The following is a 72,089-nucleotide window of genomic DNA, read 5'->3' as shown; positions in this document are numbered from 1 at the left end:
TTGCTTTAACCCCGACATCCGAAGAGCTATGTGAGTGGTATTTTTAATAAAGCTATGTTATAACGTTTTGATAAAGCTTTGCTTTGCTTCTTTTTGGAAAAGTATTTGTTAAGCATGAATGATTATCCCTATTTTGTGTATCAAGTATTAGCTTTGTTTTGGATGACATTCTTGGAAAGTCCTCCCATGCTATGGGACTCTAAGCCCATGTAGCATCATGTTTGAGAGATCTCTGCCATCGACGGTTTATGAACGGATGGCCCCACCGACGATCTGGTGTACGGGTGGATTTGTCTAATCGATTCCGGGTCGATTATTCCCTTGTTTTGTCCGGAATGTCATCACCCCAAGTATTATGTTGATGTTATTAAACATCCCAAGAAGATTTGAAAGATTTGATTGATGAACTTGATTCATCCTATGTTTTGTTACAAGTTATGATTATGTATTGTTTTGATAAAGATCTCGGATATCATTCATTTAACCTTTTATTACTAATATCATTCACTGAGTATCCAAGCTCACCCTCTCCTTATATATATGTAGGTGACGAGCAAGAAGGCGGTGACGCCTGAGATGTTATGTGCAAGATGTTTGATTCATGTTTTGTATTGTCTTGAAGATTATGCCTCTTAGTTTGTAATTCATGTCTTTGTATACTTCGGCTTGAGAAGCCTTTTGATCAAGATATAATATGTACCTTACTTTATTTGTATTCAAGTTGTAATATTATGATTAAGATGTATGCCATTTCATTTGATCTATGCACAGCTCTTATGGACTACTTAGATTTAAATGTATTGCTTCCGCACATGTAGGCCCCATATGTATACTCTAATTGTGTGTGAATCTTTGTAAGTTGGCCTTTGGTAATCTCGGATTACTGGCCATCATGGCACCATTCTACTAGGGGCAGAATGGGGTTGTGACATGGTACTTCTGCCAAGTTCTCCAAGCGCTAGCTGGAAGGTACTGGTACCCCTCATTCTAAGCGCGATATATAACACCAATCATATCAACGCGACAAAGCACAACCAACAAGTGTAATACATACACATAAACTATTCAATAATGTTCAACCAACACAAGTGTAATGCATACACAACAATTCAACACAACAATGTCCTCCTCCACCGATGACTAAGGATAAAACCTCTAGATGCATGTATTCAACACACTTATCAAAAAGACTTAACTCTCATGAGATTTTAAACCCAACCACGACACTAGTACGATAGTTAAAGGTAAAACCCCCAAATGTATGTATTCAACACTCATGATATAATAGTTCAACTCTCATATTTATTTTCCGAGACTCACATAGAGTTATCAGTTCATTTTCCATTTTCAAGATCAACTTTCATAATTTTCCAAGTCAACATATTCCACTACTTATTCTAACCCACTTTTCCCATTTTACAAAACCAATTTCATTCTTTTCATTTCACAAAACCAATTCCACGGATAATAAAGCCATAACCCATCTTAGTTCAATATGTTCATTTCAAAATAACCCCAATGCCATAGTTAATCCCTTAGCCATTAACATTTTCACACAACCCATATTAACAATAGTAATTTACAAACATTGCCCAACCATCCTCCCTTTTTATTTACCAAATCAAAATATAATTTAGGGTTTTCTCTTCTTTCAACAGTATCATGCTAGATTACTCCCCAATTAGCCCAAAGTACAATCAATGATAACAAGCTCATTCTCAAACAACCAATCCTAGGTTCCCTTACATGATTTTCAAAGAAATCCAACATGGATATGATTTTCATGCAATATAAATTTACCACATGTCTATCTATGAACGAGGTATTGAAAAAGAGCACAGAAATCCCTACCTCAAATGGAGAAACCCAAAGGAGAAGAAGAGAAGAGCTTGAAAGTGTTCCAAACCCAAACTTTTTCGGATCAAAACATAGCCCCCGCGATGCTCAACCTTTCTTACAAAGAGACTAGGGTAGAAGGTCTCTAGAACAAGGTGTATTTGTAGAGAGAGAGAGAGAGAGAGAGAGAGAGAGAGAGAGAGGAGCTGTCGATCTAGGGTTTTAAGGAAGAAAGAGGATCAAAAAAATAGAGAAGAAGACCCTGCTGCGAACTGATATATGCGAGGCTCATTCGAGCGAAGGAGTGGTCGCTTAAGCGACTAGACACAACAAAAAACCTCACTTGAGCGCAAGAAGCGTCGCTTGAGCAAACAATGTGAAGCTTCAGGTCGGCAACCCAAAAGCACGCTCGAGCGCAAGAGTGATCGCCCGAGCGAAGAAACCCAAAACATATTGCTCATTCGCTCAAGCGAAGGAAAGCTCGCTCGAGCCAAGAAACACAACCTTCAGGTCAAAAGAGACGCAGACGCACGCTCGAGCGCAATAGTGCTCGCTCGAGCCAAGAGATGCAAACTCAAAGCTCGCTCGAGCGACGAAAGCCTCGCTCGAGCAACGACACCAAAAACTGGGCAGCAACACTGTGTTTCTAATCACAACCAACCTGTTACAAACCTGTCCAACATAACCCAAAACTCAAATATAAGAAATTAAAGGATGGAAACAAGGCACAAATATCAGCACACAACTCAGAACTCAAGTCCGGAATACCACAAAGGACGGGAAAAAACCCGGATCGCTATAAAGTCACAATTCCTTTACCATATCCACGTTCGCATCTTTCATCTCTTTATTATTCTCAATATTCCATGAATCAAAGGAAATTCCATTCAATTTAGTGTTTCCTACTCAAATTGAGAATTTAGGGTTTTACTAAATTTGGGGGTTTTTCTCCTTCATCATAGATATAGGTTTTAACAACATTTATATATATGTTTTGAAAAAGGAGTTAAGAAATTTCAAGCAAAAAACAAGTAAAATGGTCTATTTATGTAAAACATGGGTTTAATCCAACAATATCCTCAAATTAGCTCATAGGTCAAAATAATATCATGAAATCTCTTCAAGATAAAGAAATACTAGGGTAAAAGTATCTCTACCTTAAGATTGGAAGCTAAGGATGAAGATCTCCAATGAAATCACAAAACAATCAGTAAAAGTCTTGATCCAAGCTTGTTCTTCAACTTTCTTGAAATATTTGGGGTGAATCTTTGGTAAAAAGTAGTGAAATCAAGAGTTTGGAAGGTTAGGGTTTCGGGTTTGGAGGATGAGAGGAGAAGAGAGGGAGAAAAATAAAGTTTTCGGGCCAAAAAGTCACTTTATAATGTCTGTTGGCGACCTGGTCGCTCGAACGAAGGAAGCTTGGCTTGAGCGTAGAAAACAAGCTCCCAGAATCTCTGAAAATTGCGCAGTTCGCTTAAGCGAAGAAAAGCTCGCTTGAGCGAGCATGCTTCCAGCAAAAAAACTCAAAATTCAAATAGGTATAACTCTCTCGTTCAGATTCTGTTTTAGGTCGTTCTTGTGTCCAAATTGAAGCCCCCGAGACAAGATTTCCAATGGTTTCAGCCTCACATTCAAATTCAAAGTATAGAAGGAGAAAAGGGCAAAAGAGTGAAGGTTAGTCAAAAACTCAAACTCAAACTTAGGGCTTTTGATCTAATTTTGCCTAAATACCTTGTTAAGGCTTCAATCAAGGTTTCAAACATCACCCAAGGGTCCTCAATTATAATATTTAAACTTCATTTTCCAACCCATCAATACCAAGAGTCCAACAACCATACAAGTTTTAAGGTGACGGGCACCACTTTACATCAATCCGATGTGAATTAGAATCCAAGTCATCACAGTTTGCCACGTAGCTTCTTCGACACAATAATTTTTCCATAAGACTTTTACAAAAGGTATAGTCTTGTTTTAGAGAATCTGATCATGACAGTCAATGATCTATACTGGTTGCTCTTCATAAGAGAGATCTCTTTAAACTTTTAAGTCTTTGTGATCAATAACATGTTTTGAATCTCGAAGGTATCGCCAAAGTATTGAAACATGAAACACATTGTGAATATTGGACAATTCTGGTGGTAGTGCACGACGATATGCCACATGGCCAATCCTTTCTAGTATCTCAAATGGTCTGACGTAACGTGGGTTCAATTTTCCTCGCTTTCCAAATCGAATGACTCCTCTTGTTGGTGAAACTTTTAAGAAAACATGATCTCCTATCTAAAATTCCAAATCTCAACTTCGAGTATCTACATAGGTTTTCTGGCGGCTTTGGGCAATGCAGATTCGTTGTTGGATGAGTTGGATTTTGTCACTTCACTACAGGAAATTACACTTTTGGTGACTAAAAAAAATTTGTCACGAAAAGTTGTGGAATTGGTGACCAAAAATTATATTAGTCGGCAAAAGTATAAGATTTTGATACTAATTTTTTTTAGTCGGGGTATATTGATTATTGGCGACTAAAAAACATTTAGTCACTAAAAATTCCACAATTGGCGACTAAAAAAATTTTTAGTCGCTAAATATGCCACAATTGGTGACAATTTTTTTTTTATCGCTGTATAGTTACTTTTGGCTACCAAAATTATTTAGTCGTTGAATGAAAAACAAAAAATTTACTTTTTATCTATGGTGACCAAAAGTTTGGTCGCCAAAAATTTATTTTCAGTGACAAAAAATATTTTTAGTCACTATATAGTTACTTTTGGCTACTAAAATTATTTAGTCGCTGAATGAAAAACAAAAACTTAATTTTTATCTTGGTGACCAAAAGTTTGGTAGCAAAAAATTTATTTTCAGTGACTAAAAAAATTTTTAGTTGTTGTATAATTACTTTGGACTACTAAAATTATTTAGTCGCCGAATGAAAAATAAAAATTTACTTTTTATCTTTTTTGGTCGCCAAAAATTTGTTTTCAGCAAGAAAAAAAAATTAGTAGCTGTATTGTTACTTTTGGCTACTAAAATTATTTGTCACCGAATGAAAATTAAAAATTTACTTTTTATCCTTGGCAACCAAAAGTTTGGTAACCAAAATTTTGTTCTCAACGACAAAAAAATTTTAGTCACCAAAGAACTAAAATATTTGGAAAGAGACATTTCAAATTTTGGTGGGACTTAAAAAAATAATCGACGACGAAAATGTTTAGTCGCAAATTGTGTAAAACGATATATATATTTTCTTTCCAAACCAAACCCTAAGCAAAAATCAGCGCCTCTCTCTTTTTATTTTCAGGGTCTCTCATCCTCTCTCTCTGTCTCCGTCTTCGCTGTTCCTCTTCCCTCCTTCTCTCACCGTCGGTCCTCCTCGTGTTCTTCGGCAACCGGAGCACCTCTTCCTCTTCCTCTTCCTCCTCCATCGCCACCGTGACTGCTGCGACCACCATTGCCGCCGCTACCACCTTTGTCGTTGCCCTCTCTCTTTCTCTCTCTTCTCTTTTTCTCTTTACCTTCCGTCACCGCCGATCTTCATAGATCTGAGTACCGCCGATCTTTTCATGCCACCACCACCTCCTCCTTCTCCGTCGATCCTCACAGATCCACCGCCACCGCTGCGAGATCCAGAGGCTTCATCACTGAGAAGAACTCTGCTCCATTGATGCTCCGTCTCGCGTATGCTTTCTCTCTCTCTCTCTCTCTCTATATATATATATATATATAAGTATATCTGTGTATCTATAGATCTTCGATTGAAAATTGATGATATATAACCTATTTTTTGAACTATGCTTGTAATTGTTGTTGTTTTTCATCCTCTTCCTTTTGTCTATTGTGCAATTATTTTTAACTTGTCTATTTTGAGCTCTTCTCTTGTTCCTCACAACTGTTTAATGGTGTGCCCACCATGTGCTCGACCATATGCCGAAATGAAACACACACATAAGTTAACAATCAGATGTGAAACTTAATGCAGAGAATGCTACTCTTGGATTATTTTATTTATATCTCTTCTTAACTTAACTGAGCTGTTAGAATCTTGGATTTTACTCTTGGATTATTTCAAAGTATCACGATGGCAATGGCCAAGGAGGAGGAGGTGAGATCAATTCGAATTCGAATGGTGATGTTGTTGTTGAAGTCGTGGATGATGGTGTTTATGGTATGGAGACTGGTAGTGAGGACAGAGATGGAGATTTTGTGGTGGTGGTGGTGGATGATTTCTTCAATCCTCGATGTGAGTTGGTGAGTGTTGCTAGCTCTGTTGGGGTTGATGATTTTGGGAAGCAAGTTGGGTGTCCAAGCTTTGTGTCTAATCAAGGCGAATTCTTAGATGCCGGTGAAGGTTATTTCTCATCCTTTATGTTTAGTCTATCTGAATCTTGTTCTTCAGTATCCATGTTGATTTGGCTAGTGGAAAAAAATTGTCTTGATTTAGTGCTAGGGTTTGCACAATTGATTGCCAGATATCCCTTAAACATTGTCATAAATAAATATTAAAAAAAATGTTTAAATCATGGAATTGTTAGTGTTTTAGCCTAATTTTGTGTCACTGTTGTTGCCAATACTTGTAAAAGTCGTAGATGTCTGTTATATGTGTAGACTGTATAGTGAGACATTCATTTTTTTAAATAATATTAGAAACCAAAAGATAGAATCAACAAAAGGGCATTGTCAATGAACTAATAATTGTGACCTTGATCTTTCCAAAATAGGTAAAGTTTGCCATTTACTTTGCCAGCCGTTTTTTTTTTTATTGATAAATACTCTGCCAGCCACTTGAACAAGATCAGTCAATTTTGTACTTCTTTCATGCCATATGACAGCATTGGGAGCTCAGTTCCAAGGGTCGATTTCTTTTTTACTTTTGTTCTTTTATATATTGTGCCATGTGATGTATCCTTTGCCACTTCCAATTGGCATTTTCTTGAACTAGTGAAGATTGTCAATGACAACTATCTTTATGCCAAAGTTTCAAAATTTGTTGAGGACAAATCAAAATTGTTTGAAGACAAACTACCAGGCTTGATTGAAGATAAAGCAAAGGTTGATCACCTTTTGGCGTGGTACAAATTAGTTTTTGGTGGTACAGATTAACTTTTGGATATTAATTTTGTTTAATCCTCTGTTATGTATGGAATTATATTTTTAAGATTGGATTATACTTGGTTTGTATGGAATTTCTTTTGGAAATATTAATTCGATGTTAAATATGAATTTTTTTGATGGTTCAAAGTGAAATGTGTGCATGTTGTGGAATGGTTGCTAATTTTATCAGTATATGGATTTTTTTATTTATATACAGGGTACAAATTGTACTAATAATGGAATAAATACAGGTGGTTGACAAATTAAATGTATTAGTATTAGCGACTAAAATGTTTTAGCGGCTAAATATTTTAGTCACTGAAAGAGAATTTCATTTTGATTTAATTACTTTTGGCGACTAAATATTTGGTCACCAAAACGTTATATTTGGTGACTAAATATGTTGGTAGCCAAAAATGCAAGCAAATGTTTTGCTACGTAATTATTTAGCAACAAAAAAGAAACAAATAGCTTTTTGCAACCAAATAGTTTGTAGCCAAAACAAATCAAAATGAGGGAATAAACTATTGTTGGCTAAATATTTTAGTCATGAAAAACACGACATCCTTCAGTGACTAAAATGTTTGGTTGTAAAAAGTAATGAAATGAAAATTAAGAGGTTTTTGGCGACTAAATTGTGTAGTCGGTAAAAGTAACAACGACTAAACTATTTGGTCGCTAAATGTATTATTATATTACCGACTAAAATGTGTAGTCACAAAATGTATTATCATCTGCAACAAAATTTATATTGTTGACTGAAACTTTAGTCTCTAATAGTTGAATTCAGTTTTATGTGAGAACTTTCGGCGACTAATATTTTAGTCGCCAAATGGTAACCTTTGTCGACTGACCAAAGTTTAGTAGGCTAACCGTTCATTTTCAGCAACCAAAAATAGTTTAGTCGCGAATACTATTGCCGACAGCGTATACGCGACGACCTTGGCGACAAAAAAATTTAGTCGTTATTGAGTTTCAGCGACCAAACATGGGGCTTTTGGCAACTAATATTTTAGTTGCCAAATGTGTCATTTCCTATAGTGCTTGTCATCTATATAATTTCAACACCCAATAACTTCCTATCTCCAACCTCCATCCAACATATAGGCAATTGACATTTCCTCTTATACAGTGCTTCATACGGTGCCATCCCAATGCTCGTTTGATAACTATTGTTATAGGCGAATTCCACTAATGGTAGATGCTCGTCTTAATTACCTTTAAGGTCTAATATGCATACTTGCAACATGTGTTCCAACATCTAAATTGTTCTTTCGGATTGTCCATCAGTTTGCGGGTGATACGCGGTGCTAAACTTTAGTATTGCTCCCAAAGCTACCTGTAACTTGTTCCAGAATTGATATATGAAACAAGGTGGTCTCGATCTGATACAATTATTACTGGGGTGCCATGCAATCGAATGATCTCCTTGATATATAAAGTGACAAATTTGTTAAGAGAGTATGTGACTCTAATGGGTAGAAAATGTGCCGACTTCATTAATCAATCTACTATGACCCATATCGCATCGTTCTTTGAGGCTGATTGTGCTAATCTGATAGCGGAATCCATGGTGATGTGTTCTTATTTCCATTCAGAAATACAGAGTGGTTGCAGTAGCTCTGCAAGTCTCTGATGTTCCACCTTAACTCATTGACATTAGAAACATTTGGAAACATGGCTTGTTATGTCTCTTTTTATCCCTGCCCACCAATAATGCTATTTCAGATCGTGGTACATCTTTGTATTCCCAAGATGAGCTACAAACCTCGCAGCTATAAGCCTTTACCAATATCCTCTTTTTGATCTCTATAATGTCGAGTACACAAATTCGATTTTGAAACTTCAGTATCCTATTGTATATAGTGAAATCAGAATTAGGCATACTTCTTTGCTCATCATATCTTTTCTTCAAAAGTTTGTTATTGCATTGATGTGCCTTAATCTCATTGATTATCGTGGGTTCCACGACTATATTAACGAGCAATCTATCAATGTTGTGTGAAACCAACTCCAAATCTAGTTTTTCTAATTTTTGCAGAAATAGTTTATTGACAGTGAGGATGCCGGCCAAACTTCTAGTAGTCTTCCTTGTCAACGCATCTGCTACCATGTTAGCCTTACCTGGGTGTGCTGAATCTTTACATTATAATCTTTCATAAATTCTAACTACCGTCATTGCCTCATGTTTAGTTCCTTTTGTGTGTAAATTTTGCATGTTACTCTGTAGAGGTGATGACGCCAGATTTTGAGAGCAAAAATCACCATAGCTAATTCTAGATCATGAGTTGGGTAATTCTTCTCATGAGTATTTAGTTGACATGAGGCGTACGTAATAACCTTCCCATCTTGCATAAGAATGCAACCCAGTCCATTGTGTAAGGCATCGCTATCAATTACAAATGCATTCTTCCTAGTAGGGAGTGCTAATATAGGTGTTGTCACAAGTCTACTTTTTAATTCCATGATGTAGCGTTCTTGTTTGTCAGTCCACTAGACCATAGTATTTTCCTTGGTCAATAGAGTCAATGGCGACTTAATCTTTGAGAAATCTCGAACAAAACGCCGGTAATATCCTGCCAATCCTAAAAAACTTCAAACTTCAGATGCATTAGTAGGTTGTGGCCAATCTACGATTACGGTAATCTTTTGCAGATCGACAAAAATGCCATCTTTGTCAATGACGTGGCCGAGGAAATGTACACTAGTGATACAAAATTCGTATTTATTCAACTTAGCATAAAGTTTGTGATCATGTAGTATCTGCAGAGTTGATCGTAAGTGTTGCTCATGGATTTATGGTGTTTTAGAGTATATGAGGATGTCATCAACGAAAACAATGATGAATTCATTGAGATAGGGCTTGAACACTCGATTCATGAGGTTCATAAAAGTCGCTGGAGCATTTGTGACATCAAATGACATGACAAAGAACTCGTAATATCTGTAACGCATTCTAAAGGCATCCTTCTCAATGCTTACTGCTTTGTCTTTCACTTGATGATTCCCAAACCTTAAGTCGATCTTTGAAAATACTCAAGCTCTTTGAAGTTGATCAAATAAATCATCGATTCACGACAAAGGGTACCAATTCTTGATTGTAACTTTGTTCAATTCTTGATAATCAATACACAATCTCATCGTACCATCCTTTTTCTTTACGAATAGTATCGGAGCTCCCTATGGTGAGGTACTTGGTCGTATGAAACCCTCGCCAAGCAATTCCTAAAGTTGTATTTTCAACTTGTTCAATTCTATAATCGATATATGATAAGGATCTTTTGATATCGGTTGCATACTGGGTTGAGTTTCAATGGTGAATTCAATTTCTCGATCAACTAGGGTACCAGGTAAATCTTTAGGAAAAATATCAAGAAACTCCTAAACTACAGGTATTGAATTGAGTATTGGGTCTACTCACTGAGTATCGATCACGTAACAGACCTAACCACAACAACCTTTTCTCAAAAGTTGTTGGGTTAACATAGAGGATACTAAACATGGAGGGGTAGAAACTCCAGTTCCATCAAAGACAAGTTCACATTGGTTTGGTAACTGAAGGAAGATTTTTTGTTTTTTGGTAGTACAATCAATAGAGGCATGGTTGGTAGCTAGCCAATCCATTCCTAAGATTATATCAAAACTACTGATGCGGAGTGAAATCAAATCTACATATAAGATTTCACCTTTTAGGGGAAAGATTTATATACATTAGTACTAAGTGCAGAACCACCAGACGAAAAAGACACAAATAATGCATATCCCTAGGGCTAAGGTGTCGATGTCAATTTGGAAGTACATTGTGGAGCAACAAAAGAATGAGTTGATCTGGTACCATTCCCATCATTATCCATTACTACAAAGTAAGAGTTTTAATAGTCCGCAGTTTCTATTCGTACATAATAACTTCTAATATAATAGCTAACATGACATACCTAAACATAACTTATAACTAAGGTTTCTCCAGGTGCACTGTGAGCCCCATCGCTAATCATTTTATTAATTCAACTTTTGGACAATTTGATTAGCAGTGACAAAATATCTCCTCAGCTTTTGTTTGCTTTTGACAAAGTAGTGATTGATGGGGGATAAATACAACTTTACAAAAAGTGGATCCATGATGATGATGATGATGTCGTCGTCTGGGCACTACAACAATTCTTTTTCTTCTTTTTATTTTATTTTATAAATATAATACAAGATATAAAATATCTAAAATGTAATATTTACACTAATTTATGTATACATATTTAAAATATGTACAAACAGACAAAATCACACAAAACCATAATATGAACTAATAAAGTGTATGTTAGCGGCCAAATATGTAACATTTAGATACCGATCACCCCATATCCTACTTCTTAATTGTGTGTGTGTCCTACGCTCTAATGTTTATTTTTTTTAAAAAAAAATAAAATAAAATAAACCATTGCTTTGATACCACTTTTTTCACGACTCAACCCCGGTACCCAGAGGTTAGATGTCGTGACTAGTCAATCATTGAGGTCATCAAAGGTCAATTCAAAATTTAACAAATTAATAACACAACGGAATAAAATAAAAGGGTACCCAAATATTTATTTTATTTAAAATATACATTGGAGCTTTTATTTATTTATATTGTCAACGATAGGCTATGTTTACAAAGTGCCTTGTGTCTACTCCAAGTCCTGGTATTTATATTGTCAGAGTTAGACTATGTTTACAAAGTGCCTTGTGACTACTCCAAGCCTTGGTCCTGCTACTTCCAATTTATGAACAAGGGGTTAAAACCCCTCCCTAAGTCTTATCACCTGAAAGTGTTTAACAACTATAAGTATATGGCAGAGTGAGAAATATTATACTGAGAGCATAAGGGTATGAAAGTCACCATGAATAATTATTTAGGCTAATTTGGTTCGAATAAATAAATTATTTTAAATAATAGAAGCATAATGAAAAAATCATATAAGAAAAATAATCATAATGGTATAAAACAGAAGGGAGGGTCAATAGATCCATAACAAATTGAGGGTCAACTAATTAGAGGACCAATGATTATTTAAGTCCTCGAAGGCATAGGACTTCCATGGTGGTACTTACAAAATAAATTTTCAAATATCAAATCTATAAAATCATAAAAAATTTATATCCATGGGTTTCTCTTTTTAGACAAATAGGGTTCGTAAATTAAATGACATAGTTGAAATGTTAATATAATTTATAAAGCACGATTTGCATAAAATAATTTATGGTTACTCAAGGTATGATATAACTTACCTTAACATTGATCCCTAACTTTAACTTATGTTTGCTCCACTAAGCTCCCTTCTTGTTGATTTTCTTTGTTTTTTTTTCGTGCTTTCATTCAACACAAGCTCACCTATTTATAGGTGATTTGAGTGCCAAGACTCTAATCACCCACAGTGCCTTACCTTCTCATCCTTAGCATGCCATGTTTTTCCTTATCCTTCTTAATTCACTCTGCATGGTCATCCAATCCACTAAGCAAGGTCATCCAAAACAAGGTAAAGGTTTTGGCTAATCCCATGGCCCAAATACTAAATTAATTTCATTATCATCTTTTGGTAAAACACAATGCTCCCTAATTGTAAATTAAATTATATTTTATTAGATACAAAATAATTTTTTATTTTTTATTTTTATTTTTATTATTTTTATTTCATTATGATTAGTTGCTATTAACGCGGTGTTAAAATTAATTAAATATTGTGGTGTCACAGATGTAAAGTGAAAAGGATATTGATGGATTAGGACAGCTCATGTGACATTTTTGATGTTGTGTATTTTAGAGAACTTGGCCTTCAAAAGGAGGAGTTAGAATCATCTGACAGCCCAATGGTCAAGTTCAATGGAACGCCGACGTGGCCCTTAGGGGCTGTAAATTTGGACGTACAGGCAAGAACGAAATAATGAAGATAGAATTCATTGTGATTGATACCCCATCACCTTACAACACAATCTTGGGGAGACCATGGCTCCATGCAATGAAAGTTGTGCCTTCTACCTTACAACAGCTGTTGCGATTCCTAGCCAAGTTTGGGATAGAGGAGATCCGAGGGGATCAAATTCAGGAAAAAAATTGCTCCATGACAGTAATGAAGTATACTTGCAGCATCCGATATGTGAAGTCTGTAGAGGTGGACAAAGAAGACCATGAGGTCTTGGAAGATATCGGCAAAGAGCTAACTACCAAGAGTCGAGAACCACTGAACAGGATCATGATGAATGAAGAAGATGCTGGCGATGATGTTGGCGCTAAGAAAGCGGAATGTGTTGGGAAGGTTCTAATGTTGATAGTTGGTCAACTGGGTCAGAAGTGGAGCCTTGGTCTTGCCGGGCAGATCTGAGAATTGTTGTTGATAGTGGAGTTCGACTTTGAGATGGGATGTCGGGTAATGGAGATTTGTAGGTGGCTATGTAGTTTAGCAAGATAGGAGCACCGTACAATTTCAATGGCAACTCCATGAGCCTGTCAACATCGACTCTTTTAACATTGGCTTTGCGAAATGCCTTACTGGGTTGAGGAAGCTCTGCAGTATAGGAAAGAAAAGATTAGAAAAATATTAACTGTATGATACTGGTTTAAAAGAAGTTGGAGTTGAGAGTCTAAGGCTTGGGCTCTTACCCTCATCTCTTCCTAAGGGTCTTCAGGGCAGAGGGTAGAGGTAGTGGGTGTTGTCTTAAGCAAATTTCTAATTGTCCAAGACAATAAGGTAGTTATCTCCAGCACCTTTGTTGGAGTCGGGAAGGTCGGCGATCATTTTGAAAGCTATGGATCTAGGTTTGAGGTAATATGAGGTACCGTTCTTGGATTTGAGAGCATACATGGTGTAATAGTATTCGACGTCGAGGAGGGTCAATCTGGTGTTATGTTGGCGACATAACTCGGCGATACTGTTAATTATCCTAAATGTGCTTATGGCTAATTACATCGGGGTGAGCTGATAGTAGTGCATCATTTCTCAGAATAAGTTGTTTAAGGGAAATATGATTCCACTCTGTATAATGGACATTATAGAGACGAACATTGTAATGACCCTCATTTTGCCTTAATCATATCCATGAGAATTTGAATGATTTTAGTTTGTTAAGCTTACTTTTTGTAAACTGTGATATTTTGTCTAAGTGTGGGATCTTGTCTTGTTTTGATGCTATTGTGTTTTGCCTAAGTATAAGATCCCTATTTTGTTCCTTGCTTTGTGTGTTGAATCTAGGCTATCTACATTTTCTACCTCATACCTGGGTCACACCTTTGAAACTGTTGCATCTAGGCCATTGAGCGACAACACCTAAGGCCGTCTTGGAACCATCTTGGTTGACCTCTACCTTCACCTCCACTTTCGCACCTAAGCCGAGGTGTGCATCACCTAGGCATCCGAGATCTTTGATCCTTAAACCTTGCAGCCGTCTTGGGCGCCTTCTTGCTGAGTTGTGCACCTTAGCCAACACCTAACAACTTTTGTCCCATGTCTTGTATAACCTAAGTCGAGGCGTGTCACACCTAGGCCAAGTGTCACCTCTCCTAGCCGAGGTCAGGGAGACCTTACTTGATCGAAGCCTATGTTTTGATCTAGGATACTTGCCTTGTCAGAAGTGCCCATGTCACCTTAGTTGTTGTGTATTCTTTGATCTACTATTGTCCTTTCATTTTGACACCTTTTGAGGAGGCTTGACCAGATGATGCCACGTGTCCTAGTGTGGGTATTAGTCAGTTGTTAGTGGAGAAACCCATATCATTTGCCATATCTTTGTCTAAGAAGAGAGAGAAGCTCTAGAACAAGAAGAAGAAGATCTTAGAGGAAGCTAGATTTTCCAAGCTTCATTCTTAGACTTTGAACAATTTGATTAGTGTTTTGAGATTAGATTCTTGATCTACTTTTGTTGTTTTTTTATGTTAATCTTATCACATTGCATGATCTGGCATGATTCATTAACCGTGCATTGATTTAAAGTTTTGTTTTAAAGAGAGAAAATGATGTTCTTGTGTTCTTGAAGAAAAACTTTGTTTTGATCTAAAAGTTTGTATCTAGTTCTATGTTTTTGTGTTTGTTTTTAGGAAATCTTCAAGTATGGGTACCCAGGTCCATGTTTTTGAACTCATATCATGAAATCCCAGATTTTGAGTAAGAAGTTATGATTTTAGCATTATGTTCTTCATATTCTTTAAGAGAAACCCAGGTTTCGGATTCCATTATTCCCTAAGTGTGGTCACCGAGACCCACTCTTGTCTAGCCTTCACACCTAGGCCAAACATTGCTTCTCACCTTGGCCTACTTTACATGATCACTTGCACCTTGGTTTACCGTACACGAATACCTAGGCTGACCACAACACATCTTTGCTGACACCTTGTAACATCCCAGGCGGGCAGCCCACATCTCGGCCAAGACCTCATGAGTTCACCCAGTTAGGTCATTTCGGTCTAGTTCATCTCTGTGCATCCATTCCTTGACTTGGTTGGTACCCAACATACTTTTCCAAGAAGAAAAACATTGATTTAACTCCTAGCACATGTTTTGTTTTGTTTTGACTTGGTTTTGGAAAGAAATGTCGAGATCTATTTTGCTTATTTGAAGCTTGTTTTGAGAGTGCATTGCATAACCATCTTTGAGCATCTATTCTTGTCTTCTTGAAGTGCATCAATGGGATTTACCATGTATTTGCAGGTCTTGGATCTTTGCCATAATTCCCTCAACTGAAGAGCTATTGTGAGTGGTATTTTTGATAAAGTTATGTCATACTATTTTGGATAATAGCTTTGCATTGTTTTGGAAAAGTATTTGATTAAGCATGAATAATTATCCCTTAGTTTTGTATCAAGCATTATGTTTGTTTTGATGACATTCTTGAAAGGTCCTTGTGTGCTAGGGGACTTAAATACAATTAGTACATTTGTTTGTGATATCTCCTTTGCCACCGACGGATGTGATTGTCTAATCGATTCCGGATTGGTTATTCCTTTATTTTGTCAATGACTCCTTTGTATTATGTAGATGTTAGTAAATATCCTTTGAAGCTTTGAAAGCCTTTGATTGATGAACATGATTCATCTTTTGATTTGTTACAAGCTATGATATGTATTGTTTTGATAAAATCTTGGATATCGTTAATTCAAACCTTTATTACTTATATCATTCACTGAGTTTTCAGCTCACATCTCTCCCTCATATATATGTCGGTAATGAACTAGAAGGTGATGTCACCTAAACTTTGTTGGAAGATGTGTTTTGTTTCATGTTTTTGTATCATCTTGAAGATTATGCTTCTCAGCTTGTAGATCATTTCTTTTGTATGTTTTGGCTTGAGAAGCCTTTTGATCAAGATGTAACATGAGCATGTTTACATACAAGCTTACTATCTTTTTTGTATCCAAGTTGTAAAACCATATTAATATTTATGTATCTCAATGTATGTCATTTCATTTGATCTAAGCACAGCTCTTATAGACTAATTAGATTTGAATTTATTGCTTCTGCACATGTATGCCCCTTATTTATACTCTGTATGTGTAAATCTTTATAAGCTGGCCTTCGATAATCTAAGATTACTGGCTATCTCGGCATCATTTTGTTGGGTCCGGAATGAGGTCGTGACAGACATGTAGTCCTTTCCAGGTGTAGTTGAGTTCTCACCGGCGAGCTTAATATGGACATCGGCTGGAATGCCAAACTCTCAGCGAAAGTTTTCTATCTTAATAGGGATGTCTACCCTCCATTTATACATACCAATTTTTTAAGGAATGGTGAGTTCTTGGTGTTGTTAACCTAGGGTTTTCAATACAAGGATCTTGGGAATCTTGTGGAGGTTCTAGAAATCCTATGTTTATTTTGGAGCTTATTAAGTCCTATGTTTTTCTGGTATGATTTGATAGCGAAACTCAAATTTCAAGACTAAATGTACAAAAGCAAATTTCTGGAATGTAGAAATCAAAAGTATATTCGAAGAAGTTCTGAGAGTCCTATTGAGATTTTGGAAATTGTAAAGTATGTGTTTGCTTAGGGTGATTTGAGTGTATGAAATTCAGATTTTGGTCTAGAGTGTGTAAAGTAAAAGTTTGGTATGCAAGAACTTGAAGAAAAACTAGGAAATTGAGGAGAACAGTGAAGAACATATTCAAGAAATTCATAAGTTGAAACTGAAATCTAAAGGTTAGATGACTTACAGAAGCTTTCAGGTAAAAAGGAGGGAAAATTCTTGATTGCTGGGAGGAGACGAGTTAATTGATCTGAGCAGAGTTGTGTTTTAGTCGTTAGAGAAGAAGAATAGAGTGGTTGCCGCAACTAGCTTTAAGGGAACAACAATGGTGATTTCAAAGTTAGAGCGAGAAAATATGAGTGAAGAGAGAGAGAGAGAGAGAGAGAGAGAGAGAGAGAGAGAGAGAGAAAGTTAGGAATGAGAAGTGAAGGGGCAGAGAGAGAGTGAAGAGTTTTGTGGGAATTAAAAAATGTGATAAAACGTAATGATTTGAATGCCTTGGGAAATGTGTCATGTTGACGTTGATTGACATCAAGCAGTGAGTGTCAGGAGTGATGGGAAGTGTATGAATCAACAGGGAGGTGATACGTCATTAAGGTGGTTTAATGGTTTTGAATTTGTTTTGACAAGATGGGATTCAAATTTTGGAGTTCTTGAGCTAGCAGGCGATGATCTCAGCTAGTGGGGTGATCTTGAACAAGACCATCTTGTTCTTGGTCTTTGGCTCTTGATGGATGGATGTATGGGTGTCCTTGTTTCTTGAAGCCGATGAGTCATGAGCTCGGTTGGATGAGTATCCTTTAGCATGTTGTTTAGTTGATATGTTAAGAGGACAAATGATGTAGGTTCCATCACCTCAGTTTGCCGAGGTAATAGAACCTGGGGGCAGTTGTGGGGACATATTTTTTGGTTGTCCACGTGGCCCAAATAGTTAGCCAAGGTGTCACGTGGGGGGTCTTGGATTGCCGAGATATAATGCGATCATATCAAAATTCGAGATATTTGGATAAGGGACGAGTCCTGAATGATGTTAGACTACCTGTTTGGGTAAGGATGTACTTTGAGGGGGTTTACTCTAATTTAAATAGGAGGAATTTTGGATAAGTGATATCCTTGTAAGGGATAAAGTCCTATTGAGTAAGACTTTTAGGGGGACGAGGGCACTGTTCATTATAAAAGGAAGGTATCTCCGTGGATCTAAGGTATGTTTTACTTTGTGAGTTTTGTGATTGAGTTGTTATGTTTGAGAGATAAGTTGACTGACTTGATTGTCGGAGTGTCCTTGGGTGGACGAACCACCGATATTTGTTGTCTTCTTGTGTGCAAGTATTAGGCTTCTCTATCCTGCGTGTGCTCTTCGACTTTGTTCCCTGAATCTCGGAGACGAGATTTGATTTGATTGTGAGGTCCAAACTCAACACTCACAATACATATATATATATATATATATATGCACCATATTTGTATGGTACACACATATATTTTGAAAGTAGCCAAAGTGTATCTTCTTACTTTTAGGATTGATTTGGCAACATTAAATTTTAGTCAAAAAGTCAAAAAATCACTAAAAAAATTTAACTTTCGTTTTTATTTTTTTGCACGTCTTTTTGTAAAAAAAATTAAAAAATACTTAAAAAAAATTAATTCCCAAAACAACCCACTAAAAAAAAGCCAATTCCCAAAACAACCCTTAGGATTACAAAGACAATAAGACAAAAGTAAAAGCTATGTTTGGTTTCGAATTTTCAAAAATAGTTTTACGATTTTTCAATTCACATTTTTTTTTTTCAATTTTTAGTGAATTTTTAAAAATATTTTTTTTACTGTTTACATCCACTTAATTTAGATACACTTAAAAAGAATAAAATTTATACAAAAAAATTCTAAATAATTTATTGAATACAACAAAATACGAAAATGCATAGAATTTTTATATTCAAAGATTTTTGTACAAATTTTATACTTTTGAAGTGTAATTACATTAAGTGAATCTAAAAACTCATTTTTTATTAAAAGATTCACTAAAAAAAAATGTATTGAAAATTCACTAAAAATACGCCTTTTTAAAAAAAAAAATTAGTTTTGAATCTGTATTTTATTAATTTTAGTGATTTTTTTAATTTTAATTATTTTTTTAATTTTTTGATTCATTTAATGTAGATACACTTAAAAAGGAGCAAATTTTTGCAAAATAAAAAAATTTCAAAAATTCATTGAAAAAAAAAATAATATATTTTTATATTTTATTGTATTCAATGAAATTTTAAATTTTTTTTGTACAAATATTGTAGTCAGAAGGACAATAATTTGAAAATAACATATTACCCTTATGTATTTGTCTATTTGTTCATATCACATATCTGTCAATGTGTCATATATTTGTCCATGAATTACGTATCTATCTACTTAATCTGTTTATCTATCTATATCTAAAGGTATAAGAGGTGATCTCATCATAATATAATGGACCCTCTCACACCGAATCATAACTTACAAAGTGGTGATGTACAAACCTTCGAGCAGGAAAGTTGAGAACAATTTGGAAGTTGTGTGTTTGAATTTCAAACACCAAATGATATAAGCATTGGTGAAAGGTTATTATGAAAGGTGGTACCTGTTAGTATTGTGAAACAAACTCAACAGGTGTAACCATTCCCGACAGCCACCATGATGTATATAAATACTCATGGCAAGTGAAGTTGCAACCCACTTGAATCATTTTGTTTTTGGTCTCTCCCAGATCCTTGATTTTCTTGTGTGATAAACACCCTCATGGGATTTAGATCTTTGCCATTGTCAGTTTATCTTTCAGTGGTATCAGAGCGAGATTTAATTGGGTACACAAAAGTCAAATTACAATGCCGAGAAGAGAGAATTTTCAGAATTTATTTTGTTCAAAATTTAGTGAACAATTGACAAGCAGTGTTTCGTTTTGGTGACTTTCATTCGGTTGTTTGAACACCACCAGTGCATAATCAATCCAATAGCGCACCCAGAGGAAGTTATTGTGGATAGAAACAATGGTAGAACACTTGCCGAAGTTGAATTTGAATATCGTCGGTGGAACAAATTCTACAAATCATTTTTTGGTTGACAATCTACCTCTATATCGCTGGTGTCTTGTTCATCATAGAATTTTGAGCATTACGGTGCTTTTCATTGTGAAATATGGCAACGAATTGATTTTTCCAAAGTCGATTTCAAGCTTTGGTCTCCAACGCCCAACGCCGGAGAAGACAACCTAACTTGCAATATTACCGTTGCTGAAATTTCTTGTTTAAATAACAAGAAAGCACGATCAAAGGGTACTGTTTTTTGTTTGGGAAAATTACCCACAGGTCCTATTTGAAATATGTGGACACTATTTAATCCGACAACTTTTTGAGTAGACTCAAAAGTCCTACGTTCCTCTCTCTCTTTCTCTCTGCTTTTTGCCTCACTCTTTACGTTTTCCTTTCTCTTTTTTTCTGCATTTTTCTCTCATCTTCTTTGTCATGGACGACGATCGGTGATCACGTCTTTCTCCATTGATCGCGGTTCACCAGTAACCACAAACCATCGAAATCAACTCGTGACTTTACCCTCATTGACAGCGAAGAAGATATATTTCTGACGAAGAAGATGAGTAAATCTACATCAGATTTGGCTAAATCTAAACAAAAAATAGTTGAGGAAGTACAATTCTCTCTCTATATCCGTCTTTCTCCTTCGATCTCTTATTTTTTTCTACATTTTCTCTGTTATACACTTCTCTTTTTCTGTTCTAATGGAGAAAATTTTCAAGTTCTGAATAAGTAGTTTTTAAGTTTTAGTTACAGGCGGTGAAAACTGTAAAATTTTGCAGTTTCAAATTTTTTGGTGCTGGAATGAATCATGGTATAAAACTGTAAAATTTTGCAGTTTCATAACATTTTTTAAAACTGTAAAATTTTACAGTTTCATAACATGTTTTTCAGTTTGATTAATAAGGATAAATGCTTAATAGATTTTTGCTTTGAAACTGTAACATTTTACAGTTTCAAAACTTACTTTTCAATTTGATCAATATTGGAGATTATTTGCTTAAACCTTACAAAAATTAAAAAGTAGCATATGTTTTTCCCATTGTTGCTGTTTTTTGTCGTTTCATTTTTTTTTCTTTTAATTTATCAATATTTAACACATTTTGCTATGTTTTTTTTTCTCTAATTTCTTCATTTATTCTTTTTTTTTCCCCGGCAATATTCTAAAGATTCCGGTGAGTCTCCAGTGATGTTCTTAACGTCTAGTGAACGTTCTAAACATTCTGGCGACTTCCATTAACGTTCTTAACACTCCGGTGAACTTTCGGCGATACTCCGGCGACTTTCCGGTGATGTTGAACATTCCTACGAGTCTCCGGTGATCGTTTGGCAGAAGTCCGACGATAGTAAGATATAACAGTGTCTATAAATTAAAAAAAAAAAAAGATTTTTTGGTAACAATTAAAAATGTGTAGGACTAATTGATACAAGTGTTTTGTTTGAAGATTAGATGGGTCTTGAACTTTGTATATGAGACTTATTGGTAAGTTCCCCATTTTGTTTTGGCCATTGGGCTCGATTCAAGACCAAACAAGAAAAATGCCTAGGATTAAAAGAATTTAGCCCAAAACTAAGGCTCAGTTCTTAGGATCTCGACATGTATTTTGGCCGATTTTTATCCATTACAAAGTAAAATCGAGTCATTCAAAAATTAAATTTTTCAGAATTTTAAATAAAGAACTCCAAAAACCTTTATAAAAATTAAAAATTAAAAAATAAAAAATAGTTTTTTTTTTCTTTAATAACCTTGGATCCGCAATTGTGTATATATATTTAATATTATTTAATAGTACACATTTTTATAATGGCAATTAAAAGTGCTTTTGATGCTTCAAGATTTGAGATGCTTAATGGAAATAATTTCCGAGTATGGAAACGCCACATTTTTTTATCTTCTTACACATGAGAGAACTTTGTATATTTTATCCACTTATAAACCAGAGGATGATTCTAATTGGTTTCAAAATAAGTGGATAAAGGATGATGCAATGGCAAAGGCAACTATGTTAATTATCCTCTATTTAAAGAACACGAAACTGCAAAACAATTGATGGAAGCACTAGAAAATAAGTATAGAGTTCAATTAGACACTCAAATACAATTGCTCTTGGACAAATATAATAATACTCGTATGAGTGATAATGACAATGTTGGTGATCATGTTAATCAAATGGAATTAATTGTTAAAGAATTATCCAATCCTCTGTCAGACAAGATGCAAGTCATTACAATACTTAATAGTCTTCCATTGTCTTGGGATCATGTTGTCACATCTCTAACTCATAGCTTACGAGAGATTTCAATGGTAACATTGTCTGTACTCTTAGTTTTGGAAGAAGAACGAATGAAGCATAACTGCAAAGAAGGATTGTCTTCTAACTTGTTGATGGCACAATCTTCAACTAGCCACAGAATAATTTCCACACGCCATTCAACAAGAGAAAGACTACTTCTTTCAAGAAAAAATGAAAGAAGGGGTTCCACAAAGGGTGACGAAAGCAGTAAGGTTGGCAAAAACAACAAAACAAGAAGACTGGACTGGCCCATGCTACAATTGCGGTCAAAAAGGTCACATCAAAACCACGTGTCCTAAGAGCAAGCAAAAAAAGGATCATAACTCCATTGTCATGGCAGTTTCTGAAGCAATAGTAATTGAAACTTCATCAAATTCATGGTGGATTGATTCTGCTGCAACTAGACATATAGTGCAAAGCAAAGAAATGTTCGTGGATTTTACTAAAAAGAAGATTGGTGAACATAGAGTCTATATGGGCAACAACTCTTACACTGATGCTTTGGGTATCAGCAATTGCCAATTCTCAATTAATGGATCTTCCATCGTACTTCATGATGTTCTTTATGTACCTAGCATCCAAAGAAATTTAATTTCAATTCCAGTGTTAACCCAAAAGGGTTTTGAGATTAATTTTAGGCTTAACATAGTGTTGATCAAGAAAGGAAATGTATTAGTGAAAGGTGTAAGAGTGAATGACATGTACGCTTTTCCTATTGATAATAAAGTATGTATTTTTGATTATTTGCATATCTCAACTAGTAATAGTTCTTATTTATGGCATTTAAGATTAGCTTATATTACTAAAAATAAAATGTCTAGAATGTGTAAAAGCGGACTATTGCCTAAAGTGTGTTTCGATAATTTTGATACATGTGAACCATGCATCAAAAAGAAAATGACTAGCAAGCCATTTTAAAACATTGGAAATCATCGGAATTATTTGGAATAATTCATTCTAACATTTGTGGTCCTTTAAGAACTAAGACTCATCGAGGCATGAAATATTTTATTATTTTCACTAATGATTATTCAAGATATGGACACATCTACCTTCTTAAACACAAATCAGAGGCAATTGAAAATTTTAAAGAATATAAATTAGAGGTAGAAAATCAACTTGGTCGATCTATTAAAAACTTGAATAATGATAGAGGTGACGAATATGAAGCTATGGATTCTTTCTACAAGGAGAATGGCATCAACCATTTGTTTACAAGGCTTTATACTCCACAACAAAATAGAATTGCAAAAAGACAAAATCGTATTCTAATGGAAATGACAAGATCTATGATGGCTCATGCTAACCTTCCCATTCATTTTTTGGGAGAAGCCTTGTCCACCACTGCGTACATATTAAATAGAGTTTAAACAAAAGCCAAACCTCTAATTCCTTATGAACACTAGAATGGTACTAAACCTAATGTTCTAAATCTCAAAGTTTTGGGATGCAAAGCACATGTACTTATTCCCAAACCTTTAAGGGATAAATTGGAAAGTAAAACTTGGCAATGCAAGTTTATTGGTTATGTCGAAATTAGGAGTGATTATCACTTTTACCGTCCTGAATGTGGATTAATAGAAAGTAGAGATGTTATTTTTCTTGAATCCACTGATCTTATTACTCCACTTGAGCAACTTGAATTGCTCTCCAAGGTATCTTAGGATTCTTCTCTCCGCTATCTGTCACAAGAACCACAGCTTCTCACAAATCAACCTAATAGTGCAAGGAAAGAAAACAAAGTGATGTTTTACCTGATTCGAATCTTGAGATAAATGGAAGTAAGAGAGCAAGACGTCTATCTATTGTTTTGAAAGACCATTATGTTTTTCAAGTTGAAGACCTCCATAATCCTACTTGTTGGACCATTTTAATATCTTTTATTTATTTATTTATTTATTTATTGAATCTTCTTTTATTTTATTCATGAATCTCATCTTGTTCATGTATTGAGATTCATTATTTTGGTGTCCTTTTGTTTTGTTCATGAATTAAGATTAATTAGAATTCATGAACTTGGTGATGAGTTAATGTTTGGTACACTCTCCCCTTTCTCTAGGTTCTTGGTCATTTGTATGTCTTAGTGGCCTATAAATAGTCCATCTCATCTATTATTTTCTACATTAACTCACCAACTATTTTTCTATACTTGAGAGATTACTAGCAAAGAAGGGTGTTTTTCTTGGTGGAGCTTTGGGTTCACCATCTTGTGCCGAGTTGGCCTGAACCATACGACAAGTGGTCGGGCTGTTGTATCCTGGAGGGGACAAGTCATAGTTTTGTGATTGCTGCACTGGCATTTGGGTTCTTCCTACCGCAGTGGGCTTGATCTCCTTAAAGAAAACGAGATATCCGTACCTCAGCCTGATCTATTTGTATCTCATTTTCTTTGTATTATTTATCAATAAAATATATTTTTTCTGGTATTTTCACCAACAATTTTAAGGAGATCAATCATGGATCAAGTACCAGAAAAAATCAATGATGGAATTGGAGATCTCAACAAGCCTTTCAAGTTCAAGGGAGTTCAATTCTAGGAGGTTGAAAGGAAAAGTTCTTTTTTACCTTAGCTTTTTGAAAGTTGCATATGTTCTTACCGAGAAGAACCTAAACAAAATCCCAACCAAGGAGATGAATGATGAAGACTGCGAGGCACATGAAGCAAAAGTGGCTTCCTGTAATACAGATGAGTATAAATGTCACTTTTATCTCTTAAATTTCCTTGCTGATTAATTTTATGATTATTACTATGACACCACTTACACTTTGTCTTCTATTAATTTTTTGGCATACTCGCTTGTGTCATATTAACAGTAAATATGTGGGAATCATGAGTAGTTTAGGATTAATTCCTAAAGTGACAAAAAAATTTGAGAAATGTGAAGTTTGCAATAAAGCAAAAATCACCAAAAGGCCTCATAAAAGTGTTGAAAAAAATACCGAATTGCTAGAATTATTTCATACTGATTTGTGTGAGTTTGAAGGAATTTTAACTCGGGTTGGTAACCGATATTTTATCACTTTTATTGACGATTTTTCAAAATACACAAACCTATATTTATTAAAAAATAAAGGTGATGTTTTTGAGAAATTTAAAGAATTCCTTCTTGAAGTAGAAAATCAATTCGATAAAAAGATAAAGAGAATTAGAAGTGATAGAGGCCGGGAGTATGAATCTCTTGGATTCAACTCTTTTGTTCAGTCATTGGAAATTATTCATGAGACTACTCCACCATATTCACCTTCATCTAATGGCGTAGCTGAAAGAAAAAATAGAACGTTAATTGACTTAACGAATGCTATGCTTATCAATTCAGGTGCTTCCTTAAATCTTTGGGGCGAGGCTATTTTGACAGCTTGCCATGTGATAAATAGAGTGCCACACAAAAAGACTAAAATTGTATCTTATGAGTTGTGGTGGGGACATAAACCAAATCTAGGTTATTTGACGGTTTGGGGTTGTTTAGTTTTTGTGAGGCTTCCAGATCCTAAACAACTTAAATTGGGTGAACGAGCTACCACCTGTGCTTTTCTTGGGTATGCGTTGCATAGTACAACCTATAAATTTTTTGATATGGAAAATAATATTATTTTTGAATCAGGTGATGCTATTTTTCATGAAAACAAATTTCCTTTCAAATCTAAAAATAGTGGGGGTCAAATAATTTCTGAAAATATTTTATCCTTGCCTAGCTCTTCTACTCCTTCTCAAGTTTTTCATAAACAAGAAAATTTTCAAATCCAACCAAGAAAAATTAAACAAGCTAGAGTTGAAAAAGATTTTGGCCCTGACTATTATCTTTACATTGTGGAAGAAATTCATCTTACAGTGCAAGAAGCTTTATCATCACCTGATGCTATTTTCTGGAAAGAGACTGTAATGATGAGATAGATTCACTACTTTCAATAAAACATGGAAGCTAGTGGATTTACCTCCAGGTTGTAAAACTATTGGGTGTAAATGGGTCCTTCGTAAAAAACTTAAATAAGATGGAACTATAGATAAATATAAAGCGAGGCTTGTCACTAAAGGTTTTAAGCAACAGGTTGATCTTGATTTCTTTGATACTTTTTCTCTGGTTACTATAATTACATCCATTGGACTGTTGATAGCAGTGGCTACAATACATGGTTTAAAAATTCATCAAATGGATGTGAAAATAGCATTTTTAAATGGAGATCTAGATAAGGAGATTTACATGGACCAACCAGAAGGCTTTATGGAGCCTGGCCAAGAAAGCAAGGTGTGTAAACTAACTAAATCCCTTTATGGTTTAAAACAAGCTCCTAAACAGTGGCATAAGAAATTTGATTCCTGCATGCTTGAGAATGGTTATAAGACTAATGAATGTGATAATTGCATATATTAGAAAACTTGTGAGAAGGCACTTGTAATTATTAGCCTATATGTGGATGATCTTCTTATCTTTGACTCTAATTTGCATATTATAAATGAGACTAAAAATATGCTTAATAGCCACTTTGATATGAAAGATCTTGGTGAAGCCAATTTTATTTTGGGAATTAAAATTACCAAGACTAATGATGGCATTTTTCTTGATCAGTCGCATTATGTTGAGAAAATTTTAAAGAAATATAATTTTCTAGATTGCAAACATGTTGCTACTCCTTTTGATGCAAACATACATTTATTTGTTGTAACAAATGAAAAAGAAGTGATTAATCAAAAGAAATATGCCAGCATGATTGGTAGTTTGAGATATGCTACTGACTGTACTAGACCTGACATTGCATATGCTGTTGGAGTACTTGGCAGGTTTACTAGCAAGCCAAGTCGAGATCATTGGCTAGCCATGGGAAGAATTATGAGATATTTATCTGGTACCAAAAATTATGGTTTGTTTTATAATAAGTATCCCGCGGTACTTGAGGGATATAGTGATGCTGATTCGAACACTTTGTCAGGTGATTCTCTCTCTACCTCAGGTTTTATTTTTACCTTAGATGGTGATGTTATATGTTAGAAGTCTAAAAAACAGACTATAATTGCTAATTCTACAATGGAAGCTGAGCTTATAGCGTTAGTTTCAGCATGTGAGGAAGCGAATTCGTTGAGAGGTTTGTTACGTGAAATCCCTTTTTGGGAAAAACCAATTCCTCATGTGTTAATTCGTTGTGATAGCACTGCTGCTATTGGTAGAGTGAACAACCATTTTTATAATGGTAAATCCAGATCTATTCGAAGGAAACACAGCAATGTGAGATCCTATTTGAGTAATGGCATAATAACTATGAATTATGTAAGATCTTGTGATAATCTTGCGGATCCGTTAACCAAGGCCTTGGCGAGAGATAGGGTCTGGAATACATCGAGGGGGATGGGTTTGAAGCTTATAAAATCATAAACCATATATGAGGATACCCAACCTAGGGACTAGAGATCCTGTAACTAGGTTCAATGGGAAGAACGAATCATATGGTGGTTGTAAAAGTGCACTCCTTAATATTTAGTTATCCATCACTATGATGTAAGTGCATTTATCCTGTAATGTTGGAGGGTTGAGTTTTTATACTTCTAATGAAATTATGTAGCTCTTGTTGAGTGGGGTGTGTAAATTACAGGAACATCCTTGACAGATTTCACCTATGTGAGCATGAAAGTGGGCCGTTTTCTATGAGAACAAGGCTTATTCTCAAAAATGCTCATGAAAACTGGGATTAGCACAAGGCCATAATGTGCTGGCTATTAAAGCTCATGTCAACACCTAGACTATTATGTGTGAGCAGTAATCCTTTATTTTCCCTAAGCAGTCATAGTTCAAGTCTGAAACCACTACTAACTCTGGAGTAGAGGTTGCTGTTTCACTAATGAAGGTTCAATACAGAGTACACCTTCATGATGCATACTAGTCTATCTTTGTTTGGTAAGCTCCCTTTCCTTGTTGATATTAAAATGAGTGGGGGATTGTTGGACCATTTTAATATATTTTATTTATTTATTGAATCTTCTTTTATTTTATTCATGAATCTCATCTTGTTTATGTATTGAGATTCATTGTTTTGGTGTCTTTTTGTTTTGTTCATGAATTAAGATTAATTAGAATTCATGAACTTGGTGATGAGTTAATGTTTGGTACACTCTCCCTTTTCTCTAGGTTCTTGGTCATTTGTATGTCTTAGTGGCCTATAAATAGTCCATCTCATCTATTATTTTCTACATTAACTCGCCAACTATTTTTCTATACTTGAGAGATTACTAGCAAAGAAGGGTGTTTTTCTTGGTGGAGCTTTGGGTTCACCATCTTGTGCAGAGTTGGCTTGAACCATACGACAAGTGGTCGGACTGTTGTATCCTGGAGGGGACAAGTCATAGTTTTGTGACTGCTGCACCGGTATTTGGGTTCTTCCTACCGCAGCGGGCTTGATCTCCTTAAAGAAAACGAGATATCCGTACCTCAGCCTGATCTATTTGTATCTCATTTTCTTTGTATTATTTCTCAATAAAATATATTTTTTTTCTGGTATTTTCACTAACACTACTAGTTACAATGGAGCAATAAGTAGCAGTGATGCTACTCAATGGCTTCAGGCAATGAATGAAGAAGTTGAGTCGATTAAGAAAAATGATGTTTGGGAATTAACCAATCTCCCAAATGGAAGAAAAGTCATTTGTTGCAAATGGGTTCTTAGAGAGAAATTCAAAGTAGATGGAAGTTTGGAGAGATACAAGGCAAGGCTAGTAGCTAAGGGATTTACTCAACAACCTGGAGTAGACTTCGTAGATATGTATTCTTCTATTATAAAATTTGCCTCAATAAGGATTCTAACGGAAATCATAGCCAAGATAGATCTAGAATTGCATCAGTTGGATGTTAAAACAACTTTTCTCAATGGAGAATTACAAAAGGAAATTTGTATGATGCAACCAGATGGTTTCCAAATCCAAGGCAACGAGGATAAAGTCTACAAGTTAAAGAGATTCTTGTATGAACTTAAACAATCTTCTAGACAATAGTACTTGAAATTCCACCAAGCCATTTTAGAAATGGACTATGTTGTGAGTCCATTATGTCACACCCCGACTTTTGTCACCTGAATTCATTACCAAATCCTTTATACTATTATCCTTTTAAATCATCCCATCCATTCAATAGTACTCATAGCACGTATCTACCAACAATCAATACCATCATCCACCGATAGCTAAGAACAAAACTCTAGATGCCAATTACGTAATCAAAATAATAAATACACTTGTAGATATTTCCATATTCCTGTACATTCCAAACTCTCATGTTTTATAAAGGAGGTAATTAATCACACTTTGTTTTAAAAACAAGTCCTCATTATTCCAAATCCCAACAAACACGACGCTTACCAACACCCAATAACATTAATCCAAAACCTCAAAATTTGTAAACAACCACAACATAACCCAATTTCAATTCACCATAAACGTTTCCTTTAACATCCCAAAATTTACGAAGTAGATACCAAACCCTACCAACCCCATATCCCTAAAAAATAATTTTGTCCCTTAAATTTTGATATCTAAAACCTTAATTTTTTGTAGTGGATATTTGGTTATAACACATTGTATTTTTTTTAGCTATGACTTGAAAATGATATAATTATAACATTTGTGGTATTAACACTACAAACGTCATAAAAATGGCTTCTCTGAAGTTGTCATATCAATTTAAGAGAACATTGGGATTGGTAGGTTCATTTTGAAACCGATTTTAGTAATTTGAACTTTTTATAACTCGTTGAATAAAATATTCATATAAAAAATCAAAATAATTGGATATTGATAACTATATGTTTCAATCGTATTTGTTTTTAAAAAATGGACGACAAATATAATTTCAAGAATAACCATTCATTTTTTGTAATACAAATTTAATTCAAATATATAATTAATGATATCTGATCTTTTTGAGTTTTTGCATGAATATTCTATTCAACAAGTATTAAAAAGTGAACGATTCAGGTTACTAAATCTATTTTAAAATAAACTTACCAAATCTAAATATTTTGTAAGTTGAGATGGCGAACTTTAGAAAAAACCAAACCCGTTAATGATTATTATATACGTGTATGTAAATATAAAAAAATTCTATGGAGCATCTTGGACTGGTAGAGAAGACTCACTGGCCAGCATGAGAAGACCCCATCAACCTCCTCTGTGGTAAGTGAACAAATGTTTCTTGACCAACCATATCATCAAACTCTAATGCAACTTACCTAAGTAGCACATAAAATTCTTAAAAACACACAAACCTCAACTTTTGAAATTTTCCCCTTTTTTTTTTTAATGTGAAAAACAGTGGTCCAAGATTTTTGGAGCCACAAACTAGATATTAAAATGAAGCTAACTAAACTTTTGAAAAATTTAATGTTCGGGAATAAGAACTTTTTTATTTATTTCTTTATTTATTTATTTTTATTGAGCCTTGAAAAGAGTCTAAATAGCTTTAATGATTGAACTTCCTGTGATAAAAATTACTTTTTGTTCTCAAGATATCTCCACTTGAGGTTAGTCCAACTAAAATTCCATATTACCTTTGGTCACCAAATCACTAAAGTGAGAGCCCTATAAACTTCATACCTAACAAACCAACACAACACAAGCATTTGGTACTCAAAACATGGGTCCAATAATTCTTGAGCTCCTCTCTGCAACTCTACTCTTTTTCATCACTCATTTCTTCATAAAAAAATGTGTTCAATCAAGGCTCAGCCACCGGTTGCCACCAGGCCCTGCTGGCTGGCCGGTGGTGGGTTGCTTGCCTCTCCTGGGGCCCATGCCGCACTTTGCCCTATCTAAGATGGCAAAAAAATACGGACCCATTGTGTACCTAAAAATGGGCACTTGTGACATGGCGGTCGCATCCACGCCAAACGCGGCTCATGCATTTCTCAAGTCCTTAGACCATAATTTCTCAAACCGGCCACCCAATGCCGGTGCAACCCACATTGCCTATGGTGCACAAGATTTTGTTTTTGCAGACATTGGACCACGGTGGAACTTGCTTAGGCAGTTGAGTAATTTGCATATGCTTGGAGCTAAATCATATAAAGATTGGGCTCACATTAGGAGAAAAGAGCTTGGGCATGTGATCCAAGCTATGTTTGAATTGAGCCAAAAGGGTGAACCCGTGGTGGTCCCAGAAATCTTATTATGTGCCATGGCTAACCTAATAGGACAAAAAAGTCTTAGCCGTCGCGTATTTGCCACACAGGGTTCGGAGTCCAATGAGTTCAAGTACATGGTCGTGGAACTCATGCGACTGGCGGGGTTGTTCAATATTGGTGATTTTATACCAGCGATTGCGTGGATGGACTTACAAGGGATTGAGAGGGAAATGAAGCGTCTACACGACAAATTTGATGATTTATTGACAAAAATGATTGAAGAACACTCGTTCACCGCACACGAACGTGAGGGAAATCCAGACTTTCTCGACGTTGTGATGGCCAACAGGGAGGTTTCCGGTGGCTTGGAGCTCACAATGACCAATATTAAAGCACTTCTCTTGGTATGCATTCCCTAAACTCCACATGGTGATAGTGAATGTTTTTTTTTCACTTTTTATTATTAGTATATTTCAATCTTTAATGGGATAAAGTCAAAACTGTTGGCAATAACTTTGATTATTGGGTAAATTATATTGACACTCCTGAAGTTTATATTTATTACAACTCTCCCTTCATCTTTTGAAAATTACATCTTTCTCCCTGAAGTTTAAAGTTTCATTACAGATTGCTCCCTCAATTAGTTGACTGTTAAGTTAACTAATAGATTTTGCTGATGTCATCAATTTAATTTTTTTTAAATATCAATTTTGCCCTCACTAGGTAAATTACATTGACACCTTTCACATTTTAGAAATTACAACCCCTTCCCTAAGGTTTAAAGTATCATTACCAATTGCCCCTTTGGTTAGTATTAGTTGAAAAAAATTAATTGAAAAAAAAATTGTTAGTCAAATTTTTAAATTTCTGTTTAAAAACCAACGTAAACTCATTTTTTTGAATTTACGTTTTTTCCTCAAATTTACAAAATTGAGATGATCATTTATAAACCAAAAAATTATCAAATAAGTTTTTATGACCGTTTTTAAAATTTTTTGTAAATATAAATTGAAAATTGAAAACGAAATGGTTACGAAACAGGCCTCAGATAGTAAAAATGTCTTAAAATTAACAAATAATTAAATAAGTTACCAACGTAAGAAATGAGGCTATCTATGGTTTGATTTTTAGAATTTTTTTTTTTAAATTAAAAATTAATTTGGTTAAGAAATAAAAAATAAAAAATAGTTATCATTTTTATATCATTTTTATCTTTCAAGTGGTTAAAAATAATTTTTTACAAATTAAATATATTTCTTTATATTTATTTTTATTAAATTAGTTTTTTTTTTTTTTTTTAAATGTCAGGAGGGATCCGTATTAAATTGAAACCTCAGGAAGTGTCAATGTAATTTACCCTTTAAAGTATATGTAAAGGTTAAAGATAAATATATCTTTTTAACTTAAAAGTTAATACCATCAAATAATTACACTGACAAGAAGGGTCAGTGTAATTTTTTAAATGTGAGGAAAAAACTGTAATAAATATAAATCTCAAGAGTGTCAGTGTAATTTACCCTTGATTATTTTACCTAGTGTGCTTCTTCCCATACCACTAGGGAGCAAACTAGAGGGATTTCCTTTTATATGAAAACTATGAGTTTATTTTTTTATTTTTTATTTTTACCAAAATGACAATTTCCTGCTTTACCTAACCAAAATAAAATCTAAATTTCCGCTTCACCAACCACAATAAATCTAAATTTTAGCATTCAAGTCATATTTTTTAGTGAATTGTGAAACAAAAATTCTCATTTAAATTTTAAAAATTAAAATTTTGATTTCTAAGTTTTGGGTGCACAAAGAGAGTGGGGGCCTATCCTGAATCCTTAAGTTTGGGATTTCCTATGCTTTTAATATTTTTTTAATTTTTTTTTACCAAAATAGCAATTTTCCGCTTTATTGACTAATAAAAATCTAAATTCTGTAATTACTGAAATTTTAAATCTTAGGTTTGAATAGCTTTTGGGATTTCCTTTTGAGATTTGAATTCATAACTTCCCATAAAATAATAATAGTCCCCCAATTCCATGGTTAAAAAAGTCTAAATTTCATATTTCTTCCTCCAAAGAACTCAGCTCTTCCCAAATTGAACAATAAATAAATTCAAGAATTAAAATGAAGCAACAATGCAAAAACAAAAACCAATATTTTGATTTGACTGGATTAGTTTGATTCATGTATTTACTTGCTCTTCCCAAATTGAACAATAAACAAGAGCGATAATGCGAGCGATATAAGTTTAGTGTAGCTCATGGAGCTTCCCAATAATTTTTTTCCCATCAGGTACTTTTAACTTACATTTTCTGATTATTATCTTTTAATTTATTTGAAGTTGCACCAAACAGAATCATAACTATGTTTGGTACAAATAAAGAATAATTAAGAATTTCAAAAAAATCTCTTTTCTTAGGGACTCCATTTAGGATGCTCCTTTACTTTTCTATTGTTCTCAAAACACAACACAACACAGCCATGCCATGTCCCTGTCCAATAACATGGGCATGTGGCAACATTGTCTGAAATAATAAGAAATAAGACAACCACACAAACATATGCTATTGGATGAACACACGATCACATGATAATTTCACTTTCATTGCACTAGTGTGTTTCTGAGTTTTGTTTTGCATGCAATTTCTTGCACTTGTATATACGCATACAGTTGTTTCTCACAACCATTTTGAAATAATGGCCAGAACTGGTTCATTGCCGGCACCGATACATCAGCAAGCACAGTTGAATGGGCGCTAGCAGAGATGATTAAGAACCCTAAAATTCTTGAGCTTGCACAAGTAGAAATGGACAAAGTAATTGGAAGAAACCGCCGGCTTGAAGAGTCTGATTTACCTAATCTCCCATACTTACATGCCATATGCAAGGAAACATTCCGGTTGCACCCATCAGTTCCCCTCAGTATTCCTAGGATATCCACCAATGCATGTGAGGTGAACGGTCACTACATTCCGAGGAACACTAGGTTTTTTGTTAATGTTTGGGCAATTGGGCGAGACCCTGATGTGTGGGAGAATCCACTAGAGTTCAACCCGGATAGGTTTTTGATCGAAAAGAATGCAAAGATTGATCCTTGGGGCAATGATTTCGAGCTCATACCATTTGGTGCCGGGAGAAGAATGTGTGCCGGAATAAGGATGGGAATTTCAGCTGTCGAGTACATTTTGGGCACACTAGTGCACTCATTTGATTGGAGGCTCCCAGATGGCATTGAGCTCAACATGGACGAGGCATTTGGACTGGTGTTACAGAAGGCTGTGCCGCTTTCAGCAATGATCGTCCCACGGTTGCAGACAAATACTTATAAGCCCTGACTTGAATTGAAGTTTCAGGACTGGGAGAAGATAGGTATCATTTAAAGGTATGTCCAAATTAGGAAAAAAATGGTGACAAGGATAGTACCAGCATTTAAGGTTGTTTGAACTGCTGCAATACAAGCATGTTAGTATTCGTGGAGTCGAGAAATGCTGTTCTTGAAATAATAAGTAATCCCTGTGGAATGAAAGAGCTATCGTGATGGCACCAAAATGGGGATGGGTATGTCCTATCTACCAATGTTGTGGGAGATCCTCAAAAATGCCTAGTCACCATTTGTTCGCCTTCAAAAGTAGCGATAATTTCAAAACCTAGGGTTGATAATTCCAAACCATTTTTTTTTGTTGCAATTTTTTGACATGTCAGACAAGTAAATCAATACGTTGTTTGAATGCAACATTGAACAAAGACAAAATATAAACTAGATGATTTTCATCAATACATGTTCATTATTAACAGATGCACAACATCGTGAGAAAATTGAACGTGACGCAACAAATGTCTAAACATTACACCCAAAACAAATTTCATTCAAGAAATTAATTTGGTTTTGGTTTTAATTTGGTTTTTGTTATTTCACATGTAACCACTACGAAGATATTTCCTTCCTAGTTTTGGTACATATCAACATAATGCTATTATTGGCACATTCACAAGAAATTAGCATACAACACCTACTTGAAACAAGTAATTTACATGTGCAGACTGGGCTGTAATACAATAATTGTAACCTTCATGCATCACCAGACATGGATTATTAGTATCGCTTGCTGTTAGAGCTAATCTTGTAGATGGTATTATAAGGAGGGAATCTGTAGATTATCTCACTCTTGTGGTCGGGCAAGCCAGAGAGAACTAAGGGCTCGAAGTCGGTAGAAATAGTCGTGTATTGCAATAAGGGCACGGGCTGATTGTCTGGTCGTCAATATGCGGTGCATTTGTTGTAGCGTTCGTTGTCGTAAATTATCGGCCTGGTAATTGCCAAAAAGAAAACGATAAAAAATGGTAATAAGTAGATTCAAATTTATTAACAGGAAAGGAAAAGATATTGTGCTGGTAGCTCAGAATTACATAAAATTACACACTAAAATAGTGGGAGGCATTTGGATGTTCACTGCTCATTTCTATTATCCAATGAAAAAAAAAAAAAAAGAAAGAATAGAAAGAGAAATGAAAAAGAAAGAAACACAAACTCAATTCAATTCAGTGCCATCAACTCAAAATCCTTTGGATATTCACCATTGTCAAACACAAAGCAGACTCAGTTTAATTCAATGCTTATCAAGCCTTTAGTCAATATAGTATGTTTTAAAGTCAATCTAGGAAGGAGATGCGAACGGGATATTTTAAAACATTAATGTCATTTAACTAACAAAAGTGTAAATTTATTTAAGATCATGTTTAATTTGAATGGTACTGTTTAGTAAGTCCACAGCATTAAAGTTTAGAAGACATGTTCTCGAGTGTTAATAATAAGAGGCTTGTACTCTTAGAAGAACTAATGTGGTGTGTCCTTGTCAAACACATGTCAGACACCAACACTCATCGGACACTTCCTAATACATGTCTTATTATTTTTTATAATTTTTTTAGACTCGCACATACTCTGAACACTAGGAGGACACACATATCCATTTCGAGGACACGCATGAAACACTTTCAAGTTTGGAAAGAAAAAAAAAAAGAAAAAAGAAGAGCTTAGGATACGATAATTAAAGAAAAACAATATATATTTATACATATTAAATTAACCGCTTCTCCCACATAAGCACGAACACAAACAAGTGACGCCACTTTTTCCAAAAAAAATGCAGAACATGAAACATGGAGGTCACACGCAAAATACTTGATTTTATATATTTATTTTATGTCATTTATATATACAAAAATTTTATTCAAAGTTCATAAAAATATATAACATAACACGAATTTCTAAAGTTTAAATGATAGTGGATTAATATATATAAATTTACATTATTTTTTTTATCATTAAAATTTTAGATCCCAAGTTATTTTGTTCAAAACTTGTAATATGTTTCTTGATTGTTTAAGCCACACGTGTTTTCCTCAGTGTTTGAAGCGTGTTTAAGTCTAAAACAATTAAGAAAAAATAATAGGACATGTTAGGACGTGTGTTCGACGGACGTGTGTTAGACGCATGTCAAAAGTTTCCGATGGGTGTCGGTGTCCGACATGCAATCAAAGGCATAATAATTGTACAAGAAAAACAGAAGAGCATGAAAAAATCAATAGAAGGGAAATTACCTGGCATACAAAACCGTCAAGAGTTCCTAACTTCCCCATGGCCATTGCCATTTGGCCCATATAATTTGCCACATTTCCTGACGATCCTGATGGGTCTGTAGAGCCGTTGGCCAATGTTTCAGCCAGAGACTGCTGCAATGCTTCCATCCCCTGAGAGAGAGCATCCTCTGCTTGTTGCGATGATTGTTGTAGTTTGTCGATGCCCGCTAACTGTTGTTCGGTTAAAGGTTCTAATTGATTCACGAGGAGCTGTAATGATTCAAAGAAAAGAAAAAGAATAAAATGATAAAACAAATCAAAGAAAAGGAAAAACTAAAAAGCTACAACAGTTTGTAACATTTTGTGTTAAATACAAATATAGTAAATATCAAATACTTTTGCTGTCACAAGTTTATGAAATACTATTTTCTGGCAAGGTAATGCAGAAAAAACCACAGGCCTTAGCTTCTAATAGTTTGGTCATAACCGTCGAGAATTTCCTCCTAGCCATGCTACTGCCTTTAGTTTAGAAAAAATCATAACCACAAAACAATTAAGATCTCTGAGTTTAAAAGGGGCCAAGACATTTCCAGCTCATTTATCAAAAGATTAGCAACTTTAAGGCTAGCCCCCTCATCCTCACCAAGCACTTAAAACACTCCCCCACACACACACACACACGACACGTTATCTATATAATATATCTATACATATATATCATCCTTAGATACTAGTTTTTCACCTCCCTAAACAATTCTTTGCTGTCATAATCAATTAAGTAACACAACAATGACTATTTACTTTTTTCAACTTACAGCTACAATGAAAAGAATGTGACAACATTACAATGTGCAACCAATATACCAGGGAGAAACAGAAGCATGATACATAGTGGAGATGAATGCCAAATCAAACAGTTGGATATAATGATGCAATGATGCCATCAAAATCAAGCATGTTCATATTGATTAAATGGAATTGACATATACTGGAGAGCTAAATGGAAATTATGAATGAGACAGAGTCTTGGCATAAAGACAATCATGAGTCATGACAGAAATGACGCCATCAAAATCAAGCATGTTACATAGTGGAGATGAATGCCAAATCAAACAGTTGGATATAATGATGCAATGATGCCATCAAAATCAAGCATGTTCATATTGATTAAATGGAATAGGAAATAATAGTCCTGAAAACAAATTATTTTAGAATGTTTAATCTAGAAATAAATTACTTTGGCATGTCCTACAAACAAGTCACTGTATGATTATCCTAATTTATAAAATGGTAGTTTTATGAGAATCTCAGAACTGCAAATCGAAAATTGCACCAGAATTCAACAATCACCTTCACTGCTCAGTATATCGAGACACATCATCAAACCAAACCAAGCCTTAAACCCATCAAATGGGGTTGACTACATGAATCATTTTTCTTCACTCGACCCTACCAACGGCCGTTTGGTTAGTCAAAGCCTTTTCATCATAAAATTTCAGCTATAAGAACTAAAAAGCCTTTTTAAGGGGAAAAAAAATAAAAAAATAAAAAATTATACACCCATATGCATTACATAATCCAAAATCCCAAAGATGGATATTGACAACTATAAGAAGACAAGGCAATGAATACCTCAAACAAGATTTGTCCGGTACATTTACACACATATATATTGGAAATAATGCAATGGACAAGAGGCAGAGAGTAAGTACAACAAAATACTAATTGAAGTAATTTTGTAAGCCAGTTCATGTCCTTCTAAACTTTAAAACGTATGTTGTAAGAAAACATGCACAAATTCATCCATAGGACCATTTTCATCTGGGAAAGGCATTATTCCGGCTCTAATGGATTTGCATTTTTTCAATGGACAAAAGTCTAGTAGATGAAAACAATAAAACCATCAAGAGACTCACCTTGAGAAGTTCAGATGAGCGGAAGTCACCAATCCACATAAAACACCGCTCTGCATGAGTTTTCCACATCCCTGACAAGATGTGGAAGACATCAGCCTTGGCTGCATTGGCCTTTAACCTGAAAATGTCATCAAAATGTGTGATGGCATTGCCCACAATAGAACGAAGTTCTGTGTCGATTGCATGTGCATTGACTGCGGCTCTAAGCTCATTTATGTGCCGATTGTGCTCTTCCAACCATCGTCCATATTCTACATCAAATGCCAAGGCACCTGCAAAAACATTCAATCAGCAACGTCATCTTTCTATCTAAAGAACTGTATATAGAAACAGCAAAAATAAAAAAAAAAAAATTACAAAAGGATGATGAGATCCAGATTCAGGACATCCCAATAGGAACACAGAAACCACATATGTGGAGTACAATCCTTCAATACTCCAGTTTGGCGTTGACAAAGAAAAATAAAAAGTCAAATTATGAATTCCCAAACTTAACATAGATTACCTGTGCCTTTGTGCTCCCAGTCCAACTTACATCATTACTCATCAGTAAAGAAGAAGAAGCACAAGTGGTGGTGATGATCAAGTAGTGCAAACACTGGGACAACCAAAATGACAATTTTGTAGTACATGATAGGGTATTTCTTTTCGTAACTATAGCGCCTTCTTTGACAATATTTTTTGCCATTGAGTTCCTCAATGATTTAAAAAATCCTTCAAATCTCTATGCATTACAACATGAGGAATAAATAACACACTAATATGGTGGTTTCAAATTTTCCCCTCGCTAACAAAATATAGAAAACACTCCAAATACCTGGCTCTGCGGGCCTACAAAATTATTTGCACAAGGTATAAAAAAATTAATAAGGTGGTTTCATAATTTTCCCTTGCTAATGAAATCTCTAGGTCTAGTAAACAAACAAATCGCAAGGGCGCAACTATTGTGTAAAGAACAAGAAAATGCATCTATTATCTAATTCCATTAATAACAATTTAGCATGTCACAGGGTTCAAGTAATTGAGCTAGTATCCCTTTCCACAGCTAAAAACATCAAGTTGGTTCTAGAATCTCTATATCACAACACATGGATATAGGTATCTCAAATTCTAAATCCAATAAGAAACACAAATTCCTAAGAAGCACGGACACGGACGACACAAACACTCAAGCACGCAAATTTTCAAAAAATGTAGTACACAACACGTTGGGGACACATACAAAATGTATAATTTTATATACTTATTATATGCCATATTTTTAAACATTTAATATAATATTTATTTTATGTCAAATGTTTAATTTTATCAAATTCATCAACCTTAGGTATGCTATTATAATAAATAGAATTATTATCATTATTATTGAAAAAAATGTTCCTTAGCATGTGCCCATCATGTTTCAAGCATGTCCCTATTACATGGTATTGGGTAAAACTCAACCCCAAAAGCTAGCTATTGAGGTGAGGGTGCCCTCACACTTCGATATTGCATATTAATTTAGTAGCCAAGCAATGTGGGACTTTGCTTCACGTCCTTCCTCATGCCCAGCATGCTCACTTGGTAGCACTTGCGGCATGCAGGCCAGGGACATGTACCCTACCCATCCTTGGAACTTCGGCTTTGATACCATGTTAAGTTACAAATTTTCTCAAAAGCCTAAGCTATTAGGAAATGAGCCCAACAATGTATAACATGCTATTCAACACCCTCTCTCATGTGCAACCCCATCTTGCACGTGGAGAGACAAACAAAGAACCAAGCTGAAGGAGAAGCAGACAACCAAACAGATATAAGAAATCAAAATGGGACCAAATACCAAATGCCAATAGAGAGACTTGAACCTAAGACTTCTCACAATAGAATATACAAGTTTATTCAAAAATCTTACAGTCCCAACATGTCCCAAGTGTCGGACATGTGTCTAGAGCGTGTCTGTGCCCGACATGCGTCAAACACTTGTACGTCACCTTCAGAGAACACCAGGATCCTTATTAGTAGTTTTACGAATGCAATTAGGAGTGAAGCCTAGAGGAATACTTGATGTTTCCCCAGTGCATATGGGAGGAAAGCCTGGAGGAATATTTGACATTTTCTCAGTGCATTTGAAAGGAAAGCCAAAAAGAATACCTGACATTTCCCCAGTGCATTTGGAAGGAAAGCCAGGAGGAATATCCAACATTTTCCCGGTGCATTTAGGAAGAAAGCTAGGAGGAATATTGGACATTTTCTTGGTAGATTTGGGAGGAAAGCTAGGAGGAATATCTAACATTTTCTTGGTGCATTTAGGAAGAAAGCCAGGAGGAATATTATAGGCTCTGTTTATTTATGTTTTCAAACTAGTTTTCTACACTAGAGTTTGAATATGATGTTTGTTTAGTGTTTTAGAATCACATTTCGAAAGTTCTGCGGAGAGCTCTGTCTCAGCCGCTTTCTCAGCCGCGCTTTTCAGAATTTTTTTTTGAAAATTTTGCCTGACGGGACGTCCGGCCGGTTGACCGGAATAGTGATTTTTTTTTTTTTTTGGCAATTGATATGTTAATTTTTATATAATTGAAAAAAACATTTTCTGAAATTTTTAAAATTTTTTATGTGCTTTAAAATAATTTTGAATTGTATGTTTATTTATGAGTTGTAAATTTTTGTATCAAATATCAAATGTCACATCAACAATTCCCTACTCAAATCAAAACTCATTTCAAAACTATTTTCAAAACTCTTTACCAAACAAATTTTCTACACTCAAATCATAATTCCAAACCCCACAAACTCAAAATACTACTCATACTTTCAAATCATAATTACAAAACACAACCAAGCGTTGGCATATATTTTCCCAATAGATTTGGGAGGAAAGCCAAGAGGAATATATGACGTTTTCCCAGTTCATTTGGGAGGAATATCTGACGTTTTCTCACGACATTTAGAAAGAAAGCCCAGAGGAATATAAGACATTTTCCCAATGGATTTGGGAGGAAAACCAGGAGGAATATCTGACGTTTTCCCAGTGCATTCGAGAGGAATATCTAACATTTTTCTGGTGAATTTGGGAGGAAAGTCAATAGGATCATAATCTTCCATCTTTCCATAAGGGTTGTGTTGGCTCTTTTCTGAACCATTATTGGTATGTTTGGTTTGGCTTTGAAGAGTGATTTTGGGAAAAAAAAATTAAAAAAATTTGTTTGGTTTGTAATTTTTCCAAAACAATTTTTAAAATCACTTTCTCTCTCTTACCCATCAATCAATCACTTTTTCTCTCTCCTCTCTCCTCTCTCCTTCTCAATCACTTTTTCTCTCACACACATCTACTCAATTATAACAAAATATCAAATCATTCCAAACTCCCAAACTTCAAAACTACTTTCAAAATACACAACCAAACAAACTAAAAAAATTTCTAAACTCTCTCCCCAAAACAATTTTTAAAAACTAATCTCCCAAAACCAAACCAAACATACCCTATATTTTTCCCTTTATCTACTTCTCGTTTTGACAACACGCTGAACTTTTGACTTTTCCCACCAACACAGGTATCAAGTGGTTACAACGGATTTAAAGAATCGTGATGGAACATACATCTTTTCACCTGTAATAGGCCTGATGAAATTTTTCCAAGCAATACTACAAGTTGCATTTGCACAAGCTACAAAACCCGAAAGATCTTGATCTATTAAAAATTGCATCGCCACGCGATGTGGAAAATACTGCTCTATACAATTGAATCTAACCAGCTCACAAACCTTCAAACACCTAGCAAAGGACTCAAAATCTTCCTCCTAACTAGAACCAATCAGTACCCACTATTCCTTCTCACAATAAAACCTGATCAACAACCTATTCTTCATATCCATCGCATACGGGAGCCATTGAAAACACTCACACATTTTATAGTCTTATCTGTGTTGCCATGTGTTGCCTCAGATTCTAGAAGCCAAGCAAGTAGACCAGTTTGCAAAAAGTGTGCAAGCAAGTACAAATGTCCCAACTTCGAAGTACAAATTTGTCCCTAAGAATTGCTACATAAATAGAGGTGCAAGTAGTGTGCAAGCAAGTGAGCAAAGAGTGACAGAAAAGAATGGGAAAGGTGTGGTTGAGAAAGACATTCACAAGTAGTAATTTTTCTCCGCAAATAGTGAAATCCATTGTGGTGGACATAGGCTCATTGCCACATATATCTTATTGTTTTCTTGTGTGATTGTTTATTTGGTGTTTGTTTTTGGAACCTAGGCACAACAATCCACACGTCTGGGATTCAATTTCTTCACTTTGTCCCATCGAGCAAATCTAGGCAAACCATCTCCAATTGAATTCGGGTTTGGCTTCAAATTGAAAAATCTCTCCCAAACCTAAATCTGAATCAATTGAAAAGGAGTCCATGTAAGATTTTTGAATGTTATTCTGTATATTCAATTGTCAGTTATTTACAAAGAGTTCATCAGTTTATATAACCCTAAACCTATGACTGAAAAAGGAAATATAGCCAATTCAAATATTTACATCACAATCTTTCCTAATTACTAATGCCTAATATACACAATCATGCCAAATTGAAAATATACAAAATATATTCTCACAGTCCAAAGTGCCAATGTAGATAGTTCCTTAGTCTCCAAATTGTTTGAAACAGTTACAATCCTCTATTTTAACAAGTTTAAGTCTTTGTAAAGATTAGCAAGAACAGCTGGTGCAAGAGCGATTTTAGTACCTGAAGCTAGAAGAACAGCAACAGAAAATACATGTTTGCCGACAGTATCAAACGAAAGTGCTGGGAACACAGACCTCGACAGCCACACGGCAAGAAAAGCTTTCTGCTCGATATTGCTACTTGTTTGCATGAATCTTTTGGTCCAACTAGATTGAGATGCCTTTTTGTATCAAATTCTTTCAAGTTTTAATCGCGCTTTGAGCATCTATTTTTTTCCCCCTCCAATTATTTGGATTTGGAAAAACACAAAACAAAGTGAGCCAAAACAAAGTAACCACCTAAAACAATCATATCTTCAAGAGTGATTGCTGATTCCCCGAAAGGAAACACAAAGGTTTGGGTCTTCAAACACCATTTCTATGCAACTTTGCAAACCAAATCAAGGTCATGTCAGATTTAACATGTTGTGCTCATGATCACATCGTGGATTCTGACTCTTTTCCAATCTCATTGGTGTAGAGGACATGTGATCGACCCATTCTAGATATGTATCTAGTGGGCGTCTCCAACCATTGAATTCGACCTTCAATGGCGATTTTAGAAGCCAAGCAAGTGGACAAGTTGTTCTTGAAGCTAAGCAAGTTGTCAAATTACCAACAATTCAATGCAGTGTTGTGAAAAGCCCGCCTAGGTGCGTGCCTAGGGGCAAGGCGTAGTGAGGCGCACCCATTGCGCCTGAAGGGGACCCAGGTGAGGCGCGTTTGAAGAGTTGCGAGCCTTGGACGCGACTTTGCCTAGGCGTAGCGAGGCGCAAGGCGCAAGCCTAAAGGGGCTTTGTTTTTTTCTTCTTGAATCTTATCCAACGGTTGTGATCTGTGTGGGAGAGGCTCTAACCACAAAGGATTACAACTCATGAAATACAACACAACCCAATCCAAATCAGTATACGAATCTATCAAATAAAAAATCTATCGACTTCGACTTCGACTGAGCTCCTCTCTCGACTTCGACTTCGACTTCGACTGGCTCCTCTCCTCTCTCAACGTCGACTTCGGCTCATCATGTCAGTTCTTCTTCTTCTTCTTCTCTTCTATTGCTTCTTCTTCGCTACTTCGTTGGTCAACGAAGAAGAAATCTGTTGCCTAATTATTTTTTTTTCTTCGCTGCTTGCTTTTTCTTCGACTTGCTCTGGTTTTTTTTTTTTTTTTGGTTTGCTTCTTCGACTTCAACTTCAACTTCGACTCTCTCTCTCTCTCTCTCTTCTTATTCTTCTGCTTTTCTTCTTATTAATTTCAGTTCAGTCTCCATTGAAAAAAAAAAAATACAAATAAGGCTTATATTACATTGAAATTACAAATTATTTTACACTATTGGTAAAATACAAATTATTTGTAATTATTTTACACTAAATTACAAATTATATTACACTGTTGGTCTGTTTTTTTTTTTTCCTTTCTCTATTAGGAAAAAAAATTACAAATAATTAATTAAGCACACATTACATTACACTGAAATTACTTTCCATTTTTCTAACCCTTTTTCTTGTCTATCTTATCTCTCTTATTCTCTCACTTCATTATTTTATTAATTCTTTTCATTTATGTTATGAATTCAAATTTTTAAATATCAAAATTTAATTAAAAAAAAAATTACATTCAATTCAAATAAAACAACTACAAAAATAACCATTGAATGTAATTTTAAAAGTTATACACAATGTTATACACAATTTTATTGTTATGAAACTAATATGAAATTTGTTTCCAGCTTCAAATATATGAAAATAAAAAACTAATATGAAAAAAAAAATCAACAAATTGCGTTTAATAATATTGTGTTATTTGTACAGTTTAAACAAAGTTGCTACATAATTAAAGTGCATATAAAGTGAAGAGAAAGAATTGATGAACAAATTAAAGTTAGTGCATAATTATTCTATAATTTGTCTTAATTACTTTTTATTAAAAAAAAAATAGTCTTAGTACTATGAATGATTAATATATGTTAATTTATCTATTTTTTACTAAGACTGTGTACCTTACTTCAATAAAGCCCGCGCCTCGCCTTGCGCTTTGCGCCTAGGCCCCGAGAGGCCTTCAGTGCCTTGGTGCGCTTTGAGCCTTTAAAAACACTGGTTCAACATACAAATTTGTCCCCAAGAATTGATGTATAAATAGGGATGCAAGTAGTGTGCAAAAAGTGTGCAAGCAAGTGTGAGTAAAGAGTGACAAAAAAGAATGGGAGAGGTGGTGTTGAGAAACACTGAAACAAGTTGTAATTTTTCTCCTCAAATAGTGAAATCCGCTATTATGGGCGTAGGCGCATTGCCGAACCACATAAATCTTCTTGTTTTCTTGTGTGATTGTTTATTTAGTGTTTGTTTTTGGCACTTGGGCACAACAATCCGCAAGCTTGGGATTCAGCTTCTTCACTGTGTCCCATCGAGCAAATCCAGGCAAACCATCTCCAATTAAATTCGGGTTTGGCCTCAAATTTGAAAATCTCCTACACCTAAATCTAAATCAATTGAAAAGGAGTCCACAATACCAATGTAGATAGCTCCTTAGTCTCCAAATTGTTTGAAACAGTTATAATCCTCTGTTTTAACAAGTTTTAAGTCTTTATAAAGATTAGCAAGAACAACCGATGCAAGAGCGCTTTTAGTACCTAAAGCTAGAAGAACCACAATGGAAAATACAAGTTTGCTAACAGTATCAAATGGAGGCGCTAAGAACACACACCTCGACAATCACACGGCAAGCAAAGCTTTGTGCTCGATTTTGCTGTATGTTTGCATGAATCTTTTGGCCAACCAAATTGAGATGCCTTTTTATGAAGTTCTTTCGAGTTCTAATCGCATTTTGAGCAATCTATTTTTTATTTCCTCCAATTCTTCGGATTTGAAAGAACTCAAAACAAATTAACCACCTAAAACAATCATATCTTCAAGAGTGATTGTTGATTCCCCAAAAGGAAACACAAAGGTTTTGGTCTCTGAACACCATTTCACTGAAGTTTGCAAACCAAATCGAGGTCACGTCAAATTTTGCATGTTGTGCTCATGATTACATTGTGCATTCCAACTCTTTTTTAATCTGATTGGTACATAGCATACATGTTATCGACCCATTCTAGCCATGTATCTAGTGGGCGTATCCAACCATCGAATTCAACCTTCGACGACGATTTCTTCAAGCCAAGCAAGTGGATAAGTTGTTGTTCCAGAAGCTAAGCAAGTTGGCAAATTGCAGCGACAACTTGCAGTGCAAAGAACAAGTTTGCAATTTGCCAACACTTTAAAGTACAAATTTGTCGCCAAGAATTGCTGTATAAATAAGGGTGCAAGTAGTGTCCAAAAAGTGTGAGCAAAGAGTAATAGAAAAGAATGGGAGAGGTGTGGTTGAGAAAGACAGAAACAAGTTGTAATTTTTCTCCTCAAATAGTGAAATCCACTATCGTCAGTGTAGGCGCATTGCCGAACAAAGTAAATCTTCTTGTTTTCTTGTGTGATTGTTTATTTGGAGTTTGTTTTTGGCACCTGGGCATAACAATCTGCACACCTGGGATTTAGTTTCTTCACCATGCCCCATCGAGCAAATCTGGGCAAACCATCTCCAATTGAATTCGGGTTCAGCCTCAAATTTGAAAATCTCTCCCAAACCCAATTCTAAATCAATTGAAAAGGTGTCCAAACTGACAATGTAGATAGTTCCTCGGTCTCCAAATTGTTTAAAACAGTTACAATCTTCTGTTTTAATAAGTTTAAGTCTTTGTAAAGATTAGCAAGAACAGTCGGTGCGAGAACAATTTTAGTACTTGAAGCTAGAAGAACAGCACGGAAAATACATGTTCGCCAACAATATGAAATGGAGGTGTTGGGAACACAAACCTCATCAACCACATGGCAAGAAAATCTTTGTGCTCAATTTTGCTGCTTGTTTGCATGAATCTTCTGGTCCAACCAGATTGAGATGCCTTTCTGTATCAAATTCTTCTGAGTTCTAATCACACTTTGAGCAATCTATTTTTCATGTCCTCCAATTCTTCAGATTTGGAATAACTCAAAACAGAGTGAGCCCAAACAAAGTAACCACCTCAAACAATCATATCTTCAAGAGTGATTGTTGATTCCCCGAAAGGAAACGCCAAGGTTTTGGTCTTCAGACACCATTTCTATGCAACTTTGCAAACCAAATCAAGGTCACGTCAGATTTTGCATCTTGTGCTCATGATTACATTGTAGATTCTAAATCTTTTCCAATCTGATTAGTGCAGAAGATACATGTGATTGACACATTCTAGCCACGTATCTAGTAGGCGTCTCCAACCATTGAATTCAACCTTCAATGGCAATTTCTAGAAGCCATGCAAGTGGACAAGTTGTTGTTCTAGAAACTAAGCAAGTTGGCAAATTGCCAACACTTCAATGTACAAATTTGTCGCCAAGAATTGCTACATAAAAAGGGGTGCAAGTAGTGTGGAAAGTGTGCAAGCAAGTGTGAGCAAAGACTGACAGAAAAGAATAGGAGAGGTGTGGTTGGGAAAGACATAAACAAGTTGTAATTTTTCTCCGCAAATAGTGAAATCCGTTGTCGTGGACATAGGCGTATTGTCAAACCACATAAATCTTGTTGTTTTCTTATGTGATTGTTTATTTGGTGTTTGTTTTTGGCAAGTGGGCACAACAATCCGCACGCCCGGTATTCAGTTTCTTCACCATGTCCCATTGAGCAAATCTGGGTAAACCATCTCTAATTGAATTCAGGTTTGGCCTCAAATTTGAAAATCTCTCCCAAACCCAAATCTAAATCAACTGAAAAGGAGTCCACAGTGCCAATGTAGATAGTTTCATAGTCTCCAAATTGATTGAAACAATTGCAATCCTCTATTTTAACAAGTTTAAGTTTTTGTAAAGATTAGCAAGAACAGCCGATGTGAGCAATTTTTGTACCTGAAGCTAGAAGAACAACAATGGAAAATACATGTTCGCTAACAGTATCAAATGAAAGGTGTTGGGAACTAGGAACACAAACCACATGGCAAGAAAAACTTTGTGCTCGATTTTGCCAACTGTTTGCATGAATCTTTTGGTCCAACCAAATTAAGATGTCTTTTTGTATGAAGTTCTTCCGAGTTCTAATCGCGCTTTAAGCAATCTATTTTTTATTTCTTCCAATTCTTTGGATTTGAAAGAACTCAAAGCAAAGTGAGCCAAAACAAAGTAACCACCTAAAACAATCTTCAAAAGTGATTGTTGATTCCCCAAAAGGAAACACAAAAGGTTTTGGTCTACGCACACCATTTCTCTGCAACTTTGCAAACCAAATCAAGGTCATGTCAGATTTTGCATATTATGCTTATGATTACATCCGTCGATTCCGACACTTTTCCAATCTGATTGGTGTAGAGCGTTCATGTGATCAACCCATTCTAGCCATGTATCTAGTGGGCGTCTCCAACCGTTGAATTCAACCTTCAATGGTGTTTTCTAGAAGCCAAGCAAGTTGGCAAATTGCAACGACAAGTTGCAGTGCAAAAAACAAGTTGACAAATCACCAACACTTCAAAGTACAAATTTGTCCCCAAGAATTGCTGTATAAATAGGCGTGCAAGTAGTGTGTAAAAGGTGTGCAAGCAAGTGTGAGCAAAGAGGTGGGAGAGGTGTGATTGAGAAAGACAAACACAAGTTGTAATTTTTCTCCTAAAATAGTGAAATTTGCTACTGTGGACATAGGCGCATTGTCGAACCATGAAAATTTTTTGTTTTCTTGTGTGATTGTTTATTTGGTGTTTGTTTTTGGCACCTTGGCACAACAATCCGTACGCTCGGGATTCAGTTTCTTAACCTTGTCCCATCAAGCAAATTTGGGCAAACCATCTCCAATTGAATTCGGGTTTGGCATCAAATTTGAAGATCTCTCCCAAACCCAAATCTAAATTAATTGAAAAGGAGTCCAAAGTGCCAATGTAGATAGTTCCTTAGTCTCCAAATTGTTTGAAATAGTTACAATCCTCTGTTTTAACAAATTTAAGTCTTTGTAAATATTAGCAAGAGCAGCCAGTGCGAAAGCAATTTTAGTACCTAAAGCTAGAAGAACAACAATGAAAAATACATGTTTGCTAACAGCATCAAATGGAGATGTTAGGAACACAAATCTCAACAACTACACGGCAAGAAAAGCTTTGTGCTCAATTTTGCTGCCTGTTTGCATGAATCGTTTGGTCCAACCAGATTGAGATGCCTTTTTGTATCAAATTCTTTTGAGTTCTAATCACGCTTTGAGCAATCTATTTTTTATTTCTAGAGTGAGCCAAAACCAAGTAACCACCTAAAACAATCATATCTTCAAAAGTGATTGTTGATTCCCCGAAAGGAAACACAAAGGTTTTGGTCTCTGGACACCATTTCTCTGCAACTTCGCAGACCAAATCATGGTCACGTCAGATTTTGCATGTTGTGCTCATGATTACAACGTGGATTCCGACTCTTTGCCAATCTGATTGGTGCAGAGGATACATGTGATCAACCCATTCTAGCCATGTATCTAGTGGGCGTCTACAACCATTGAATTCAACCTTCAATGGCGATTTCTAGAAGCCAAGCACGTGGACAAGTAGTTCTCCTAGAAGCTAAGCAAGTTGGCAAATTGTAGCAACAAGTTGCACTACAAAGACCAAATTGGCAAATTGCCAACACTTCAAAGTACAAATTTGTCCCCAAGAATTGCTTTATAAATAGGGGTGCAAGTAGTGTACAAAAAGTGTAAAAGTGTGCAAGAGTGCAAGTAAGTGTGAGCAAAGAGTGATAGTACAGAATGCGAGAGGTGTGGTTAAGAAAGGCAGAAACAAGTTGTAATTTTTCTCCTCAAATACTGAAATCCGCTATCATGGACGTAGGCGCATTGTCGAACCACGTAGCTCTTGTTGTTTTCTTGTGTGATTGTTTATTTGGTGTTTGTTTTTGGCACCTGGGCACAACAATCCGCACGCCTGGCATTCAGTTTCTTCACTTTGTCCCATCGAGCAAATCTAGGCAAACCATCTCCAATTGAATTCGGGTTTGGCCTCAAATTTGAAAATCTCTCCCAAACCCAAATCTACATCAATTGAAAAGGAGTCCAAAATGCCAACGTAGACAGTGCCTTAGTCTCCAAATTGTTTGGAACAGTTACAATGCTCTGTTTTAACAAGTTTAAGTCTTTGTAAAGATTAACAAGGACAGCTAGTGCGAGAGCGATTTTAGTACCTGAAGCTAGAAAAACATCAATGGAGAATACATGTTTGCTAACAGTATCAAATGGAGGTGCTGGGAACACAAACCACGACAACCACACGGCAAGAAAAGCTTTGTGCTTGATTTTGTTACCTGTTTGCATGAATCTTTTGGTCCAACGAAATTGAGATGCCTTTTTGTATCAAATTCTTCCGAGTTCTAATCACGCTTTGAGCAATCTATTTTTTATTTCCTCCAATTCTTCGGATTTGGAAGAACTCAAACAGAGTGAGCCAAAACAAAGTAACCACCTAAAACAATCATATCTTCAAGAGTGATTGTTGATTTCCCGAAAGGAAACACAAAGGTTTTGGTCTCCGGACACCGTTTATCTTGCAAACCAAATCAAGGTCACATCAGATTTTGCATGTTGTGCTCATGATTACATCATGGATTCCGACTCTTTTTCAATTTGATTGGTGCAGAGGATACATGTGACGCTATGTATCTAGTGAGCGTATCCAACCATTGAATTCAACCTTCAATGGCAATTTCTAGAAGCCAAGCAAGTGGACAAGTTGTTGTTGTTCTAGAAGCTAAGCAAGTTGGCAAATTGCAGTGACAAGTTGCAGTGCCAAGAACAAGTTGGCAAATTGCCAACACTTCGATGTACAAATTTGTCCCCAAGAATTGTTGTATAATGTATAAAAAGTGTGCAAGTAGTATGCAAAAAGTGTGAGCAAAGAGTGACAGAGAAGAACGGGAGAGGTGTGGTTGAAAAAGGTAGAAACAAGTTGCAATTTTTCTCCTCAAATAGTGAAATCCGCTGTCGTGGACATAGGCACATGGCCGAACCACGTAAATATTGTTGTTTTCTCGTGTGATTGTTTATTTGGTGTTTGCTTTTGGCACCTGGGAACAACAATCCGCATGCTTGGGGTTTAGTTTCTTCACCTTGTCTGATAGAGCAAATATAGGCAAACCATCTCCAATTGACTTCAGGTTTGGCCTCAAACTTGAAAATCTCTCCCAAAGCCAAATCTGAATCAATTGAAAAGGATCCCAAAGTGTCAATGTAAATAGTTGCTTAATCTTCAAATTGTTTGAAGCAGTTACAATCATCTATTTTAACAAGTTTAAGTCTTTGTAAAGATTAGCAAGAACAGCTGGTGCGAGAACGATTTTAGTACCTGAAGCTAGAAGAACAACAATGGTAAATACATGCTTGCTAACAATATCAAATGCGGGTGCGGGGAACACAGACCTCGTCAACCACACAGCAAGAAAAGCTTTGTGCCTGATTTTGCTGCTTGTTTACATGAATCTTTTGGTCCAACCAGATTGAGATGCCTTTTTATATGAAGTTCTTCCAGTTCTAATTGCACTTTGAGCAATCTATTTTTTATTTCCTCCAATTCTTCGGATTTGAAATAACTCAAAACAGAGTGAGCCAAAACAAAATAATCACCTAAAACAGTCATATCGTCAAGAGTGATTGTTGATTCCCCGAAAGGAAACACAAAGGTCTCGGTCTTCGGACACCTTTTTTGTGCAACACTTTGGAAACCAAATCGTGGTCACTTCAGATTTTACATGTTGTGCTCGTGATTACATCATGGATTCCAACTCTTTTGCAATCTAATTGGTGCAAAGGTTACATGTGATCTACCCATTACAGCCATGTATCTAGTGGGCGTCTCCAACCATTGAATTCAACGTTCAATGGGCTTTCTTGGTCTTGGAATTGGGAGTTGCAAAGGAGAGAGAATATGATAGAAGGTTGATGACTATTCCTTTAGTCACAATGCAATTCGAAACTAAGAAACACGGACACGTGACACGACACGGGCACATGGACACGATACGTTTAGTTTTGCATATAATTTTATATATTTATTATGTGTCATATTTTTAAATCATTATTATGAATTTTATTTCATATTTAATTTTATCAAATTTATCAACTTTAGGTATGTTATAATAGTAAACAAAATTAAAATTTTAAGATCCTGAACGTGTCCTTTGCATGTCCGCAATGTGTCCGACACGGGTTCGGCGTGTGTCCGTGTTCGACATGTGTTGGACACTTGTACGTCACCTCCGGAGAGTTGTCCGTGCTTCATAGAATAATTCTAATAAAATATATAGGGTAAATTACATTCAACTTCCCTGAGATTTAAAAAAACATACAATTAGCCCCACACTTTTGACATAATTACACTGACCTCCTCAAGGTTTTAACTCACAAAACACTCCAGTCCTTTTTCATCAATAATTCGACAGTCATAAGAATGAAAAAATGATGTTATCATCTCTTTCCTACTAAAATGTATATTTATCTTTGTTTATTTCAGTGTCTACCACCATTGACATTAGTTTCGATCACTTCAACCATACAAAAAAGGAGATTAATGCAATTATGTCAAAAATGTGGGATTAACTGTATTTTTTTCAAACCTCAAGAGAGGTGAGCGTGATTTACCCAAATATATATTTTACTTTTTTCACATCCTATGTTGGGTGCATATTGCCACTACCCTCTATACATAAGTGGAATCCTTTTGAGTTATGCAAAATAAAATGTTAGGGGTTCAAGTCCCACCAAAGTATTTGTTCTCTCACTATGGGCTCAAAGAAGGAGAAAACACTTACGCTCCATTTGTTTTGGCGGATAACATTTTTCAATGGAAAACGTTTTCTACAGGAAACTTTTTCTAGAAAATGTTTTCCTATATTTGGTTGCGTTCTTGAAACTAATGTACTAATAATTACATTAGTGGTGATAATAGTGGAGGCAGTGGAGTGGAGGTGTTGGGGAGTGCTGCGGCGGCGGCGGCAACAGTGGTAGCGGTGTGGTGGTTGTGGTAGCAACAGCGGTGATGGTGGTGGTATGGTCGAGGTGATTGTGGTGGTGGCAATGTGACGGCATTGGTAAAACTTCAATTCGGAAAATATTTTCTGCCTTTAAAAAGTGGAAAACATTTTCTGGCCCAACTATGCTTGTTTTCTGTTGATCATGAAAAATGTTTTTCATTGACTTTTGTTTTATGTTATACAAAACACCAGAAAATGAAGAAAACATTTTTTGGAAAACGTTAGCGTTATTGCATTATTCATTACAAAGTGCTTGATAAAAATTAAACAAAAAACAATTCCTGCTGACTAAAAGAGGACAAAATACAAAAGTAAAACACCAAAAATACCAAAAAAACATCTTCATGGTCACTAGGAATCAAACAATAAACAAATAAACCATGTAAAAGAGAATTATCTATTGAAACAATCTAACCTCACAATCACTAGAGACAAAGAAGTGAGAAAACTGATCCAAGCCAAGTATAGACTGATTGATCTCCAAAATCTTCCGAAGAACCTAGGTTTGACGCACTCAGTCAGAACAGATTTAGCTTAGCTATTTCACTTGAATCTTAAAACCTCAACCCCTTTTTTAAAAAAGGCTTCAAGGAGAAAACTCCTACTTAGTTCATCAATCTGAGAAAACCCCTACAAATTTAGCTTACCATAAGTACAACCTTCTAGGGGTGGGAATTTTCGACACGACATGATAACATGACACGAACCATACACGAATTTAGCGGGTTAGGGTTGGCCATTTTCCAACACAAAGACAAATATGACGCAACCCAATAACACAAATAATAAACAAATTAGGTTAGTACTCAACTTGCATAACACAAAATTGATATGGATAACCTGTTTAATAAAGAATTAATTACACATTATAATGTTATTTCCACAAAGGAGCAACATGACATTTTTGAAATCTTTATAAACTCCATGCAACTGATTTAAAACAGAATTTTAAGGCTAATTTAGTTTTTTTTTTTTTTTCTTAAAGATAATTCTTTTTTTTCTTTTTTTTTTGGAGGGGGTCTACTACTTTAGAATCTATATAGTAAAAAAATATAATAGTATGATACAGCTTTTGTAAATATATATATTTTGATCAGCATATAGTTTTTGTATATTGAAGGGAATTGAGTTGAAATGAAATATTTTTATAAATACTTGTATCCAATAGAGATTAATTTTATTAAATTTAACTTGTGAACAAAAAACTTTTAATCTTTCCATACAATTGGTGTTTTTGACTATGGATGAAAGTTTTTACATGATAAGTTAACACAACACGCACCAGACATGGACCGAAATAATACAACACGATAACAAAAAACAATCAGCAGGTTGGATTAGTGTTCAGGTAATTCTAACACAACACGATGCAACCGACCCAACACCACACCCAGGCCTAATCCCTTACAAAGCTTCTAGTATATAAGTTAAAACTGCAACTCCATGGCCCATTTTGACATTGTTTGTGGAGCCCAGCCCACAACTTTTTACAGATTGGCTCTAAATTCATCATTAGGCTTATTGTATTAACTAAAATAAACCATCATCAAGTGCAGCACAAACTAGGTTGATCTTGGCTGACCTAGCAACTCCACATAAAATACAGGCCCAAATTTGGCCTGAACAAGCTCCAAGGAGATCCAAGCAAACTAAACTCAAGCTGATCAGTTCATTAAACAGCCCATTTAAAGATGACAGATAAGCAGCATATCTCTACAGGTAACAGCATTTGTATTTGATCCAATTGTAATGAGCTGGTTTCGGTAACATATTCATTGACCATAGATGAAAGCTTTCACTATTTCAATCCAAAAATACGTAAATAAGCATGTGACGCAGCTAAAACTGATGTAGAACACTGTAGGGGAAGAGAGAGAGAGAGCATGGGCCATAGCCCTATCACAAAATGACCACAACCTCAATCTCAATAATAATAATAATAACCCAAAGCTGCCTCATACAATGGAAGACTAATATTTATAGGCTAAAAACCCTATCAAAATAGGAAATTAAAACCCTAATAAAATAAGGAACCAAATATTAATAAAACTACTGACTTTAATAAGACTTTAATTAAAAGAGAAAATAAATAAAATACTAAGGACATAAAATTATAAACGAAAAAATAAGATTTCCAAGCAAAAATTTGTGCCTGCATGTTCTGCATCAAAAGCTGTATAATTGTTTTCAAGAAATTATTAGATTATCTAGAAGCACCAATTGAAAACAAGACAAGTGGCCAAATAAAGTATGCATACCATTTCCACTCGTTGCATGGGACTGATCTCCTGAGTTTGAAATAAATATTCCCTGAATTAAAAACAAGAACAAATGGTGAGTAAGATGGATTGATTGCCAATAAAAAAAATGGACAGATACACATAAATGTATCTGTAGGAAAAACATAAAAAGAAAAAACAATGATATACACCAAATAAAAGAATCAAACCTGCTGGCGGGCTCGCTGGAGCTCCTGGTCAAGTTGGCTCAGCTTCAGCCGACTACTCTCCAGCTGTTGTACATAGGCCTACAAGGAAGGAAAACAAACCCAAAAAAAAAAAAAAGTTAAAAAAAAAAGATCTACGTTTAACTTAAATGGCAGTGCATCAATAGATAATCATCAATATGCATTTGCCAATTACAAATAAAGGTAAAATGACAGAGAATGATATTCAGAACAAAGCATTGAAAATTAGAAATGAGAAAACTTACTTAGAACAAAGAATTGAAATTTAGAAATGAGAAAACTTACTTTTTTTCTCAATCGGCTTTTTCTGGCAGCTTCACGATTCTGAGCAAGCCTTCTTAATGTCTGAAAATAACCATTATGGGGGAAAAGATTAGCAAAAACAAATGAACCACCTGAACATTAATAGTCTAAATTAATTAACCTTTTGATCCAATGGTTTCTCCTTTGATCTGTCGCTTGAATCAGAGGCAGCATTAGCATTCAATTGAGCCATTTCAATCTGCCCAGGGGAATTATTAAATGTCAATTCACAACTAAACTATGCCAGCAGCCAGTGCTTCTAAACAATGAAGGGTTTTTATTTTATTGTATTTTTTAAGTACAATGCACTTCCAGCAAAAGACAAATTATACATTTGAAATCATAACAAAAGTCCTTCACAGCCAAAAAGATAGAATCTATACGATTATAAGAAGAGAAACAAGATAAATCAGCTCAAAATTTTGTTCCCAAAGTACCCATGTTCCCCAAAAAGTTAGGAAAATAAATCCAGTAAACAATTATTAAATCTGATATATTCGAGAATGTCTAGATAAAATCATCAACATTTAGGGAATGTTTGACCTTTTCTTTCCAAATTGTTCTCTCACCTTCTTCCTTTGAAATTACTTGGCTAAGTGTCAAGCTGCGCCCATCCAAGGGTCAACACCTTGATGCCACACACATTTGTGCCCTTTGGGAGAGCCAAAGACATGCCTAAGAAGTTGTTGGTGCAAGTGCAAGCAAAGGCCCAAGGCATAGTGCAAGATAGTCCAAGACATGCCATGAAGCAAACTAGTCACCAAGTAACAACTTTAGGCCAACTTTTAGAGGGTCAAATGTAATCTTTTTGCCTTGTAAATTTTTATGTAAATACCTTAGTATTAAAGGTGTTTTGGGACCAAGAGTTGTAATTTTTCTATTTTTGTAGAATTTTTAAAAATTCATTATGACTCCTCAAACATAGTGGATGTTTCCTTCTACCAGCTAGGAAATAGCTTGACAAGCTATATATAAGGAGGGGTACCCAAGTGTTGAACCACACCACTTGTGCCTTTAATGTACCCCAACCTAGCTTATGGTAAGACAACTTTTATAGCACTTTTAGTGCATTGTTCAACTATTGTAATGCCTTCTTTTAAGTAATGAAAAGTTCATTTCGCCTATAAATTGTGCAAAGCCTTTCAATTGTTGCTTATTTTAATTTTGGCTTGTTGATTGATATTTTGTAGCTTGTCTCCAATCTTGTGGCTCATCAACATAACTAATATTGTGTTTGCTTGTCTTTGCAAACCTTTCGAGCTTCATTGGCGGGCTTGTGAAGGGAGTTAACTAGCGCCACACACACTTGCATATCTTTGTCAAGGCTTCCGCATTGCTAGTGTGTGACACTAAGGAAAGGTCTTAACCTATTAACTTCACCCAATTCCTCATCTCTCTCGTTATTTCATATTTAAGGTGAATTAAGTCACCAAAACACAAAGCTATCAAATGAAATGTTCTAAGTGCACAAAAATGTCATTTGAATTAATCCCCACTTATATATCTTTGAAATGTAGCTTACACAATTATCTTTTGACAATTTTTTTTTCAAGAAAATCAATGCCTTTTGGCCCTTATGAACTAGTAACTTTTATGTGGCTAGCAAACTAAAATATCATTTGCATTGTCAACCCTTTAATACTGTTAGTTAAATTATTATTTTTTAACAAAACAATAACATAAAATATATATATATATATATATATAATTAGAAACATGACTTGTGCCAACTATTTTGTGCTTATTGCAAGTGCCCTACCCACAAGTAAGCTCTGAAACTTATATCATTTAGACACAGATGTTTAAGATGCATCACCCTTAGATTTCTTTCATCTGTATCCACATCTGCTGAGGTATTACTTTGAGGACTGGCATCTTCCATATTTGACTCCCTACCGTTGTCACGATGATTGTCAGATACAGAAACTAAGTTTGGCTGTTGTCCATTTTGCAACTGTATTGTATGAGAACCCGCAACAGCAGCAGCTAAACTTGCATTGAAGGAAGCAAGTGACTGAACATCCAAAAGAGAGAAAATCTCAATGTGAAATAACTTTTAATTTATTTATTTATTATTATTATTATTTTGTGGAAATCACAGGGAATAAAACCAAAATCACCTGATTAAATGTGCCAAATTGGAAATCAGAGCCTCCAACTGGACTACTTGAAATTGTTGGCTGGGATACAGGGTCTAAAAGACAATAAATTGGTCAGTCAAATAATTTGAGCCAAATTATGGGGAGGAACAAAAGAACAAGAGACAAAAAATAAATAAATAAATAAATAAGCAGCAAAACTAATCACTGTGTCAGTCCTTCATATAAAAATAAAATAAAAGTAATGGAACCCTTCAAAGCAAATTCAAAGAGAAGCATGTAAGTAACATGCACAATTAAATCAATAAAACGATGAGTGAGCAATTTATATGTCAGCAGTACTGTAATTTTAGAACATAAGCATTTCAAAATCGTAAATTTAGGCAGAGTAACCCATCAACAAGGACTTTGGGCTGTAGAAATTCCCAAGTTCAATCACCGAGTGATGTGGAGATCTTCTTGACATGAAACAACGGAAATTCACTATGGTTCAGGAAATTCTGTGTTCCTAATTTATTTTTAAAGTTGGATACTCATAAACCCTAACTAAAATGGACATGTTTTAGATCTTCTCTAGGATGCATGGACATGCTTCCTAGGGTGTAGCATCCATGCCAGGCACTTGTCATTTATAAAACTAGACATTATAAACATGTGGAGCACACGAGTAACGTGTCTATCACTAGGACACCTACAGACATATTCATGGTCTTGGTACAAGTTTGAAGAAAATAAATAGGGATTGAAGATTGAAATTAGGGAGGGAAAATTATGAATTCATACTATTCCCTCCTAAAAATTTTTAAAATTGAAACTTTAAAGTCTTGACAACTTCTAATTTGCTTGTAAATACATTAGACAATACCAAAAGTAAGACATTAGAGCCTTCTCTTCCTACTTTTTTTTTCCAACATATTTTGTCTCATGGTAGCCTACTCTAGTCCCCCTACAAAACTTTTGTTGTTGGGTTAACCATACACTTCACATGTTTCTCAAGATTCATATGGCATCATCAAATCATACATCTTGGATAAGAATCTAATATGAGCTACATTTTTATTTATTTATTTATTATTATGAACAAAGATTAATTGTACTTCCCCACATATAATAATAAGAAATTTATTCATTATGTAGACTAATTATGCTCATTTGTTTTGTAAAATTTGAATTATTTGATTACATTTTCATAGATATTTGCTTGTCTCGTGGCCCTTTCATATCTATTTCTTGATTTTTTGAAAAATGCCATGTTAGCTTGTCCGTACCGTGTCATATTCCTGTTCTATTCCCCCATTTGTGCTTCCAGGGTGTTCCAAGCTCACCCTATTATATATATTTGTTTCTCCCCCTCTCGTTAAATGACCTTGGACTCTAATATAAAGAACTCAATCCCCAATTTTAAGGAACTCAAATTCATAACATTTAAGAAAGAATATGAATATTTGAGGGGTTCGTACTAATGGGCCTGCAGCCCCATAATGCAAATTATGCAATTAAAAGAAATAAAAACAAGATGGAAACCAAGTTCACAGCAAGAATTCAGGAGGCAACAAACTGATGTGATACATTAAATTATTGCAGAGTTCAAACAAACCAAGAAATGCACGAGTTTTGAAGCTCATCATTGATGAAACACCAAAAGTGCTAGAACATATGTTTATCCCCGGGAACATTAATACTATAAGTACATACTTCTACTAATGTTAGCAGCATCTACTATGCGAAATCCATGAGATTGCTCAAGCGCCGCAAAGTCGGAAATTCGAGAAGAATGTGGTGTGCCCCCCTCAGTGCTGCTGAAAGTGACAAGTCATCAGAGCCACAAGATTGACAAAACAGACTAATGTAATTCAGAAAGTTAAGTCAAAAAAAGAAAAGAAAGTGACAATTAGAACACTTCTCTAGGAATTTAATTTATTAACAAAACTACCAATGGTTCCATTGACCAGAAATATATCTGTTTCCTAATGCAGCCAATATGTACACATTTTATTCGTAGGTTAATGGTAGACGAAATTTCTTTTCTATATTAAACCATTTTCATACAAAACAGATTCAACACACATTCCTGAAATTTGATCCACTACATACCAGATTTTGTTGGAGAGACAACAAGACAAAGCAACATAGAAACTAAAATTCACACTCAACTAAACATGTTCACATTTTAAGGCATATGTGAAAGACAAAATATATTATCTTCAATCTATTTAAGCTAAAAATCATAATATGCACAATCCCATCAAGGCAAGCATGCATGCAAACACAAGCTCAAGCACAGAGATGAGAGATCATGACTACAATTTTGATAGAATCGCTTTAATTTGGTGAAAAGTTGACTCGGTTAAAACTTGATGTGCACATCTATAGAACAGATTGACAATTATCCCATACAGGGTGTCAATCAGCATCAATCACTTTAAATTTGTAAGAGTTAATCTGAACAATGCTTAACCTACGTTACCACATAATGTGCAGAGTTCGACAACTATTGTAGATGAGGTTGATATGGATGGCCAGAGTTTCCTTCTAACAAATATGGTATTAATGATATAAATATTTACTACATCTGTTCCTAAGTCGTTGTCTAACAAATAAAAAATATATAGAGATGGATTGCATCAATTGACCATCCCAATATTGTTTCTTCTGCTAGCCTTACCTTTGGGGGTGTTTGGGAAGAAAGATTTTAGCCTCTTTTTGGCTAAAATTCACAAAAAGACAAAATAGACTAAAATAGCCAATAAGACAAAATATCACATCAAGCCCATAATCATTTCACTTTTTCTCTCACAAATATCACATCCAGCTACAAAAAAATCCAATCATCTTCCCAAAAACAAAAATTTAGCCTATTAAAATAGCCAAAAACTAAAATAGCCTACTAAAATAGCAACTTCCCAAACACCCACTTTGTATTCCAACTAAAAACAATTGTTTAAAACTCAAAAGTAGCAACTTTTTAATAGATAAAAATTATCAATTGTTGCTAACTTCCTTCAAAGAAAATACGATTATTTTTTAATAAAAATTGCAAGTTGTTCTCCATAAGCACATTCATTGCATGACAAGGTCCAGGAGGGACACCCCTCCTCAACTTTTCAAAAATTACATTTTAGTCTAAGGTTTTGAAAATGTTGTTTCTATTTATTTCTCAAAAATTATGTATTCCCTAAATTTTTTTCATTCTTCTTTGAATAAACATGACACAACATTGACTGGAATATGAACATAGATGGACTCATTATCTTCACAAATAAATTTAAGAAAGATTTCCTTTTATTATGTGTATTTTATTGGCATTTTTCATTTTCATTTTTTTATTTCTTATTGCTTTAGATTTCTATAGATTTGAATGGTACGATGGTTTTATTGTAATGATATAAATGATATTGAAATAATTTTGAAATATTGATAATTTTTTTCCTTCGAAATCACACCAAACTAAACATTGTGTCCCAAATCGATCCGACTCAATAATTTGCCTTAATTTTGGGCCCCTCAACCAAACCAAATTCCTAGCTCCGCCACTTATCAAGACTAACTGCAAAAGTTATTCAAGATTCAAACAAATAACTAGCTGATAACGATGAATAGAGTAATCATAACAAAAATTATCATGTTAGCTCAACACAAATTATCAACAAAAAAAAAAACCTTAATCAATCATACAAGATCAAGAAGATTGATCAGACAATAAATTTTACATGGTATTTGAAACAGGCATTTGGGGATTGAAGCTCGGCATCACTGCTGAGGCACTTCTGTTATCTTCTGCACGAACCTTGATTGTTCTATTGCCAATAAATCACCACTATCACCACCACTACCTTGAATCCCACAACCAGAAAACATAAATCTTTAAACCTTTGAACAAAACCCAACAAGAACAGAAAACCCAGAAGCTATCACAAACTATGACCACCAGTCAAACCAGAAGCACCAATAATTCAGTAGAATATTATAACAAAAAGAAAAATTAAAATATTCCATCACAAACAACAAAAACTATAAACCCAATTCCAAACCCAAATTAAACAGCCAAGCAAACCTTCAAAATCAAATAAATCACCTAAACAACAAGCCTATCCACACATACCAAGATAGCAAACCCTATAAACCCTTAGTTCTTCAAAAGTCATCAAACGACAATTAACAGAACTAAAAGTACCCGAAAAATACTATATTTGGAGCAACCCAACACATACCTCATCAAGGAGTAGATAATATGCAGCTTATCACAGCTCAAAAGTCCTGATTTTGAGGGAGTTAAAGCAATACCCAAAAGCTAGAACTAACCGAAACCCTATTTTGAAGCTTTGAAGATAAAACCCGACTCTCGACTCTTGTTGACTTTGACTGCGTTACTGTGCCTTTACACATACGACTTTCTCTTCCACAGTACATATTTGGGCTGTCCAAATTATCCATTTAACCGAATAACCAACCAAATCGATTTGTTTGATTTGGGTTGGATTGGTTTTAGATTTTTAAATTATCAAGTCTAAATCGAACTAATCAATAACTGAACTTATATATATATATACACAACCGAATTTGGGTTAGTTTGATTTTAGATTTTTAAATTATTAAGGAGTTGTTTGGGGTGTCCTAAGTGCATTTTTTGTCTTTTTGAAAAAAAAAGTTGAGAGCCAAAATATAGATGTTTGAGTTAACTTTTTGACTTTTTATAAAAAAATGTGTATTAAAAAATTATATAAATTAGTGTGTAGAGAAAAATTAATATTGGGAGTTGTGCAGCCGTACTTTTTGACTTTTGGTAAATAGTGATAATTTTTTAACTTTTTGAGTAACTTTTTAGCTTTTTAATTTTTTTTCAACTTGTCAAACTTGGCCTAAATCTAAATCAAACTAATCAATTACAGAACTTATATATATATACACCAACTAGGGGTGAGCAGCGGATATATCGATCCGCCAAAACCGACCGAACCGAACTGACCCGCCACATTTTGGACGGATGCGTGATAACGAGCGGACAGTTGCGGATTGATTTTCTCCAATCCGCCAATTTGGCGGACGGATGGCGGATTTGAGATTCCTTTGGCCGCAACCGAACCGCCAAACCGCGAGTATCCCTAATAATTTATAAGACTTTATGTTTTCAATTTGTAAATATTTTGTTTGTGTTTTCAATTGAAAAATAGTTTAAATATTTTGTTGAAAAAAAATTTTCAACTTGAATATATGTTTTGAATTGAAAAAAATAAACGTATTGTTTATCTATATTTTTTTATTTTTAAATTTAACTCTAAAAACAATAAATAGAAAATATGATATATGCTGGTTGGTTTTTGTTTTCAAAAACATATATAGATGTAACAATACAGAGACATACAATCTCTACTACTACCCTGTTCATGGTTTTGGTGATCTGAATTGTTATTATATTTTAAGAACCACATATTGTAATACTTTATGTGGATAAATCATGTTGTGATTGTAATATGTGGATGAGTCATGCAGTGATTGTGACATTTTAAAATTTCAAACTTTCTTTTTTTGGATGAGACATACAGTGATTGTAATAGTTTTTAAAGTCATTGACCGTAATACTTTATTTCTTTTCTTTTCTTTTCTTTTTTTTTTTTGAGGAAGTGCATAAGTTGAATTATGTTGAAAATTTATCAAATCTTAAACCGCCAAACCGATTCGCATCCATCCGCCAAACCGCCAAACCGCTCAATCCACATCCGCCGGATTGGCGGACGGATGGCGGATTAGAGGTTCCGTAGCCACAACCGACCCGCGCCCACCCCTACCACCAACGATAAGTTCGTACTATATGTGGGTACATATTTTAAGATTGTCATCCCTAGAGGCATAATACGATAATATTGAAATTCGAGATATTTAAATAGAAGATAAAAGTCTTAGAGGATGTTAGACTACTTATTTAGGTAAGATTGGACTTTTAAGAGAGTTGATCCTAATTTAAATTAGAGGAGTGTTGGATAAGTGATATCCTTGTAAAATATAAAGTCTTATGAAGTAAAACTTTTAGGAAAAATTGAACACTGATCATTATATAAAGAGGGCACCCCCTTTGAGTTCAAGGTATATTCTGAGCTACTATTATTTTGTGCTGATATCTTTGAGAGATAAGTTTGCTGACTTGATCGTCAGAGTGCTCCTAGGTAGACGAGCCACCGGTCTTGTTATCTTCTTGTATGCAGGTGTTGGACTTCTTCACTCTTGCAGGTACTTTACAACTTAGTTTTCAGAATCTCAAAGAAGAGAATTGATCTAGTTATGAGGTCATATTTTAACACCCACAATTTAGTGTCGTCTATGGAAACTTAGTCGAAATAGATGGCCAATATCGTGCAAGATCAACGTGTCGGCGATGACGAGTTCAACAAAGTTGGAAAATGTGTCGACATTAACGAAAAACAAGAACAATGATATGCAAAATGCAGTGAACAATGAAAACCCTTCCAGAAGGGATAAATGCAAAGATAGGGGACATGAGAACTCCTGAGGAGATGAAGACAACCTTCAAGTATGGAAGGATTGAGTTACTCGAAAAGATCGGCTTAAGTGAGCAGATCCCAAATGAACGAGCTTAGCCTAGGTGAGCAGATCCTAGAAGACAAGACAAGACCTAGATGAGTAGGTCTGTGAAGCGAAGAAATCTCCCTAGGTGAGCAGATCCCAGAAGACAAGACATCGACTTAAATGAGTGGGTCCAAGAAGAGAATGGATTAGCCTAGGTAACCAGATCCCAGAAGAAAAAAGTTCAACCTAGGTGTGCAGATCCCAAATAAAAGACTTTAGCCTAAGTGAACCGATTATAAAAGATAAGACCTTGACCAAGATGAATAGGTCCGAGAAGACAAGAGCTCAGCCCAGGTGAGTAGATTCCAGATTCAAGAAGACAAGACCTTAGCCTAAATAAGTAGATCCGAGAAGAGAAAATATCGACCTAGATGAGTAGATCCCATAGAAATGAACTCACTCTAGATAAGTAGATCTAAGAAGATATGACCTCACCTTAGGTAAGCATATCCAAGAAGACAAGGCATTAATATAGGTTAACAAATTTGAGATGAAAAGAGCTCGACCTAGGTAAGCAATTTTGAGAAGATCAGAGCTTACTTGAGGCAAACAGAGTTGAGATAAACAATGCCTACCCGAGATTAGAGATTGCCGAGGCCTTGGAATATGGCTTCATGAAATTTGGAGCTTAATAATGCTGATAACCTTAGTCGAGGTTAACAACAAATCATAGGGAATGACCATTAAAATGAAATCGAAATGAACGACCCTTAATTGAACGGAATGACCCTTGAGTGGGGAATGACCCATAGCGACCTTGGTTTTGACCAGTCTCTTGTGGTGTTTCGGACTCGGGTTCGTATGGTTTGGATGGTGGTTCACGTCTTGTTTCCCTTGTCTTCCTCTTAATGTTGGTTTTTGGGTTGTAGTTGTGTGTTTGGAACAGGTTGGTTGCTTGTTTTTCTAAAATTTTGTTGCCCAGAAATTTGCCTCTTCGCTCGAGCAAGGCTTCTTGCGCTCGAGCGAGCTCTATGAAAATGTTTCTTCGCTCGAGCGAGCACTCTTACGCTTGAGCGTGCGTTTGCGTCTCTGTAAAACCTGAAGGTTCGTGTTTTTCGCTCGAGCAAGCTTTCTTTCGCCCGAGCGTGCTTCTGCGTTGCAGACTTAAAGCTTTGCATTGTTCGCTCGAACGAGCATTCATTCGCTCGAGCGAGGCGACCTTTTTGTGTCTGGTCCCTCGAGTGAGAACCCCTTCGCTCGAGCGAGCCTATTCATATCAGATCGTGAATGTGACATTTTAAGTCACTTTCAGCAGCCCATTCTCTCTCTCAAACTCTCCAAAAACGCAGGTATTTATACTCTCTTTCTAAAACTCACATTCTCTCTAAGATTTCATCTAGATCCATTGTGTTCTTGACCCTAGTGTCTTTGGGAATAAGGTAAAGGGCTTCAAGAGCTTCATGTTGATCCAAGTAAGAGTTGATTTCGTTATCTTTGGAGCTTCGATCTTGCTTGTTCGTCTTCTACACTTGAGGTAGGGATTTTCTACACTCTAGTATGATTTTTAGCTTAGTTATTTGCTATTGTGTATAGATAATGAGATTTGGATGTGGTTTGGACAAATCTAAGATTTGGGTGTAAAATGAAAAGAGGGGTTCTTGATGTATAAGAGATATTTGAGTATGGGGTTTGACTATAAGACCTCGGTGTACCAAAATAGTCGATTTTGGGTATTTGAGTCAATATTGGAAAAAGGGAGGACTTTGCCCTAATTTGATAAAATGATTATTTTGTATAAATAATTGGAATTAACATTGAATATGTTAAATTGGATGATTATTAATATAAATGGTGATATTGGATATGTATTATCTCACCTATGGAAGTTTTGCATAAACTATTAAATCCGATGTTGAATATATCTTGGAAATAATTGTATTGGGCTATCGGTGGAGGATAGCTATGATTGTTATAGAAATTGTATGACGATTGGGCGATTTAATGATAATCTATTGTTGGTGTCATTGAATGTGACCATGTTGTAAATACATTGTATATGTATGTTTATTGGGAGGAGAAAGGGGATGTACTCCATAAAATGACCATGCTATAAATACATTGTATATGTATGTTTATCGGGAGGAGAAAGTGGATGTACTCCATATATGATTATGTTTATAAATACATTGTATATGTATATTTGTTTGAGGAGGAGAAAGAGGATGGACTCCATTTAAAGTAAGTTGGCCAGAGTGTTCTAGGTGAAAGACCCAAAAATATATATATAAATGGGTGCCGGTTCTCTGAGACGAAATATCCATAAAATGGCAAGTTTGAAGTGCTTATGAGTGTGTTTTGCATAATGGGAGAACCATTGAGTTGTAGTTTCATTTTGGTTGTTGAAGGATAATGAATTTAACTCATGAATTGAGTGACATATATGAACTGAATATGAATTGAAGAAAAATGGAATTAGATTGGCCTTAGTGGTAAATGGATGTTTAGGCCTTGTGGATGTTTCCATATCGGTATTGTTTATATACGTGGTATTTATACCTTTGCTAAACTTCATAAATTGTGTTAGATTATTTCTACTGGGCTGTTGGCTCACCCTTTATGGGAATATCATTTTTCAGGTACAGATGAGGTGTTTCCTCCAAGACAATAGCGTGGATGGATTTTCAGGAAGCATGAGCTTCTTAATTATGTATTGTTATGTGTTTGTTGGTATTTGTAAAGCCAAGGGCTTATGATGTAATGAGCGAGACTCAATTTGTGTAACCAAGCAATGACTTGGAAAGATGTAAGCCTACATGGCATTTAATTGTTTGTTAAACAGTAAACTCTGATGTATGAAAGTATGTTGTTTCTCATATTTATTCCGCATCTGAGTTATCTTTATTGTGTTATTTTGGGGACGTTACACCTGAGTGAGTTAACTTAGGCTTGCCGAAAAGGAAAAGCTAAACTAAGTTAAAGTGATGTTCCAACGAGGAACTATGTGTTTAACTTAGGCTTGTTGGGAAGACAAAGTTAGACTAAGTTAAAGTGATGTCCTAATGAGGAGCTATGCATTTAACGTATGTTTGTCGGGAAGACAGAGTTGGACTAAGTTAAAGTGATGTTCCAATGAAAAATAATGCGTTTAACTTAGACTTGTTAGGAAAACAGAGCTAAACTAAGTTAAAGTGTATTCCAACGAGGAACTATGTGTTTAACTTAGGCTTGTCAGAAGATAGAGCTGAACTAAGTTAAAGTGATATTTCAACGAGAAACAAGATGAAATTAACTATGGCTCTATCATAGTGCAGTAATGTCGGTCTGTCAACTTGGTTAATTTGTATCGAAAAGCTAAGATAGTTTGTGTTGTGAAATCAGTGCACTAAGGTTAAGCCTTCAGTGTTTTATTTAGATGAGCTAAACACGATGACATCGATCATGGATGTCTAAGTCTGCAAGACTTAGGCAAGAATGAAATACGTGCTCATTAATGTGAAGGTAAGTTGTACTTACATTCACATTAGGGGAAAGAAAGCATGGATGAGTTAATGAAGTCTAAGTCAGTGATTTGAATGTGATACTTAGTGAAGTTTTCAAACAAATTTTGTTGAAGTTATCCGAGATAATAGTTATACTTTAGATGATGTAATTCGAAGTAATTGTGTCGTGTAAGATAAGATGCGAGTTTGATGCAAAATGTTACACTTAGAAAATATTTGAGTATTGAAGACATGAAGGTAAAAAGAAGGCATGCATCAATGGAAATAAAGTGCAACACTTAGACAAAAAAAGAGATTGTTCATTAAAAAAAAAAAAAAACTAGTTGCAATTACATTAGAAGGCGCTTAGGCCTTACAAAACAGAACATATTGTTCAAAAGAAAGGAAAATACAAGGCAAATAGGGAAAAAATATCCTAAGCGCTAGCTTCAGGATTGGTAGAAGTAGGAGTTTCAGTCTGACTAACTTCGACAATTGTAGTTGTGTCGGCTTTAGTCATCAGAGTTACAATCTTGTTAGCTTCAGAATTGGCTGCAATCTCTTCATTGATATCTTTCAGAGTTTCTTCGACAGCCTTGTCGGCCACAATATTGTCTACTTGGTTGGTTGCAAAAGAAGTGCTTTGACTTCTTTATCATCTCTAATGAGGTCCAGGATGTAGTCTTTCAGGTTAAGGGACTTGACTTCCGCTGAAGGGTCTTCTTTTCCTTCATTTTCTTTCTCTAAGCTATCAGGATCTTCGATAGGTAGAGGAAGGAAAAGCAGAGAAAGTGTTATTATATCCCGAAGTTGCGAGTCCTTGGGGTTAGTTGTGGCATTTAGGGCAGCAACCCATTTAAGAGCATAGCCTTTATTGCAAGAGATGTTGACCTGCTCCTTATATTAATCTCGAACGGAGTCTTGGCCTTCCTGATAGGCCTTAGCGTCTGCTTCCTTGATCTTTTGTTCATTTTTGGTTAATGCCTCTACTAGTTTCTTTTTAGCTACGGCAACTTTTTTTTCTGCAGCTTTAGCAATGCCTTAACTTTCCATGCCTCTGCTTCAGCAACAATAACTTGGTTCCTTTGCTTCTTGCAATTCTTTTTTGAGATGCTGAACTACTGGAGGTATTCATCAGACTTGATGGTTTATTTGGTTAGGGCCCTTTTCATTTTTTTAACCATGTATGAAAAGGCATGAACATGTTGGATTGACTGTAAAGAGAAAAATGAAGGTTAGTAGTGAATGAAATATTCTAAGTATGAATTGTTTGGAAGAGGAAGTTGGAAATTTTACCAAGATGGAGTATTATATCATTTTCGCAAAGTGCTTGTACTTGTTGTGGTCGTTAATGGCATCCATGTCGGATGACAGAAACAAACTAGTACTGAGAGTATCAACGACTTTGACGCTCTTGGAGACACTATTTCCAACCTTCAGTAGTCGGTTACCGACCATGATCTCGGGGCACTAGGTATCATCGGGAGTGACATCCTGAATTTAAGACGTTTGTTGATTGGAGTTTTGCCAGACTTAAGAGCGGGGTATTTTTTAGTAGCCATGTGGGATATTGGCATGTTATCCTCGACATTGTCAATGTTGGGCGGTGGTGTCACAGTTTGTATCTTTTTACCTTTAGACTTAGGCTTTTTGGACTTTGGTGAAGTTGGTGAAAAAGATCGAATGGATTACACAGTTATGACATCATGGATGTTAGCAAGAAGGTCTTCTACGATGGGTAGTCAGCAAGACATGTCGTCATTGGTTACGGCGATGGTTACTCGTTGGTATGCAACAGATAGAGCGATTGGAGGGTAGTCAAGGTCATATTCTGGAAGCTTAGGACCTCGGTGTTTCCTACTCCTGGTTCTGGCGATATCATTATCGTTATGTCAGCGTTTATGCTACCGTTGAGATGGTGGGTTAATGCGAGAAGCAGCTGATGAAGTGTTTCGCTGCTAGTTAGGTTTAGCTAGTAGAGTTTGAACCTTAAGCACAAACGGAGTATTCGTAGCGATAAAAGCTTCAAGAATAACGATGGTGGTTTTCAGAGGCAAAGAGAGAGAGTTTGGGGGTATAGAGATAAACGAAGTAGAAATGTGAAGAGGTTTTGTTAGAATTGGAAGAGGTGGCAAAATGTAATGATTCAAATTTCTTGGGAGACATTTAATGGTTGATGTCAGGTGGCGTCAAATGGGGTGGTGTTTATGAGTTATGGGACGTGTTAGGAACCACTTAAAAGGTGACATGTCATGATGTTGGTATGGCGGTGGAGTTTGTTTTGAGATAACAAATTTCGAATCTTAATATTCTTGAACTAGTGAGTCACGATCTGGGCTAGTATTGCGATCTCGGTTGAGATGTTGGACTTGGATGAGAAAGAACATTTTAGTTCTTGGTTTTTGACGAGTAGACGTGCAAGTCCTTGTTTCATGAAGCCGATGAGTCATAATCTCTGTTCGAGGAATTCCTTTCATTATGTTGTTTAGCCAACATGTAGGAGGTTAGACGATGATGGTTGTCCAGGTTGCCGAGGTAATAGAACCTAAGGGGCAGTTGTGAGGACATATTTTTAGGGTTAACCACATGGCCTAGGTTGTTAGCTGAAGTGCCACATGGGAAATCTAGGGATGCTGAGGTATGATGCGATCATAGCAAAATCTGAGATATTTAGATAGAGGACAAGAGTCCTAGATGATGTTAGACTACTTATTTGGGTAAGGTTGGACTTTTAGAGAGTTGATCCTAATCTAAATTAGATGAGTCTTGGATAAGTGATATATTTGTAAAGGATATAGTCCTATGAAGTAAGATTTTTAAGGGAAGTTAGACACTGATCATTATATAAAAAGGGCACTCCCGTGGGTCTAAGGTATGTTCTGAACTAGTGTTATTTTGTGCCGATATCTTTAAGAGATAAGCTTGCTAACTTGATCGCCGGAGTGCACCCCGGTAGACGAGCCATCGGTCTTGTTATATTCTTTTGTGCAAGTGTTGGACTTCTCTATTCTTACATGTGCTTTATGAATTAGTTTCTAGAATCGTAGATAAGGGATTTGATTTGGTTGTAAGGTCATATTTCAACACCCACAATATATATATTTTTGAAATATTAATTTTTCTTAATGAAATACAATAAAAAAATCACTATGTAGCATAATAAACACAAAAGATTAAAAATTATGTAAAACATTGACAATGTAATGATAAATTGTAAATCAATTAAACAAATTAAATTATTTCAAAATTAAAATTACAAAGTGTTACCTTCAGTAGGGACAACTTTGAAACTTTAAACCGACCGAGTTCTGGAATTAAAGAGTTAATTTACTCCTATAAAATATAAGTGCAAAACATGAAAATACAGTGTTGAAAGTAAAGAGCAATAATTTAAAAATAAATGAAATTGACAAAGACGTAGAGTCTGAATTTGGTCAAGGCTTTCTTAGTCTTTACTTTCATCTATTTATAGTCTTCTTCCGACGCCTTCGAAGCAGTTGAGCTACTATCTTTCACCATGATCTCCTTTCTTCTCGCTACTTCCTATGGCCACTATATTTTCATTGTGCATGTGTAACCTCTAGCAACTGCCCTCTTGTTAACTTCTTCTTCATTTGCCTCTTACATGTACCTTAAG

At 35.3% G+C, this 72,089-nt stretch overlaps 2 protein-coding genes and 1 pseudogene across 13 annotated transcripts; 1 reads left to right on the top strand and 2 right to left on the bottom strand.

Annotated features, from left to right (window-relative positions):
• The first annotated feature begins 30,753 nt into the window (after window positions 1-30,753).
• LOC114261298 (flavonoid 3',5'-hydroxylase 1) lies at window positions 30,754-35,129 on the top strand. Its single transcript, XM_028201533.2, has 2 exons — window positions 30,754-31,764; window positions 34,060-35,129. The coding sequence occupies exons 1-2, from the start codon at window positions 30,874-30,876 to the stop codon at window positions 34,687-34,689; spliced, it is 1,521 nt and encodes a 506-aa protein (XP_028057334.2). The 5' UTR covers window positions 30,754-30,873; the 3' UTR covers window positions 34,690-35,129.
• A 60-nt stretch (window positions 35,130-35,189) lies between these two features.
• Window positions 35,190-62,965, bottom strand: LOC114261299 (transcription factor HBP-1b(c38)). 12 transcript variants are annotated; one of them, XM_082898594.1, is made up of 12 exons: window positions 62,663-62,891; window positions 62,162-62,284; window positions 60,147-60,247; window positions 58,473-58,546; window positions 58,169-58,366; window positions 56,474-56,551; window positions 56,335-56,394; window positions 56,032-56,109; window positions 55,841-55,892; window positions 38,851-39,122; window positions 36,956-37,204; window positions 35,190-35,661 (listed from the first exon to the last, which is right to left on the bottom strand). In XM_082898594.1, exons 2-12 carry the CDS (start codon window positions 62,200-62,202, stop codon window positions 35,515-35,517), a joined length of 1,350 nt encoding a protein of 449 aa, XP_082754720.1. In that variant the 5' UTR covers window positions 62,203-62,284; window positions 62,663-62,891; the 3' UTR covers window positions 35,190-35,514. The 12 variants fall into 12 exon arrangements, with proteins under 12 accessions (XP_082754720.1, XP_082754719.1, XP_028057337.2 ...); XM_082898593.1 differs by having other exon boundaries at window positions 60,147-60,250; window positions 62,663-62,859; XM_028201536.2 differs by having other exon boundaries at window positions 58,112-58,366; window positions 60,147-60,250; window positions 62,663-62,857.
• LOC145804339 (uncharacterized) lies at window positions 42,248-46,558 on the bottom strand (annotated as a pseudogene).
• Window positions 62,966-72,089: the final 9,124 nt, after the last annotated feature.

Source organism: Camellia sinensis, chromosome 12 (assembly GCF_055761805.1).
Source record: "Camellia sinensis isolate YWXY chromosome 12, ASM5576180v1, whole genome shotgun sequence".
In the NCBI taxonomy this organism is placed as follows: domain Eukaryota; kingdom Viridiplantae; phylum Streptophyta; class Magnoliopsida; order Ericales; family Theaceae; genus Camellia; species Camellia sinensis.
Note: the sequence above shows the minus strand (reverse complement) of the source record. Positions and strands in the feature narration are given on the sequence as shown.

What these genes read in the sequence shown, in the direction of transcription:
- LOC114261298 (XM_028201533.2), top strand. Translation starts at nt 30,874, where the DNA reads ATGGGTCCAATAATTCTTGAGCTCCTCTCTGCAACTCTACTCTTTTTC. An exon ending in ATATTAAAGCACTTCTCTTG is followed by an intron (nt 31,765 to 34,059) that starts GTATGCATTCCC and finishes AATAATGGCCAG; the next exon opens with AACTGGTTCATTGCCGGCAC.
- LOC114261299 (XM_028201534.2), bottom strand. An exon ending in AAAGCCGATTGAGAAAAAAA is followed by an intron (nt 56,110 to 56,334) that starts GTAAGTTTTCTC and finishes CCTTCCTTGTAG; the next exon opens with GCCTATGTACAACAGCTGGA. An exon ending in GCTCATCTGAACTTCTCAAG is followed by an intron (nt 37,205 to 38,850) that starts GTGAGTCTCTTG and finishes GAATCATTACAG; the next exon opens with CTCCTCGTGAATCAATTAGA.